The sequence below is a fragment of the Glycine max genome, chromosome 13, assembly GCF_000004515.6.
Source record: "Glycine max cultivar Williams 82 chromosome 13, Glycine_max_v4.0, whole genome shotgun sequence".
Lineage (NCBI taxonomy): Eukaryota > Viridiplantae > Streptophyta > Magnoliopsida > Fabales > Fabaceae > Glycine > Glycine max.
This window is the reverse complement of record NC_038249.2, coordinates 20,247,915-20,313,702: the sequence shown is the minus strand read 5'-3', so window position 1 is coordinate 20,313,702 and position 65,788 is coordinate 20,247,915. Positions and strand designations below refer to the sequence as shown.

The following is a 65,788-nucleotide window of genomic DNA, read 5'->3' as shown; positions in this document are numbered from 1 at the left end:
TTAATGTTTTTATTGGTTTAGACATTTTTCACTAAACTTGAACCAAAGTAACATGATTACACCATTACTTTGCACCAATTTTTTGCTGATTTTTTGAAGTTATACATGTTATATTATATACTAATTTCTGTTTACGTGGTTCAATTTATTTTGAAAAATTAATCATTTAGTTTATTAGTTTTTTAAGCTAGCGATTGAAGTATCATTGTCATCCTACGTTTTTGTTTGTGTTATGATACTGGAGAAAGGATCATACCCCCTCTCGCTTTTTAGTTCGAAAGAAATTATGATCCTAAAACGTATTGTGATCACCATTAATTCACCAATAATATAAATCCCTAACGTAACCTTCTGAAACTCTTCTTCCGTGAATAACTAGTGAAGGTTTTGTAGCGACATATTTGTCCTGTTTATTACAAAAATGGCAAGAATGAACCAAATTAAAAGACGATGAAAATGACAAATTAGGGTTGTTTTTTATTTTTGAGGGAAGAGTAATTTTAATTTTTGAACATGCAAACAATTTAAACGGACGAGTAACTGCACGTGCTACTTTTTATGAAAATTAAATGAAGGAAAGGTTACCTATTACAGTAGAAACTAGGAACTTAATTTATAGTTGTCAGTTGCTATCTATCTAAATAACTAATCAAATGGATCTAATTAAGAACGCCTCAACTTGCCATAAACGTCAAGCATACATTGAAAGGAGTCGTGTTGGTTTTCTCCACGTACGAAAGCAGTGGGTTTGTATTGTTCAACAGTAATTGCATCAAACTAGCACGCAATTAAACACTGCCCAAAACTGAGTGAGAAGTCCCTCTAAGCTTAAAGTTGAACAACCTGATTGTTTAGCCTTTTATATAATTTTTCATTCTGACCCGTCACATTTATGATTTATCTTATCTTCTCTCATCTTATATTTTGACCGGTAAACAAGTCCTTAAAATGATTCCAAATTGATTGATTGTTGAACTTTCAGACTGCAAACTGCAAAGTGATTCAATCTTCAATTCTACTTGTGTGTTTGAATTGAAGAAAAAATTATGATGGAGCATATTTTTTTTTCACAGCATGGTGGAGCATGATGAGGTAGGTGTCACACCGTGGTCCAAAGATAAATAAAAAAATACAATCACCACTAATCTTTTAACCTATAATTTTCGTCATTTTTTTTCTTTTCAAAATTTTTTTTTCTTGATATTTGTTCTTTATTCTCGTCCATGGTGCATCTTCAGGGTCACTCATCCTTTAAGGTGCTGGAGATGGTTGGCAAGACTTGGGATCTGACTTCCATCTATCTTCCTCATCATCATCTGTATCTTCGTCTATGTCTCTATTATGATCATGACAGAATTAGTCTGAATCACACTCGGAACAACATCCCACATAAAATGTCAATTTAGAATATATCACAAGGGTTAAGAAACTTTTTTTGTCTTTTGAAAACTGGTTTAAAAAAATGTTTAATTTGTGAGTTTAATTATGTTATATAATTTTTTATATTTCAAAAGGTTAACCTTTTTCAATTTAATTAAATATAGAGAATCTTTTAATATTATTTAGTGCTTATAAAAATAAACTTTTACTCAGATTAGGTTTTATTGATTTAGTCTCGTTGATTCGGTCTTATTTTATCCTTTTGACGGGTAATTTTAATTATAAATATCTTTATTTGGATGTTTTTTAATAAAGAGCTATCTTCCACATATCTTCTTTTTTCGTTTCTTTCTTTGAGTTTTCAAGTTCCTCTCACTAAAAAGTTTGTTAGTTCTATTGTCTCCAATTATTTTTGGAAAGAATTTGTTATATCCTATAGAACTCGTAGATCACGCGAATAAATCATTAAAAACAGTGTAAAATTATATGTCTCAGCCTTAATTTGTTCTAGTCAGACATTTATAAATCGTGATTCGTGAATGATTGGTTTATGAATAAATCACCCTTTTATGTTTTAATTTCTTTTTTATTATATTTTTTATCTTTTAAATATTTTTTTGCTTTCTTGATAAATAATTTATCATTTAAAAATAAAGGAAAACATTTTTTTAAGATAACCTGTATTTATTTGTTTATGTTGGTTTTTTAAGATAACCTGTCTAACTACAATTTTTTTTTTTAAATATTTTTTTTTTAAGATAACCTGTCTAACTACAAAATTTTCCTTTTTACTCATGGTGGGCTTTCTTTTGGGCCTAGTGTTGGTTTGTTTCATGGACCAGTAATATTATTTCTTCTTCTGTTATTTTTGTTCTGAAAATGAGAAAGCCTAAGAAACGGCTCAACCCCAAAGGCCTCCTAGCCGAGAAGCGTAGCATAGCATAAAAATAACGTTATGTATTACAGCTATTGCAAATTTGAAGTAAAGGGGCCAATGCCTAAACTACAACTACATCACTGTTTGAACTAGAGCATTGGCACCCACAATATTCATTAATTTTATATTATTATTTAATCACAAACTACTACTACTGGATTAAACATTATTATTTAATCACAAACTACTACTACTGGACTGGATTAAACTTGTTGATGATTTTTATAATGATTTTTCTAAGAGGATAATAATTATCTTTTTCTTTTGCTGTAATATAGATCTTAAAAATCTGATAAAAATTAAAGTCGCCGAACAAAAAGATGATAAAAACTAAAAATTATTTGACATCTATATCCAAAGAAAAACCATGTTTAACCACTGAATTTCCTTCTGGACATATATGCATCTATCCTTCTGATTGCATTATTGATGCCTCCAACTAACCTGGCACATGGATGAGTTACTGGACATCCATTTGTATTTTTGGAACAAGTTTTAACACTTTCAATATAATTCTCTTGAACCCTTTATTTTCTTGCAAGTTTTAGGACATGCCATACATAATATATATACCCACAACTCTGCTTGCTTTATAGTAAAGGGTTTACATGAGAAAGAGCCCTCTTACATGAGAAAGGCCACCATAAACTTTGGTCTTCAAACGATATCCCATTTATGATTTAACTTTTGTTTGGCACGGGAAGAGAATGAACGACATATTTTATTTTCTCTGCATTAACTTTATGTTCATCTATTATTTTCTTTTCTTTTTCTAAAAAATATGTACTAGAAATGATTTTTTTTTAATCTTTTCTTTAGGGATGGCCATTGATGGGATTGGAACATGTGTACTTAATTATAACACTTTCCTGGCAGGATATGCAGGGAAAGGTTATTCACAGAAGTAGATGAACTCATGAACATATATGATAGAGCACAATCGCAGGTCCAATGAGCTCATCTGCAGGATTGTAGTTGATGTTAATTGCAAGCATTGAAATGTAAAAAGAAAAAAACAATGGAGTTTGTGTTTAAGATTATTAATAGCTCTTTAATCTAGCTTCTCCCAGTTGTTACCTTAGAAGAAATCAAATCTAGTAAAGGCAAAAGTAGGTCCTTTTCTCACTTTACACACGTTCTGACTCCAACTTAAGCCCCCACTTTCTCACTTTTAAACATCTTGTCACTTAGAGCTAAATCCAACAAAATATCAAACTTATTGGGAAATATATAATTTTTGTATATTAGTTTTAGTCTCTACAAAGGCCGCTCAGTTTTTAATCTTCGTATGCTATATGTTGAAGCACCTATCTAGAGATTAAGTTCCCTTTTATGTGTTCTGATAATTATATAATATTGACATGATATGAAATATAAATGTAATAAAGCAAAGTGGAGAAGCTCCGTGTTATGCTCAAATTCAATCATTATATTATGGCCGTCAAAATAATATTTAGGTCAGGCATCCTAGTATGGAACACTCAAGTTCACAACAGTTTATCAGCATCAGATATCAGATTCAACATTAACAGCTTATCAGGAAAGTCCAAAACGCCATATATTGCCTAAGGAATGCTATGAATGTGATGGCGCTGTGTGATTTGTAGGTGCTCAATAGATGAAACATAATTTATGCTGGAACTTGCTCTGGCTGCTTCAATGTTCAATGCTTGATTTCCATATAAGAGGTACACAGCCTCAACATGCAAAGGATTGGTATAAGCAATTTTAGTTCTTAATCTAAGTTAGTTTGCTCTTTAAATATATACTATGAATCTCCTCATTCCAATCTTTTCAATACCAATCACCGCATTTATGTCTCTTAACAACACTTTGCTTAATGATTTCTTTAGATATAATTCGCATTCGGTTGCCAAGTTCTGACACAAAATAACACATTTCTTTGTTGTGAAACACGATAACCGTACACAATTATCAACTTTCTCTTTCCAATACTCTCATTTAGCAGTATCTACTTCCAATTTAGTGTTGTCTTATATAAATTTCAACAAAAATTGTGTATTAGATTATTATGAAGCACGGACTTTGATACAGACACAGACATTTTGATACGGCTAATGTCTAAATGTCTAAAATATAGAATACGAGATATGGCATACACACACAAATAGAGAGATCTAAATTGATGATATATTCATCTTTTTAAATAAACTTTTTATATTTTTTCAAGTGGATTAGTTATGCAAAAGTGATGACTTAAGTGTTTAAGCCAAGAAAAAGTAATTTTTAAATCAGACAACTAATATGAAATGTGGAACAAGTGTTCCCTTCATTAATTAGAAAAATATGTTTGAGTGTATCATTAATATTTCTCTCGCACATTACAATTTCACGATTTAGTTAGATTTCATTTTCGTGGTTGCTGGCTAAGAAGATAACTTATGACTACACAAACACAAAGACAGAGAGAGAGAGAGAATTTATGAACAATGGTGAGGGTAAGGATCATGATTATTGATTAACTTTAGTTAATTTTGATACTAATCTCTATCTGCCAAGTGGTACATAAAGGATAAAAGAATATGGTTCTTGACAACAAGAATCAGGATTTTTTCAACCGAAAATATAACTAAGTGAAGAACTTTATTCTTAGGTTCCATTTAGATTAAAAAAATTACTTGTTCTTTGTATGATTGCTGTTTCTTGAATCTGTACTGAAAAATGAAGTCCATATTGAATATAATCATGAGCTTTTAGACTTATCAGCTGTTGTTTGATGTTACAGATAGCTGGTAGTTGGATTTGTTTGCACTTTGCACACATCTTGATTTAGTTTGAGCAAGAGTGGTCCTTTATGTCCGAATGTTGACACTTGACACCTGGAAGCTCCAATTCTTTTCACATGTATAGATGAGCTAAATAATATCAGTAACAGTAAAACAAGGAGTTGACCATTGGTGCTGATGTTGAAAGGAAAGAAAAAGTGTGTGAGAGAGAATTGGATAGTGATGGTAAAAGGTCCGTGAAAAAAATCTGTATCAGTAATGGGATTATAGGATACTGAGGTGGGAATAATTAAGGTGACAATTGTATTTGAGGTGGGTTTAGTGAGATTATAATTCCACACAATGAAAAAAATTGTAACTGAACTTGTATTTTCTTTTTTCGGTTTTCTTTCTCAAGTAATAATTTAAACAACTTGTACTAGGTATATCACCATATTGTTCTTGATCATTACTTGCTAGAAGAGTCTGGAGAGATGCTGATCGTGCAAACTAATATCTCCTTATTTTACTGTTTCTCGAGGGAGAGGGAGAGGATATTTTTGTAAGAAAATTAATGAGAGAATAATTTTGAACTACCTGTTGGCCGTTGGTCTGTCCCATCATGCATGCGATATGGTATAGTATATGCAAGGATTAATTCAGCATTAATTTATAGGAACATGTCCATGAAAAAAACTGGTCACAACTTGCGACTATGTGTTTCCCTTTTTGTAAAAAACGATCGGAGATTATATCTCTATTTATTACTATTTTCTCTCTATTTGAAATATTATGCTGCTTACGGTTATGAGTTTTAGTTTAAAATAGCATTCTAAACTTGTGTGTTAATGATCTGTGTTAATGATTTAGTCTCTATTAAAAAACTCAACGTTTTTGAGCATGTTGTTGCATGAATTCCAAGATGCTTAAGTAAGAAAATTGTTCCTTTTGGAACATCATCTGTTTGAGCCACCGCAACGGTAAAGCAAACATATAGGTTTAATGTGTGTTATGATAGAAAGTTGCAAACGTACGTTTGAGGTAAATATACGTTTGCAAAAACATTATCACCTTTGCTTTTACTTTTAACTTACTTTTATCTGTTAGATTTACATAAAATCCCGTGGACTGCATTTTCAACTTAAATCTAAACATACACTTAGTCTCTCTACGAGCATTTTTTTTAGTCTATGTCATCAATTATCATGTAACTCGTTGATTTTAGGGAGACACAATCAAAATTAATGGTGTAACCTGCTTAAAAATTGAAAGCAAAGATGATTTTGATGTGCACAGCCGCCAGAAGCACTTTTTAGTGGTAGAGCCCTTCCCCTGGTATGTCATCAAATAATATATTTAATTTGCATCTTCCATCTTTCACACTTGCATAAGCATTGACAATTAATCAGGATATAATGACATTGGATTGTGACCAGTTAATATGTGATCGATTAAGCATAAAGTAATGCACAACCTTAATTGACAATTACTATAAGTGAACATAACCTTGGTCCATGGGTCAACTCCAATTCACTATTAGAACTCTCACTTTTTTTAACCCACTTGATAAGGGAATTGAAAAGTCTCCAACCCACAGAATCCCCATGTTAAGGGGGCTAGCGACAGGATTGGAGGGATTTTTACCCACAATATAACCACTTCTCACGTACCAAGACTGTGTAAAAAAAACGATTTCATGTTTTTTTTTTATAGTAGTTCAATGCATTTCATTACTGATAAATACAATAGGGAATTTGTGTGTAAACAGTAGGACTAGAATTCGAAATAGCCGATTTAGCAAGGCAATGAGCAACCATATTAGATTATCTCCTAGAAAACTCTACCTGAAAGTTTAATTGAAAAAAAAGAGATAGTTTTTGCAATTTGCGATGATAGACCCCAACTCAAGGAAATCTGGCTTGGAATCATGAATGTTGTCCACCACCACTTTACAATCCAATTCAAAGATTACATAAAAACACTTTCATGTTATGACTTTTTTAGTTTCCGATTAATTTAAAATAGTGTAGGATTGTTGGGTCATTGACGAGGGTACCAAGTTGTATGATGATTAAGTAATTAATGACTCAAATCGAATCTTTTTCATTGATTAACTATAAATATAAACTAAGTGAATTAACTACAAAGTAATGAACATGAAAGATTAAAAAAATAAACTCTGAAAGTATGTGATTTGTGATGAATTTAGAACGTGTTGGGGCTATACTACCAGAACTTTTTTTTTAACACTAATATAATTATTATCCGCATCTTCTATTCTATTCTAATCAAAATCCCTCAAGTGAAAGAACCTAAATCACTTAATATTGCTTTCAATTTCTTGTCGATTAATTAGTAAATGATTTGTGTTAAGAGTATAGATGCATGAATAAGCTAAAGAAGACCACTCTATCCTTAGATATAACTCACTTTAGATGTTTTTCCCAAGTTCTTAGCATACAAACATTTTTCAATATTTATATTCTAAAATAGTGCATATGGATAATCAAACCATAAATATGTGAATAAGCATATGAATGAACAATAATAACAACATTATATTAAAAGATAGTTTAGAATCATTACATCAAAGAGAGTTTAATTTCCAGAGCTCTTAACAACGGGTGATTTTAGCCTCTCATTGTCATAAGAGACTTACAAATATAAAAATGGGATGAAAGGGAAGAAAATGAAAGAGAGATGGATTGCAATAGATTGGACAGAGCTCTGAAACTGATTTCCTTCAACAATGAATTTTTTTCATGCTCCTTTGTTCCCTTTCTTCTTATTGGTTTCTTTGTTGTTAAGGAAACAATTGTTTCATTTCTTTTTATATGTTTCACCAATCGATCGATCAATTAGAACTTTCTCGTGTACTTAGCGTGACACTCGCACTAAGCTTGTATGTCCAACTAGATCAAGTGGTCACGCACTAAGTGCAAGATGCACCTTTAGCGTGCTTGCTTGTAATAGCTATCTTCCAATGTGGCTTCTTGCACTAAGCAACTTGCTTGGACTCAGCAGTTTTGACTTATTAAACGCTTTTTCATGCCTCCGCTACATTTCTATACAAAATACAACCAAAATTACTATAAATTCATCAACTTTAACACCTTCTAGATAAAAACTAAGAAGTTAAGTTCTTATTGTTTCAACACAAAATAAGCAATAAAAGAAAAAAAAATAAAATAATTACTATGTGATTTTAATATAGAATGATGTATACATAACATTTATGAAGGATTTAAACAAATCATATACCAAAACAAAAGTTGGACCGTGTTTAAAATGAATGTGTGGCCATCATGGATCCGAGTATGATTTTTCCAAAACTACACTAACACGTGAATTGCCATAATTCACCTATGTACTGGGTATCTAGTATTGAGTATTATGGTTCATAAAAATGATACTAGCTTTGTATCGAAAATAAAAATGGCAGTATTAGCTAGAACGGATTCCATATGCTTCCGGGGCAAACCACACAAAGTAATGGGAAATACGTTTGGTGTTCTTGTACAACACTATTTATTATACTATATCAAACATGCTACTTTCAGCCTCACTAAGAATTACATTTTTTCAAAAAATCAAATACTTGTATTACTCAACCAGAAGAGAGGTGAGATACATTAGCAGAAACAAAAGAGGGAATTAGGTAGGGTGACTCCTCTAACCAAAATCTCTCATAAAAAAAAGTGAGCAAGCTTGGACAGCTTGTCAGCAATAACATTGCAAAGTCTATTAACATGCAGGAGATTACAAAAAGAAAAGCCTTCAGCCAAGCGCTTACAATCATAAACCAGACCTGCAAAGTAACTAAGATCAAATGCTCCCTTTGACTCGCAAATCTGCCTAATGCAAACAAAATCAGTCTAAAAAATAACCCTCCTGAAGAGCAAATCTGAAACTGATAACATGGCACATCTGAAACACAAAGCCTCTTCCTTCCAACCAGTGGCGGACCTACAGTCATGTGAGAGTGTGCACTTGCACCTCCTCATTTTTAAAAATTTATCAAATTTATAAATAAAATCTTATATTTTTATATTTTATTTTATCTATATTTATATAATTGAACTAACTGATTTTATTTTTTATAATTTACGCCCATTGATTTAGGGTTTTGGATCCACTACTGATTCCTACCCTTGACCTTCTTCCAAACCCTGCTCTTGACATATTGGAAAATATCCTTCTTTGATCTACCAATCAAAGTGGGTAAACCCATAGCCCTCAAAACCATTTCCAAGAGCACCCACTCCTCGTTGTCGTAGGCTTTCAACATATCAAGCTTTAGAGCCATGTAACCCTTCCTCCCTTTCCTTTTTTCATCATATAGTTGAAACATTCGAAGGCCAGAATAACATTATCATCAAAACCCAACGCCTTGATCAGGTGCATAAGTGCATTTGATGGAAGGCTTGGGCCACTTCCTCTCTACGTGAAATTCAGCACTAAGAATTACATTTGTTTTACTTGAAATTTTTCACATGAACACATGGAGGGATGACTTGCCCATTGCAACTTTTTCCTTAATTTGATCCTTGTTAAATCAACACTATCAAGTTATTCAGAATCCTCACAACCTAATTACTACTTCATCGATACTAGTACTACTTTATTTAGTGAACTATCTCAGAAAGTCCCCACTCCACAAAAAAGTTACCCCATTGGTATTCAATTTCTTAGCAGGAAGACAAAAAAGAGAGCAAGAGAAAGTTAAAAACAAAAAACAAAAACCTTTGCGTACGTACCACAACGGAACGGAATGGCCCAAAAACAAAACGGCTCGAACGAAGGAACCTCGCTCCGCGCGCGCACAGTGAACTGCACCCCAATATCCAAAAGTACTAAAAAGCACATATTATTTAATCACCAATTTCATATAAAAAAAACTTTTCGTTAAAGTTATTAAATTAATTTTAATAAGAGAGGCGTGTATAAAAGAAAAAATTTAAATATTTCTCCAACTTTATAGGATTTTTTTCAAAGGAACTTTATAGGAATTAGTCATAAAATTTGATTATATAGTGTGCTAATATAATTTTTTTAGAATTGATTTACGCATGGCAATTAGTTAATTTAAAGAAAAAAATGATATCTTTTTATTCTTGAAAGGTGAAAAAAGGGAATAAAAAGAAAACTATAATAGAATAAGACAAATCTTATATAAATAGGTTGCAAAATTGAGCCCTTAATAATCATTTTAGGGCGAGATAATTGTAAACATTTTTATAAGCTTTATTTGAATCTATTAACCTAGCTACTTTGCTTGCCTTAGACAATTTTTTTTGTTAGATTAATATTAGAGTAAAGTATCACTGATAAACAATTTCTGCTGAAAAATTTGAAGGATGCCTTTAACTTGAAATAAGATCTTACATTAAGTTGAGTTCCTCTTGATCTAATGATATGACACATGATCCAGTGTCCTTAAATTTATAAATATCAAAAAGAAAAAAGGAAAAAAGTGGGGGTGAGAGTATAAAAGGGTGAGTGTCGCAACCAAAATCCAAGAAACCTAACAGAAAAATTGTCCAGATTTTTTCCAACAAAGCAAAGGCGGTGAGACATGTATGTGGAAGAAAGTAGCACCTCTTCTGCTTAGCTAAACCCCCGAACGCAGCTGCGCCACTCGTTTCATGCCTCAGCCTCTCGCCTCGGCGTGATTGCTACCACCTTGTTCGATTCATTCGTGTGATGTTGTATGGGTTGAACAAGGGACAGAGATTGCTTCGGGAATGGAGTGGGACAGCAATTCCGATCTGAGCGGGGACGAAGAGGAGGAAGGGTTCGTCTTCAACGACGGCGACGACGCTGGCCCTCTCCCGTTCCCCTTCCCCGTCGTCGAAAACCTCCTCCAAACGGCTCCCTGCGGCTTCGTCGTCACCGACGCGCACGAGCCTGACAACCCTATCATTTACGTCAACACCGTCTTCGAGATCGTCACCGGATACCGCGCCGAGGACGTTCTCGGCCGGAATTGGTCAGTTTCCGCTTCGGCCTCCATTCGTTGAATTAGGTTTAGGTCTTTTCAGGCCTACTCTTTATATTCCATCCTGAGCTGCTTATAAGTCAATTGCGAATGTGTTGAATTGAAATTTGATATCAGAATACATAGTTTGTGCATTTTCGTGTTTCTACCGTGATTATTTTGTTAGAATTAAGCGTTGCTTAGATTTGTAGATATTTTAGTTTTGTCCATACGTGTAACTTCTGCTCCGGTCTGGAGTAAGTCAATTGTAAGGTTAGATAATGTTGAAATGTGCAGGAGATTAAGAAACGCTTGATGAGAAAGTTGTTGATTGGTACTATGAATGTCGTGAAAGTGTATCATGACAAATGGTGTAAATGATGATTAACTTCCTTATGGTGATTAAAGGATTAGGGAAAAATAGCCTAATAATGAACTTCATTAGATATTAAACAGTGGTAGTTTTTCACCATGTGTTTGAAGCTTTTTGACTTGGACTGAATTCTGAAACTCCACTGTTCAAGAACCATGGTTAAAAGAGATTATTGAAATACAGATGAGGCTATTCCGGATGTTTTTTCTTATGTATACTGAGTCATGTGTTGAGGGATTCTCATTATTTTTCTGGCCTTCATTAGGGTTGGGAATCCAAAGGCTTAGGCTGCTTTGTGTATTGAAAGCTTTTGATTAGCTATGGGTGTTCACTGTGCAACTTATTTTGGCAATGGAATTTAGGGTTTTAGGTCTGGCCACGTTACTGTTTTCTGATGAACTGTTAATTCTGATATTTGACCACTGATGTATTGTTTTTTGTGGGGAGGACCTCAATCCTCCAAATAAAAGATCCTATAGCCGCAAATCTACCCAACTTTCTTGCAGCCTCTGCAGTTGGTGACGGCCCATTATGGTTTCTTAGTGATTCCTTCTTTTTTGTTATCTAAAAAGCATTATTAGTTTCATATTCTATTATGTTTCAATTTCTCCTACTGCATGCCATGATTCTCCTCGTTATACTTAATTTTTCAGACTAATTTGTTCTCATTGTATTGTTGTGGGTACTTGCAAGTTGCAACTGATTTAGGACAATCATATCTGTGATTAATTGCCTGTTTCAAAAAAAAAAATTCTTTGATGAATTGCAGTGTGATTAAAAACATAATAGTACGAGTGTGTTAAACTGTTATCTCTTTAGTACAGTCTTGAGTCTCCACTGTATTAAAATTTGTCTTTGAATCCTACTGTGTGGGATAGCTATTTGGGGATTTCCTTTGGGTTCTCCAACAGAGTGAAAGAAGCATATTTCCATGGCAACTTCTTGGACTAATGAGAACTCTAAAATTGTTATATTATTTACTAGCAATTAGAAAAGAAAAAGGATTGAATTCCAATGCTCCATGTTAGAACAAGATTTTGGATCAGCTGAAAGTTTGTCATTTCTGCTCTGCCCTCCTTTCTTTGAGTCTTCAGGCTCTTTTTATAGGGTAATTGTCACTTTTTTTGGTGTACACTGGCGGCACTGAGGAACAGGGCAATTGTCTCTGATGTATAGGTTACCATATATCTCTAATTTACCCGAGAGAAGAAGTATTAGTTTGGAAGTCTATTTTTTAGAATGTAGAGTAATTTTTTATTGCCTTGGAGGAATAAGGGGGAAAAAATTAAGCAGAAGAGCATTTTAATAAGCAAACAAACAATATTTGTTGGCCCTTTAACACATCTCTTACTTGCTCAAGTCTATGTCAGTCTGTTGCGTGATATTTATAATTCAATGTTTTTTTTGTTTTAATCATTTCAAAATATTTGGCAGCCGTTTCTTGCAGTGTCGAGGTCCATTTGCTAAGAGAAGGCATCCGTTGGTGGACTCAACAGTAGTTTCAGAAATTAGAAGATGCCTTGAAGAGGGGATTGAATTCCAAGGTGAGTTGCTGAACTTTAGGAAAGATGGATCTCCTCTGATGAACAGATTGCGGCTGACACCTATATATGGAGATGATGAGACTATAACACATGTCATTGGAATCCAGTTCTTCACAGAGGCAAACATTGATCTTGGTCCTGTTCCGGGTTCTACAATTAAGGAATCTGCTAAATCGTCTGATCGATTTCGTTCCGTGCTTTCCTCGTTGCAGACTCTTCCAGTGGGGGGCAGGAATGTATCTCGTGGAGTTTGTGGGATTTTTCAACTGAGTGATGAGGTACTGTCTCTCAAGATACTTGCTCAATTAACTCCTAGAGATATTGCATCAGTTAGCTCTGTCTGTAGACGATTATATGAGCTGACAAAAAACGAAGACCTCTGGAGAATGGTTTGCCAAAATGCATGGGGCAGTGAGACTACACATGTTTTAGAGACTGTGCCTGGTGCAAGGAGACTTGGATGGGGTCGGCTGGCAAGGGAATTGACCACTCTTGAAGCAGCAGCATGGAGGAAGTTGACTGTTGGAGGTGCTGTTGAACCCTCACGCTGTAATTTTAGTGCTTGTGCAGTTGGTAATAGAGTTGTGCTTTTTGGTGGTGAAGGGGTTAACATGCAACCCATGAATGACACCTTTGTATTGGATCTCAATTCTAGTAATCCTGAGTGGCAACACGTCCAGGTAAGCTCTCCTCCTCCTGGTCGTTGGGGCCACACGCTTTCTTGTGTTAATGGTTCTCATTTGGTTGTATTTGGAGGCTGTGGAAGGCAGGGCTTGCTCAATGATGTGTTTGTCCTGGACCTGGATGCAAAGCCTCCAACTTGGCGTGAAATTTCTGGATTGGCACCTCCACTTCCCAGATCATGGCACAGCTCCTGTACTCTTGATGGTACTAAGTTGATAGTTTCTGGGGGATGTGCAGACTCTGGAGTTCTCTTGAGTGACACTTTCCTCCTTGATTTGTCAATGGAGAAGCCTGTCTGGAGAGAGATACCAGTGGCATGGACCCCACCATCTCGTCTGGGCCACACATTGTCTGTTTATGGTGGTAGGAAAATACTGATGTTTGGGGGTCTGGCCAAGAGTGGGCCCTTGCGTTTTCGTTCCAGTGATGTATTCACAATGGATTTAAGTGAGGAAGAACCTTGTTGGAGATGTGTGACAGGGAGTGGCATGCCTGGTGCTGGAAATCCTGGGGGCATAGCTCCTCCTCCTAGACTTGATCATGTTGCTGTTAGTCTTCCAGGTGGGAGAATTCTAATATTTGGTGGGTCTGTTGCTGGTCTTCACTCTGCCTCTCAGCTTTACATTCTTGATCCAACTGATGAGAAGCCTACATGGAGAATCCTAAATGTACCTGGGTGCCCTCCAAGATTTGCTTGGGGACACAGTACATGTGTTGTTGGAGGAACAAGAGCTATCGTACTGGGTGGTCAAACCGGGGAGGAATGGATGCTAAGCGAGCTCCATGAACTTTCCTTGGCTAGCTCTGCCATCTAAATCCAGTGAATAAACACTGTTGTATTGAAGGGAATACTACACGGCTCTGCTTGATGTCGTGAATTTGAACATAAGTTAGCGGGAAAGGTTGCATTAGCGGGAATGGATGCTAAGCATTGCTCTGGTCAGAATGTGTATATCAAGTTGTTACGACAATGCATTTGCTTGAATGGTTGGTTCTGGCTCGAGAATAACTTCTCGTTGAGTGACATGAGACGAAGTTTTTTTTGAGGTTTGTGAGACTTTGCCCTTCAGTACGCATAATGAATTATTCTTCCTGAACAGAATATTAGTGGTAATATATTAGGGTAGTTTCTCACTTGATTTTCCATGTGTTGTCTTGTTCAAATTCTGTAATTTGAATCACGATAAAGAGAAAAGAAGAAGAAGAAAAAAAAATTGTATGTTAATTCCCGTAATTAGATCTATTATATTTGATGGAAATCTCTATTGCTATTTTATGTTTCTTAACACAGTGATCTGACATTTATGGAAAGAAGACTAAACCAACGTTGTGAAACAAGTATGCCTGAAAAATTAGTATATTGTTTATTTAGATCGTGGTGTGCCTAGTTAATACATAGGTTTCTATTTTATGCCCTTGTCGACGATATTGTAGTTTCTGTTAAATTTCAGTCTATTGGTCACAACAGAAATTCCTCGTAGTATCAAGTTGTCCCGCAATCCCACATGTTTTCTTTTCAGAATCTGGTAGCATCACCGACTCTTTTAACCATTTTTTAAGAGAACTTTTAAAATATAAATATATTTTTAATATAAAACCACTTTCAAACATATAGTTTAATTGTATTTTTTTTGTATATTTAGTTTTCATTTTACAATTTTAGATTTTAATTAATTTAGTCGACTAAATTTCTTTACTTTTAAAATTAAGTTTTACCATTTTTTATACCTAAAACCCTTACATTCCCTTTTTCTCATTCATTTTTTATTAATTACGTTGTTTTAAAAAGTTATTGCAAATTTATCAATTAAAACATCAAATTAACTTAATATGTACAATCTCTTGATACTAATTAATCAAATATAAAATAAAGATAATCTTGTTGTTTGATTTGAGATTTTTTATTTTTTTAATCTATTATTATAATTTAAATCTATTAACTAAACTTACATATAATTATTATATATCTTATATTTATTTTAAAAATGAAAATTATATGTTATATTTATTTTAAAAATGAATTTTGTTATTATTAAATTTTGTTTAACATATTTTAATAAAAAATTATTATTTTTACTTTTATTTAGCATTAATATAAATTTTTTTATCAATTTTTTTAACATAATAATAATTTATTCATCATTTGATATTCAATATTATTTTTAACAATAACGGTACATCCTATTTTAACATAAAAAGTAAAATATACATGATAAACAAAGAAAAAGTAATAAATTATTTAATATTTATTATTATTTATTACAATAAAAATTAATATAATTATTACATGCAGTTTGATTTGTTTGGCTCAATTTTTCATAATAAGATATAAAAATCAAATTAAACCAAAAAAATTACAATTTTTTAGATTTTTTATTTTTGTAATTTATAATTATTTTAGATTTGGTTTGGTTTTGAATATCCGGACTTTTAACACTGTATATGTCCTTTATTTTATTTTTTCTTATTCTTCATATTGTTCTTTGTCATTTCAATTTAAAATGGCAATCGTTGCTACCCAATTTGCCTGATTCTCGGGAAAGAGTTTTCACAAGCTTATTATATGTACAATGAAATTGAAGTAACAACCGTGTCACTTATACTTTTTAAGTGAAAGTAATTGTAGACAAATGATAAGCTTGTATTTTTAATTATTGACAATTTAAAAAAAAATATTGAAATTTAAGTTGAAATAAAAATATTAAAATTATGGATTAAAAAAGATTAGAAGTTGAAAATTCTTAGAAACATTTTGGTTGAAGAAAAAAAATACTAAAATTCTCTCTCGCTGACAAATGACACTAAGAACGTTTTCGTTACACAGTTATGTACTATTTATTGTTTGCTTTTCATTTTCCACTGTCCTTAATATTTTATCATGCTTCTATAACTTAAGCTTGAAAGAGTTAAAAATAACAGGCAATAAAGATTAGGTTGAGAATAATTAAACGCATATAGAATAAATTAAAAACAAAATAATCGGCAACAACTAAAAATACATTTTAACGTTAGAAAAAGTTTATTTGGCACCGTCAAAAAGATTTTGATAATTGAATAACTTTAGAAAATATAGAACAAAAAAAACGAAGTCAAAGAGAAATTCCTTCAATAAATCCTGCAGAATTTTGTTGAAAATGATAAACTCAAGTAAAGTAAATGGTGTGGTTTGTACAGGGACGGGGCATCAGCATCTCATAAAAGGTTTATTTATAATTGAAAAGCATTGAAAAATTGTCACTCAAGTTCTCACATTACCCCTTTATAAACGCCTTTATTGCAAAAAAGATAATCCAACACAGTAATAAAATAAAATAAAATAATAAAAAAACGTAGAGTTGGGAGAAAGAAAAGAATGGAACCAAACAAGTGAAGTAGTACACAACACATAGAGATAGGAAGACAAAACATTCTCACTCCGAACAAAATGTCGATTAACAGCGAATCTACGCCGCCACCGCTGATCGGCAAAATCGGGCCTTACACCGTCTTCATGACGCCGCCGTCTACACCCAAACCCTCCGACGACCACCCCGTCACCACCAAGATCGCACCTCCGCCGCCTCAGATTCCCAAAGCCGTTCCTTCCCCCAAACCCGTCTCCGACCCCGACGATTCCGTCTTCGGCTTCTTCAGAAATGCCGTTACCAAGGTCCAAACCGGTGCGTACTTGACTCTTCTCAACTCTCAGATTATGTTTTTTGTTTTCCTTATTCTAGTAAAAGGAAATGAAAGGATCCAAGTGATTGTTCCTTTATGTGTAACTGTAATGTAATACTTTTCAGTCTGGTTGAGGAAGTGCACTTTCTATTTCTAATGTTTTGGATTTCATGAGATTCTGTGGATATTCCATTTTTTCCCCCCCCCCCCCCCCCCCCCCCCCCCCCCTTTATTTAATTGATTTCAGATCCTATAATACAATAGGACTTTGAGTTTTATATTCTTCTGACTAAATGCCCATTACCTTTCCTTTTACAGCACACTCAAGTTTGGATGATCATTTGGCACGTTGGTTTGGGTTGAATCAGTCAAAGTATCAATGGGCTCTTGACGATTATTATGAGAGCAAGGGAATGGTAAGCATTTGATTGATACTTAGTGATACTAATATTTTCAAGATTAGTGTTTATATGCTTTTAGAATTGGATTTTCTTCTGCTTGTTTTGATGTGACTACTTTTGGTAGTTTGATTTGAACCAATGTTGCCAACTTTGGTGGTTTCATCTCAGAACCGTGACTTGGTTCATGTGTACCTATTTGCGGTTCGCAAATTGGGTTGCCCCCATTTTGCAATTTGATGCATCAAACATGACGAGCCAAAGTTGAGGTAGAAGATGTAGGGTTGTGGAGCCTCCAACATTGATTTTTGGGTTTGGAATTTGCTAGTTATGCTTTTGGGGTGAATGTAAAACACTGATGGTGAAGTATGAGAAGGAGAAAGAGGAGGAAAAGGTGTTTGTTGTGACCTGGAACCCTTCTCCTGTAAATTCTGAACTTCACCTACAAAAAGAAGGAAGTGGAAAGATGAGGTGAGAACAATGGACTATCTCTCACAGGCATTGTGATGATTGCCACTTCGGAGTGGCCTAGGGAGTCCAAATGGGGCTGTTGCGATAATTGACAGTGAAAAATATCATATATTTGACATGGTAACTTATCGTATATCACATACCTGTACCCATACTGGAGAGTATTGTATATCAGGTAACTATGATTTGAATTAATATGCTTTGAATCAATTTTACCCAACTTCAAAACAAGTGGGGCCTTCCCTGCTTCTTTATGGTCAAGTTAGTGATTATTTTCATATCTATTTTATTAGGCTAATTGATTTATGACTTAATCTTATGAAAGTTGGAAGGAAGTGCTCGGTTTCAGTTTTAACAATCAAAATGGTAGTTAGTGAAGTACAATTTGGAGTCTGATGAAAGATTGAAAGTGTTCAGAGAAAAGAATAGTTTGAGATAAGAGACTCTCTTGTGTTATTTCTTCTCAACATTGAGGCCCTTTATGACATGATTATATTATGGACTGTTCCCTGAATATTATGTACTAGTAAATAGGTCTTCCATAGCAATGTGCCATACTATGGTGTTCTATAATTATAACAGCGATCTGAGATCTTGAACTTTCTGGTAAGGAGTATGGTGCCTTTTCATTCTGAGGAATGAGCATTTTATTTTACTACTAAATGTGTTATTATCCAGTACCCATGATCACTCCCCCCTCTCTTTGTAAGTGAATACAAGATTTTCAGACACTATCATAGATATGCTATGTCCTCTTTGTTTCAACAGCTTAATTCAATTCTCATTTGACTTGCACAATAAAAAGTGTCAATAGTGCATATATGTGTGTATTTGTGGTGGGTTTCACTTTTAAAATTTTGAGGTTTTGACTGTAGGAAAAAGGAGACATTAAAGTGAAAGAAATATCGAGCAAAGTACAGAGTGTTTGACTTGCCTAGAGTTGGTGGTAAGTAATACTACCTTTGGCTTGCAATTTTGTTATCCGTGAATTGTAAGAATGACCCTTTTAACTTAGTGATTTGTATCCTTATGCAGGATTATTCAAAAGTGAGGTGTGAAGACTCCTGCTTTGAGTATATTTATACCTTTGTATTTACATGTGGAGTAGAATGTACGCGTCTGATATGTCAAAGTTATTTGATCTAAATCCATTGATATGATTCAATGGTTATTTTCCAACTCCTGCCAGTTGAGTCTGATTGGACAGTCTCTACCTGTAATCTAATTACCAAGTTATTTTCTGGGGCAAATGTTTTGTTTTTGTATTGTAGTTTGGGTCATGTTTTTGGGCTTCTCATGATGGCTGGGTTTTCTCCTAAGCATTTTGTTTGTAATCTGAGGGGGCTAAACTCTGCAAAAACCCTATGCAAATTATTTCAAGCGATAGTGTGATTGGTTATTGAAAAAAATCGTAATTTGTCCAGTAGTTGACTAGTTCTCATCTCACCGTTTTACAATCATTTAGTTATATAAACATAAATGAATTATGTTGGGATCCTGTATGATTGTATATAAACTGTAGAAAATCTTAGCCATCAAAATGTTGGATTATGTAGTAAAAAAGATGTAAACATTATTGGAAAAAGAATAGTTGGAGCAGCAGGTGCAGCTAAATCATGAACTTGAGGATCGATATTCCGAATGTCAATTTCGGCTTACTCTTGGTATGTGCCTTTTATTTGAAGTGAGTTCGGCTTACCATATTTCAGGGATATTTGGCCAATGGTAACTAGGAAAATGGAACTATGAGGCTTAGAACATCCGCAATCCAACTTCATGAGTACTCAATCTTTTAATCCAACACCTTTCTTGAGGCTCTTAAATAGATTTTACAAAAAATCTCATATCTTTGCATTTCATCAATAAAATGTTAAAAATATATTTTTATTATTTTTTTATTTTAAAATATGCTACTGATGCTTATTTACTTTTCACCCGAACATTTCTCCAACGGGTTATGCTAGAAGTAGATGACTATTGGTGTCAATTAATAACAACCATTAATAAACACCAACACCAAGGAAGATCATTATAAGTGATAATTTTTTTTTAATATTTAATGTAAGTAACATCTTTAAGATTCAACGAGTATATTAAGTTGGACTAGCTCCGTCTCAATTTATTCATTGGTAGTATATTATATATTAGATGGATTTTTTAAAATTTGTCTAAATTTTTTAGAACATAAACTAAAGAATTATTTAAAATTGTACGAAGTACTTGCATAATTAGTTCAGGTAAAATTAAAAAAATATATTAAATAAGATTATCTATAAATTACAATTAATTAAAAAAAATTATAAAAACAAAGAATGAAAGAATAATAAATATAAAAAATAGCTCACATATTTAATGTTGGCCATAGCATGTCTGCTTTCCTTTGGAACAACGATATGAAAACAAAAAAAAAAAACATAGGAGAGGCAACGTTTTAAGGAGAGAAAGAAAAATACTACGTTTCTAAAAAAATACTATAATTGCGTGTTTTAACTACACTGTACATCGTAATTAAAACATAGCTTAAAAACGAAATTAGGGCCCAAAAACCCTAGTAAGGGGTTTTGCCGTGAGTGCCGACCCTCTCTTCTCTTTCCTTCCCTTATAAACTTTAACCTTCGCACCGTTTCTATTCTTTCTCCCTCCCACTTTCACTTGCAGGCCAAACGCAGCGTTTCGGCAGCATGATACGCGGAGGCGAAAACTACGTTTCTTCCGCTCCGGCGTTCTCGAACGACGGCAAGCGCCTTCTCGTTTGCAGCGGCTCCACCGTGTCCATCTTCAGCACCGCCACCGGCTCCCTCGTTTCCTCCCTCGAAGGTCACACCGCCGCCGTCACCGCCGTCGTGGTGATCCCCTCCTCCACTGGCCTAAGCTACTGCTGGACCGCTTCCGTCGACGGAACCATCCGCCACTGGGACTTCTCCGTTCCCGAATGCGTCAAGATTATCGACCTTTGCTTACCCATCTTCTCTATGGTAACACACTCATTACCGATGTTGTCCTAAGCTAAGCATTTGTCAAATTGTTATTCGCTTCAAAACTTTTTATATTTTTATTTTTAGGTGGTGCCTTCGATTTTGTCTCCGCGGGAAGAAAACGGGAAGAAGACGGCGAATGCTATTGCTTACGTGTCTGTTCAAGTTATAAACGCACCGGACAATCGCCCCAAGCCTCTTTATGGACAGATCAGGAAGTGTAATTTGACCCACTTTCGCTCCGTTAGCCAACTTATCTTGAAAGAGGTAAATTAAATGAATGAATGTGACATTAGTGTAAGCATTGTGAATTATGAAAGTTTGAACTACGAAAATCAGCTGCACAGGTTTCAATCAATCATGTGCTTTTTCATGTTTTTGCTGCTAATTATGAATGCACAGCTTGTTTTGTTGTTTCTAAGAGTAGTTAGAGAAGACCACAAGTGAATATAATTAAGGACATTTTTGTTAAGATGAGAGAGGAGGGAGGGAGGAGTGGTGGGAGAGCAATACTCATACATTATGTCATTTGGACTGCTTGCTTTTTTATTTTTTTAATTCAGGTACTTTGTAATTAGAAAACCCCTGAAGATGGTGATTTCCAAAGCAATGTCTACTTGTACTAATTTACTCCCTCCAATCTCGAATATAAGCAACAAAAGTCCCTTATTTTTATGTCTCAAATGTAAGCAAATCTCAACTACCTATGCCTTATTTAATGAGACTATCTCCAAAATATTTTTTATTTAATAAGGTCAAAGACTTTTTTTATGCTTGATATCAAGTTCCAATAAAGGATAGTTTAGGAAAAATGTTTATTTTTTAATTGGAAATGAAACAATTTAATGAAGTTAACTAATTTTCTTAATAAGTGTGAAGTATGTCTTTTTTTCCTTATAGTTAAGATTGGAGGGAGTATCTTCTAACTAGAAATTAGTTGATTTCTGTTCATCGGTTCATTCTCAGATGTTGTCAGTCAACATATATGAGAATGTGATTTAATTATTATTATTTGTTGTTGTTGCTTAAGTGCATGCATGTTCTCTCGCTTTTTGACAGACCGAACGACCAGAATCTTTAACCATTAGTCACTTGGGAAATTTTTTGGGTATAAAAGACAAGCGGAAACTTCATATATGGGCAGTTCCTAAAAAGGACTCTGATTCTGCTGTGTCTAAGAAGATTACCCTGCATCATACAAAGACCTTTACTGTTCTTGCATTCCATCCGACAGAGAGAACTGTGGCTGCCGGTGATGTAACTGGAAGAATTTTAATTTGGCATGAATTTGGTGCTCAGAAGTTCTTGAACAGTAGCGGATTAGTGAATGGAAGATCAATGGATCAGGAAAATAAGGATGGGGTAAGGCAAAATGATGATGCTGAATCAAGCGTCACACGGCATTGGCACTCTTCTGGAGTGAGGTGTCTATCTTTCTCTTCAGATGGAGCCTACCTTTACTCAGGTAAATTATATTGCTTGTAGTAAATAATAGAAGTCATTGAACTGGGGAATATGTTTGTCTGAACTCTCCTATACTCATGTCGAGCAATATAATTTATTGTTTATATGCCTTCATTTGATATCCAGGTGGGAAGGAAGGAGTTCTTGTGATTTGGCGGTTAGACACAAAAAAGAATTATTTTTTACCAAGATTTGGATCTCCACTTTTGTATTTCGTAGAATCTCCTGATCGATCACTTTTCTCAGTAAGGATTACTAATGTGTAGTTGAACATGTAATAAAATTAGAAGTCTCTGGGTCTGTCCTGACAATTAGTTCATATATCTAACTAATTAAGGGTTTGCAGATATCTCATGCAGATAATCAAGTGCTTATATTGAAGAAGCCTTCAAAGCCAATGGAAATAATAAGCTGTATTTCTGGTATCAAGGTTAGTTCCTATGTTTGTTCTCTTTGTATTCTTATTTCTAATGCACTGGAAAACCACTGATTTTGATTATCGGACAACATTTTAGAAATGATTTTCTTCATAGGAAAATTAAATTATCGACCCACATTATAGTTTTCTCCTTAATATAGGCTTGCAAGCTTGAAACATCAATGGTCAGTTTTAAGAAAATAATTGATTTTGATGAGGGAAATTTTTTAATTCACTTCCACATCAAACTATACTATGAAAATATAAGAAAACCTGTAACACCAATGAAAAGAAATTTTATTTTCTATCCATTTTATATCAATATATTAATATTTTCCCGGGTGCTTGCATAACAACTTGCATTTGCTGAAACTTGATGTAACCTTTACATTTTTTGTTTTTGCAGCCCCCTTTGCCTTCTCAAGATATATGTGAAGGTCTTTCCAGCCGAGTTGCCTTTGACTGCACTTCTGGTTTATTGGCTGTACAAACAGAGAATTATGCCATCCAATTCTACAGCTTGTTTGCTAATCGCGAAGTTTATGAGGTAATATCTTTTTATTTAAGTTTTTTTTTTTTAACATTTTGAAATGTCTTGATCCAACCCCCACCCCCACCCAAAAGAAAAGGGAAAAAGGGCTTCAGTCTTTCTGCAAGGGAAATGATCAGTTGGCACTAAATTTTTATTTAACTATTTTAAGTTAAAAACCTAGTAAATAGACACTGTTGCTTTTACCTCTATATGTTGTTGGGGTAAAGTGTATTTTCATTGTATTGAGAAATTTTATTTCTACCTTTTTCTCCCTTGATTAATGTTTTAACAAGCTTCAGATATATTTCATTATGCTTAAGTTCTCATTGTTTTTTAAATATATGTTTATACTTTATATTGATCTGGTGTTTGGTTGAGTATTTCTGCCTTAATTTATAATTACTTTTAAGGTGTGATAACAGCATCAAAATTAAACACATAAAATGTATAATGTTGAAATTGGTTGCTCTGCAGGTTCAAGTTTGTGAAAGAAACCATCAACCAGTTGATGAGGTCACGGTATGTACTGGTTACATATAATTTCATCTAATGTGATATATTGACAATCTTGGTTGTTAGTATTCTCGCGTCTTGTCTCAGCTTATAAAGCATTTGATTGATTATTAATCTGTTCAATGGAATATTGTGGTTACAGGTGGTGGTGAGCTTGGTGGAGCTGTCTGTCGATGGCTCTATGATGGGTACAGTTGATGTCAAACTTCCTGAAGATGGAATAGGAGGTTTTATTTGCTTGAAGTTTTGGGATTTGGATGATAACAAGAGATTTTCATTATCTACCCTTATTTATGAACCACACAGGTTTGTCCACGGATTATTTTATCAAGGAAAATTAAAAAATCTCAAGTTTTATAAGTGGGCCCACATAATGTAGGGATATAGGTAACTTAATTGAATGGCATGACTTATTCAATTGTTCAGTGTTGGGGTTGATTTTTTGTAACTATTCTATAACTCTGCTAGAATTGCACTTCTACCTTGTCAAGCTGAATTTAGGTGTGTAGTGCCTTTAGATATATTAGAAAGTGGATTTGACACTTATATCTACTTATTGATAGGGATGCTCATATTTCTGCTGTTGCTTTCCATCCAACTCGTCCTATGGCTGTCAGCACATCCTATGGTGGAGATTTCAAGGTAATTTTGGATAAATTGTTATGTATGCTTAGGATTTGTTTCTGGTAGCACTTATTTACTTCACTTTTGCATATTTCAGATATGGGTTTGCAGGGAAGAAATTCAGCAAAAAGGCCAGATGGTTCGGAGTTCTGGTTGGAGGTGTCATGCTGTTGGGTCATACAAGTATATAATCCTACTATGATTGTTAGAATTAACCAATATTTGCTTGTGTAGGCTATAGATGTTGAAGAAAAAACCAACCAATACTTTACCGTTTAAGCTTTGCCTTCAATATGTTAACCCCAGGAACCTCTTATCCTAGTGTGTTGTGAACTTGTAAAAAAGTGGATAACTTTATTGAACAAGGTAGTTACCATTTAAATATTGGAAGGGACACAGATTATGGATATCAGATAAGAGCAAAATCGTTCTCCTAGATTTCTTTTTAAATAAAACAAACAGGATTAGTAGTAGTGGCATAAAGTTCTCTTAGGTTTCCAGATATTGCTGGATGATATATGCAGCTGTTTTATTTCCTTTATTATTTTTGTTGGTTTTGCACTTGGAAGTATATCATTTTGTTGTAATTTGGCCCCTTGACAGCACTTAAATAAGACTACTTATTTGCAAAATGAAGAAAATAATTATATTCTTTACTTCAGCAGGATGAGCAAAATATGATTTAGCCGCTGATTGCTTGTGTTTGAAATTTAGTTGATTATATGACTAACTCATTGTCATGATGTCGATACATTGTGCCTTTGCAGAAATAAAGCCATGAGAGCTGCTGCTTTTTCAGCTGATGGTTCTGTGCTGGCAGTTGCAGCAGACACTGTTATTACATTGTGGGATCCTAATAATAATGTCCTCATTGCTGTTATAGGAGAAACTCAAATGGTGATCTTCTTGAACTCTGTCATCTCTATTATTATTTTATTACTATATTAATTGTTTGTTTCGGACCTAATTTTTTATTTTATTTTTTAAAATTTTCCCTATAACAATTTAGTGGTGATGCGGCATGCATCCCCTTTTGTTATATCATCATCCATTCTAAGGTGGTATATATAGATGCATGCTATGTCATAAATAAGTGATGGTAGGAATGATTTTAAAAAAAATGAGGACCAAAACCAACAGATTTTTTTTATGAATTAATTTAGTCATATTTACAGAAGCAACATATTTTACCCTGAGAAGAAAAACATCTGAGCAAATAATTTCCTTTTGTTGTATTTGAGTGTTCATGCCTATATATGATATTGCTTTTTGGGTTCTATATTTTAGGATTCATTAATTAGTACCTATACTTGTTCCCCCCCATTATCTCTAATTTGTTGTATTTTTTCCCAGCCTATTATGAGGCTCGTCTTTGCTGGAAAGTCAGATTATCTTCTGTCTGTATGTCATGGTTCAAAACCGCAGCTGTCTGTTTGGAGTATGTCAAAGTTAGTTGCATCTTGGTCATACAGACTCCAAATAGAAGGTTTAAAGATTTTATTTCTTTTCCTATGATATACTGACTATGATTTCATGTGTCTCTTGTATTCAATTTTAGAAATCATGTATCTTTCAAATTTCTACCCTGTCTGTCTTGCAACCAGTAGAGCTTGTCTAAATTTTTGGTTGATATTTTTCACTTTTGTTTTTTGTGTATTAACAGATACTGTTTTATCTATCTAAACTTATGATTACATGATGGGAATACTGTTGATCTCACAGAATTTGATGCATATTCATGCAGCTGTCTCATCTGCAATAGATTTGTCATATTTTGCTGTCCTTGCTCTCCTTCCCGAATCGAATGAATATACATTTAAAGGTGATGGGATAATCTTATTATTCAATGTGACAGATCCTGTTCCTGTGGCTTCCTGGTCAGTTACTAAGGTACGATCCTTTTGAGTCTCTCTGAAAAATTCTGACTATAGGCCAAAAATTGAGTTATCAACTGTCAGCTTTGAGAATGGTTTGTAATGGTTTCTAAATCCACAGTGCAAAATAGACAAACATGGATTAAAAAATGTTTAGAAACAGAAAACTGAGTGAAAAAGGGAAAGAAATGAGTGAGAATTTTCAATCTATATAGTGCCTGACTGACTGCATTCTCTTTAGTATGCTTGAAGATTTATGTTGCTTGGCTTGTTCTTTCTGTCTTGCTCTTTTCATTTAGGCCAAGGGAGGAAGGCTTGCTTTTCTCAAAGGAGATCCATCAGAACAAGCAGTTATTGATGGGAAACCAACGCAGACACTGCTTGCATATATAAATGGAGATCATGAATATGCCATCTTTCATCCATCTGGCGGAAAAGCCTGTGAGCTTAGTATGACTAAGCAGGAGGATCTTGTGTTTGAAGAAACAGGTGCGATAACCTTACTTCATCTATTGTGTTTTGATCAGGTTTATACTGTTCTGCTCCATGTATATGGAAGAAGACAAGAAGTCATAGGTCCAAGTTCAATCCCATTAATATGTGTATGTATTAGGTGAAAGGAGCAAATCGTGGCCACACAATTTAAAATGAAGGGTGAAGCTTATATTTAATTGAAACGATTTTGATCATTCATGTTAATTAACTCCTCTAATGATCATACTAGAAATGTCCCATAAAGAAAGAAAGAAAGAGAGAATGAATTGAAATAGGTTGTATTGTTAAAAAACTTCCTCCTTTTTGTTGTCTTATATTTTAGTTTTCTATTTTAGTGTGTTAGGTTTATGGTAAAGAAATTGTCCATAAATAGATTGTATTTTATGGCCTTGAATTTCAGGACAATTTGGATACACATCAATTTATGGAGAGCTTCCCAAGTTTGATTTGAAAAGGAAAATGGATTCATCGATTTCATCTGCTGCTTCTTCTTCCAAGAGGCCTTGGGTGACCATATTTAGTGGATTATCACAATCGTTGCCACCCCTCACTAAATTGTGCTCGGAATTTTTGGAGTCCCTGCTTGAGAAAAGGACAGCAACTGTAGAATGACATGGAACAGCATCAAGGGATGATTTTGTTTCTTTGATGCCCACCTAGCAGAGCTCAAGAGGCCTAAGGACTGGACTTGAAGTTAAGATATTTGAATGTTCCCTTCAAGACTGGTGTAAACACTACCTTCTACCCGCTGCAGGTCGGTCTGGCATTAGCAATTTGCCATTTTCGCATGATGGAACTATTTGTCAAATTAGCTGATGCAGGAAAAGATGGGACAACAAAGATTTCAGCTTTAAGTGGTTGGCTAGATGGCTTGGTATACCTGAGATGTCCCCCCTCTCTAAAACCCGATTTTGCCTTGCTAGTGTGACCTTTAGTTATAAATATTCTTTAATTTTCAATTTTTCAGTTCTTGGATGGGGCGAAATTTTTTACTGTAATGAATGATAATAGTAGTTTGCAGTGTAGCAATGTTGTAAGCTTGTAGCCACTGTCAACGAGTCTAGGTAGTGTAGCGGTGAATGCTATGGAAGCTACAGTTCCTATGTCTAAATATTATGAAATTGTGATCCTAAATATATAGTGACAATTTGCTTTTTCGTTTTTCTGAGATATGAAGCCTACACAATATCCCCACCCCGCTCCAAAATTATTTGAAGCCTGCATGCATCTCACAGCAAGAGGGCATTAATATAAGGTTTTTTAATGACTATCCTAAGTATTGATTAAAAAGAGTTTAATCAATTAATTTAGTTACTTAAAAATAAATATTAAAAAACGATTTTAAATATGATATTTGTATGTCTTGGATACTAGCATTCTCATTAAAATGAAACCTTTTTTCATAGCTGGACTACGTACGTTGATAAATGAGAGTAGATGTGATACAGATCGAACAATGGAAAGTACAAAAATGAGGATAGGAATAGGACCACGTAGCCGAACCGGATTTAATACAGCAAACGACCATCAAAGAACATTATGACATTGGTTTAATTCGTTCGACAATGACCCTCCCTGTGGTTTTTGACAGAAATTTGATAATAATAATAAAGAACAATCTAATTGCATGTCCTGATCACCTACTCTCTCGCCCTCAACAAAGCCTGAGGAATATGCCTGTATTTATTGTGTTTTTTTTCTTAAATATCATTTTCTCATTATGCCCTTCCTTGAGCAGCTTGGCTTACTTGTGCCCAGTTGTTCACCCGTTAAGTGTAAGTGAATGCATTGATTTGGGAATAAACCGTGTCATCATTTTTGTAGTTGATAAACTGACACTAAGTAGATAAGAGCTATCTATTTCTTCACCTCTTCAGGGTTTAACCATGCATAGTTTGGATATTAAATATTCACTATTGTTCGAGGATACTCTAAAAATGTTAAACGGCAAGCTAGTTTCGAAATTTCTGAATGAGCCTGTGGTCATGGAAAGACAAATGTTAAACTGCAAATTCTGGCGGCAATAATTTGCTAATTCACAAACGGAAAAATTATTATAACTAAAAAAATCTGCGAGCCATTTGTCTTATAATGATAGAAAGTCATTGCTTTACGTGACTTCCCTCTTCTTCAACATATACATTTTAGAATTGCTATTCGGAGCAACAATATCATCATGGTAAAACTATTGTAATTTGTTGGCATTACATGATTAATTGCTTTCTTAAATAACAAAATCGTTCTTGCTAAGACATTTTTATACGTAACACTACTAAGTTAACTACCACAAATGACAAAATAATATATTTTGTTAAGCAATATTAAATTATTAATATTTATCTTTCGTTGTCGTTGCATCATTAATTCCTCCTAGTCTTTTTTAAGTTGAACAACCTTCAATGTAATAGTTTTGAAAAGTAAAAGATATTTTGATAATTTGTCTAAGATTCATTCTCCTACTTGCCGAACAACTTTTGAGGCTGCTCGGGGCAACGTTCAACTAACACATACATAAATGCAAGCCTTTGATTAATTAAGTTAACTTTGAAATTATATATTTGCCGTCGGAAAACTACCACTTCATCGCCAACTTCCGCTCATTTAGTGTTATTTGTTTTATGCAAATGTAATTTATTTTATGAGTTATGCCAACGAGTGTTTTAACAGTATTTCTTAAAGAATTAATATATAAATAAAGTTCTTACTGAAAGACATAATAGAGCGTGTTATTTTATTTGTTAAAGGATATATATATATATATATAATAACATAAACCATGTTTTATTTTACCATTCTCTCTTTATTTATTTTTTATTTTTGGATTTTTATTGTGCATGTATGGGCATATAATATGTAAGCTATAAATACAATTCATCAAATGCTTCAAGACTTTAACTTACAGATAAAAAAAAGCACTGGATGCTTTTTTTAATATAATTAATACACATTTTGTCTCATATAATTTGTTTTTTAAGATAATGTGCACTTTTTAAAAAAAATATTATGATAAAATGCCTTTGTTTGATATATAAAAATACTCTTGTTAAGGGTGAAAAAATAAAAATAATTTTTTTATACTATTATTAAAAAATACTCTTTTTTTCATTTTTTTAAATTTTTAGAAAAATAAAAATCAATATAATATAAATAGCAATAATCAGCTGAAAAGCCCACCCTATTCACCCATTTTATGCATTCCAGAGCGGAGTTAATGTATGCAGATAATATAGACAACGTAGTTTTTCACTAAGAAACAAAGAATCCCTTCTCCTTTGTAAATACCGTGACAAACAACAAACATATTTTTCCAATTTCGATTTTTCCTCAAAAACAAACGCAGTAGATGCAACGGAAACGAAACCAAAAACTATGTCACACTCTGTGGCCTCTGCTGTCTAGGGATTTGGTCCAGATTATATTCATGCAAATCAGTTCATGTGAACGCCCAATTGATATTCATATTAACTATAAATAATTAACGTTCTGAAGTACATGACAGCTCTACTGCCCCTTCCAATTTTCAAGTGGGGGATTGTAGCATTATGCATATGACAACTTGCGTGACAGCCAGTAAATCCATGAAACTAATTCATGTTCTGCTCTATTATATTAAAAATTTAGTCAATGTAATTTATACTCACGGTCAATCTAGTCTTTTGTATTATATAAACACAATTTATTCTATAATTATGTAAATATATCGATAATTTAGTCTTATCATCAATTTTCTTCGGTTTGCGTTAACATTTGTGACAACGTGACATGCTAAAGAACGATGTGGTAAATTCACATGGTGAAAGTGAAACGCACACACTAGGTCAGACATATGTGGATCAAATTGTCAGAAGGAGGAAATGAGTTTGTTTATCTTTTATTAAGTCACCACAAATTGATCTACTCCTCTTCCTTTTTACCTTTTTGTGAAAGAAAGACGGAAGTGTGGGTTGCTATGCTCGTTCTCGTGTTTGCTTCGCCAGTTACTGTGATGACATGGCGGCAGATGGTGGCTTTTGGTTTGTGGTTGTTGTATTCTTGACCTTTCTCCATGTGTATTGAAGACGACGAAAGATAACTTCGTAAGGCAAGGTGTTTCTTTCAATTTCTTTGTCTGCGTTAATGACCTTCATTCCGTTTTCGTAGCATTTCTCCCTGTGGCTGCCATTTTTGTTACATTTCTTGTCGATTTTTTCATTATTGTAGACAGATAAGTGATTATACACGTGTTAGGGTTTAGGGTTTGTTGATGATGCTCCAATGAAGTAAAACAATGATGCTCTGTTTTGGGTATAAAAATGAATAAATTTTATTATTAATACAATGATGTTATGTTTCATTTTTCTTTTGACTCTATTTTGTGTATTTTTTTTTCCAAAATGTCTTATAAGATTAACTTTTTGTTGCACCATAAAGGTCGATTTGTCTGAAATGATGAAGGGGTATTGGAGTATGTGGAAGGTGAAGAATGTTACCGAGAGTCATTTGAGACAAACCTGATGAACGTGTGGACTATCCATGACTTGTGTAAGGCTTGAGGTGGATATAGTGAGTTTTAAAAGGTATTTTATTTGGTACCAAGAAGAGAGTTTGAGGATGGTTTAAATTCGTTTGATAATGATGAGGATGCCTTAGCTATGTGTAACACAACTTTCCTTGATCCAGACAAGGATGTGCATATATATGTTGACCATGTGATAGATGACATGTCAGAGATTCCATTGAGGGTGTGTCTAATGTTGTTTATGAGACAATATTGGCAACACAAATGAAAAAATGACTAATGGTGAGGAAGTGGGTGTAGATGACTGAATTGGAGATGATGTTCTAAATGAAATAGATAGGATAACAAGAAACATTGCAAACTAGTGTAAATATTCCGAAGGTGGTGTGGGTAATGTGAAAAAAGGAGATGTAGTGATTGAAAAATCTGTAGAGGTTAACCATCCTTTGTATGATATTCCACTTGATTGTTGTGGACGATTTTGTCATTAAGTTATATTTGTTGGGGATCATTTTGTCACTGCATATGAAAGTATTATCAAAAAATTAGGAAGAGAAACCTTCTTTTCAACATAACTGTTACCTTTTTTTGTAAATTTTAAAATCAAAATTCAAAAACAAAAATCACCAACAATTTAGTCCAAAATATAGTTGACCCATCGCTTGGCTTCCACTTCTACCACTTGGATTTGTCACATCGTCTTTAACATGTCATATCATCATAAACGTTAACCGAAACATAGAAGAGTTTTTAAGAGGTAAGATTAAATTGTCAATACATTTGCATAATTGTGAACTACATTGTGTATTTCCATGGTACATGGATTGAATTGTTTGCCAGTGTAAACTACACAAACCAAATTAGTCATTTACCCTAAAAATAAAATACATTCATTCTCAAGAAGAAATATCTTTAACTATGAAAGATTAAATGTGTGTTTATTTTACTAGTGAACATGCGGTGACACAAAGTCCAACATGCATTTACCATATAAGTAAGACAATTGATACTTTTTAGAAATGGAGGTTGATCCAAACCTTAAACCTAGGTTTGGACCAAAAATCCAAACAGGAAGTTGGTTCAATCTTTAAAACTTTAGAATTTATTCCTTCAATATTCTTTACTAATATTAAATAACTAACAAAATCGTTACTGTTCAAATATACCGGCTGTATTTTCCCTGCTAGTAGAAGATGACATTATAGATAAGATATAAGAAATATAATACAGTTAAAATTAATCATATTAGGATGGAATTGTCAAAAGCAAGCAAATTATTTCTATACATTGCAAACACATCGTGTGCGATGAACATGGAAGAGATAAAACGTGAAATTTTGAGACCCAGAATTTTTTTTTTAATTATTAATTATTTCGCTGTGTATCTCTTGAATAACCCAACAAGAGTTGCAGAAGGTGACTAGACGATTGGCCTAATGCTTATTTCCCTCATTATTATATTAGGCTTGGAGTTTGGACTTTGTATATAGATTTCAAATAGACTTGCCATAAAGGTAACTTGTTTTTTTTCTCTTTTCCTTATGTTAAGACATGGTCCTTAATATGCAACTCCCTTTTCTAACCAGAAATATCGCCAAATTTGCTTAAAACTTTAAAAATATGAGCCATCATTATGCACAATCTATTTCCAATGTCTCTATCTAAACGACTTATAAACCTCATATTATTGTTAGTCTAGTCACATCGTGTTGAAAAATTGCAGTGAGTGGACCTATTGGACCCAATTATCACTGCCTTGTTTCACAAAACTTGATTATCAGTGAAATTGATTAGTGCACGAAAACAATCTTGCTGGGTCATTTCCTCTGGAATTGCCGACATAATGAATTTCAATTACAATAAATATTTCACATCCACAAAAAAAAATGTTATTAGAGATTTGATTAGATAGGAGTAGCATAACCACATGAACTCCTCTCTATGAAATTTGTATATATACAAGCAATTGAAAAAGGCATGTGACTCTTGATTAAGTACTTCCAATGGAGTCAAGTAAAGACATTGAAAAGGAGCTGTCATATTCATATTCCAGATCCTCAAAACCCCAGAACTCCTCTTCTTGCTCTTTTTCTTCCTCTGGCATTTTCCACTTCTCTATATCCGTCTCTCCTTCCTCCATTATCTCTAATACCTGTTAATTCAAAAATAAATAATATTATCAATCAATTTGAAATTATGATTCACATAACTTTTAAGATAACTATTAAAACTCAGCATATTTATCGTTAATAAAAAATTATAATTAAATTACAATATAAAAAATCATTTACACTATCTTTACATACACTATTTTCTCTAGATAAAAGGCAATCTAGGATATATTATTTCTAAAGTTCCATCTAATAGTAAAGTCACTGTACACATGATCTATGCTAAAAAAAATCTGATCATTATGTACATACTGTCAACCATTATTGCTTCATGAGGGATTCACAAGAAGAAAAAGAGGCCCACAATTCCAATGAATTGAATGTCTTTCATCAGATGTTAGCACAGAGGATAAAATTAGGTAAGAGAGAACATCAAGTGATTAATAAATTTTCATGGGCAAAAAAGGGCCGCCATTGGCATTGAGAAAATAATGATGAATCTATCCTTGATCAGATTTCTGACTGCTGAAAATGATGAGCAAAGCCATGGAAATTAAATAAAATGAAAGCTGACAATAGGGTATTATATTTAGGAAGTTTGATTGTTTGAAGCCATGAAACTGATCTTAATATGTATAGTTTATTGGTAACTTGGAAACCGTCTAAAAGGCAATAATTGGATTGGTGAACACGGCACACATGCTAATAATAATAGATAATATGACAAATTGACAGATTAATAAGGTGAACTCAGCCCAACAAAGAGATTGTGCCGTTGAGAAAATAATACAATAATAATACTTTCTTTTGTTTATAAGTATTTATTATTTGAAAGCATTTTTGTTTGTTTTTTGTTGTGAGTGTGTACTTATTTTTAGTGTACTTCAATTACTTGAAACTTGGAAGCATTGCTAGTACGGGGCTATAGCAACGGGATAAAAAAAATGGCAAAGTGGAGTCGCAATCTGCTCCACGTTTCAATTGACAGAAATAAATTTCCCACACATCAAATGTGTTTTACTTGTGCAATATTGTTTGTGGTGGTTATGCCAGTCATTTTTATTGCTCCTAATTAATCTGATGACGTAATCGAAGTTGGTGATTAGTTTCCTTGGCAACAACAAAATTGATGGAAAGAACAAGCAGAGAAATGGTAGGGAGTATCTTTAAAGACTTTGATTCAAAATATATATATAAATAATTTTTAAAAATATAAATTGAATTACAAATATAAAGATATTTAATAATTTTAAGTAACTGAATTTTTTAATATAATATATCAATGCCTAAAAAAATATAGTATTTTAATATTTCTTTACTGATACTCTTAAATTATGTTTGGATTTGGATAAATGGAAATAAATAAATAGAGAAAAAGAAAATGAAATAATATTTCATCTGATTTTATTTAATTTCATTCACTATTAAATATTCAATTATAACCTTAATACACTCAATAATAAGAACCTTTCCTATTTTCACTAATAATTACTAAAATATATATTATTTTATTTTTACTTTTTTTATGAGTATTTTATTTTTACTTTATCTTTCATTTCCAAAGATTTGTCGAGAAAAACAGTAAAAACATTTCTTGTTAAAAATGAGGGGAGATGACATTTTTAATTTATTTAATCTAAACTTGTAACTTTCCAAATACGTTGTTATTCTTGCTAGCATTGGTCTTGGTCCCATCAAGAGTAGAGGTAGAGCCCAAGATCCCAGGAGATTGAATCCATAACATGGCTTGGGAACTATCACTTTGCCAACCAAATAATAAGCTTTAAAAATATATTTTTTTAATGATATATTTTTATTTTTTTTAAAAATGATTTTTTTAAAGATTCTTGCTCATTTAAAAATTATATATAACTAATATAAATTAGTTAAACATACTTTTAAATAAAAAGTATATTCTCTCTATTAAAAAATAACTGATGTTTAATCATTTTCACATTTTAAGAATAACAGTAAACAAGTTACTTGTTGGAATAATTTTATTAAAATATTCTTAATATTTATAAACGTATCACTTGTAACTATTAAGTGATTAATGTTAAAAAATTGATAAGCACATTAGGTGATGTAATTTATTAGGAGTAAATTTGGAATAAATTTTTTAATATTTCAATTAAACCAATAAACATCAGTCAATATAATTATTTTAATGCCAAAACATCAATTATTTTGGAATGAAAGAAATACTTCTTTTTAATAAATGCTAATCAACATTTTAAAGATACTAAATAAGAATTTAAAAATAATTTTATCAAATAGATATTATCAATACATCATCACCGTAATTTTAAAAAAATGTTAGCAACACAATTTCTATCACATTATTTTTACTATTGTGTAAAATTTATTAGAAATCACCAAAAATATGTAAGTCCCATTTTTTATTAAATAAGCTTTAATTATGATTTTGCAGTTTGAAATGAAATTTAACTAATTTCTAATATATTCTAAACATAACGTTCAACAATTTTTTTATTATTATTAATCTCTTAATCTATGTTTTTTTTGTTGGTGGTGGGTAATTTCTTAATGTATGTATTATTGTAAAAGAAGGCAAAGAAGCGAATCCAAATACAAGAAACAAGTGTAAGGTGGTACCTCACTCATGGTAGGTCGCCAAGTTGAAGATGCCCGAATACAAAGAGAGGCAGCGCAGGCAAAACTTTTTAACTGAGTCACATCATAAGCCCCCTCAAGCCTTGGATCCACCAACTCTTCTATCTCTCCCTTGTTCAAAATTGGTTTAGCCTATTTATTCAATATACATGACATGGTTAATTAATGCACCAAAAACGTTTAATTAATGAGTAATGACTTAACCAATGTTAAAAGTCACACCATTAGAGTATGCAAATTCTAGAAGAAACCAAAAGGCATTTCCAATGGAACACGCCAAGTTCACAAAGGCAAAAGGGGGGGATACTTACCCAGCTATGTAAGCTTTGGTGAGACCCATCCACTGGTTTTCTGCCAGAGATTACTTCTAACAAGAACACACCAAAGGCAAACACATCTGTCTTCTCATCAACAACTCCATGCAAGTAGTACTCTGGGGCCAAATGTCTGAAAAAATATGGAAATCATATCCATTTTCATAACCATTCATATATTTTTAAAAATTTACTATCAAATGCTATCATTGAAGGGTCCATGAAAAGATGAGTACCCAAATGTCCCTTCTATAGGGGCAATTGAATGATGAGTCCATTGAGATGGAAGCCACTTTGCTAGTCCAAAATCAGATATCTGCCACAATCATATAACATAGTAACTTTTGGTAAAAAAATAAAAAATAAACCTATAGAAAAAACACTGTATTTGAAATATTGATTAAACTAAAATAGGTAAGGCAACTATAGTGCAGATTAAAAGGACCTGTGGTTCAAAATCCTTTGTTAACAAAATGTTTGAAGCCTTAATGTCCCGGTGGATTATCCTCCTCTTGCAACCTTTATGCAAGTAGTGAAGGCCTCGTGCAGTTCCGATGGCTATCTTGTGCCTCGTTTTCCAATCTAAGGGAGGCAATCTTTCATCTACAAAGAAAATTCACACACTATTAGAAACCATTTTTTTTTTTTGCAAAACCAGAATACATGACATGTTTTGCTGCCAAATTTTCAATTTTTATGAGAAAAAAATACTAGTTTTTTTTAGAAAAGAAAAGAAAAAGTACCATGAAGAAGAGATGCAACAGAACCTGTGGAAGATAACTCAAAAACAAGGTAAAGGCCATTGTCAATACAACACCCCAAAAGAGGCAAAACGTTGGAATGGTTCACATGACCAATTGTACCAATCTCTGTCAAAAATTCCTTCTCCTTTCTCTCATCCCTTGAAGTTTTTGTGAGTCTCTTCACAGCAATTTCCTCACTACCACTCATGGTTCCTTTGTAAACCTCTGCATACCCTCCTTTTCCCACCAAATTTTCTGCAACAAGAAGAAACATAAAACACATTAACTTCCAATTCCCCAAAACTAGAAGAAAAAGCAAAAACAAACCTTAATTTTTAAAACCTGAGCTGAAGCCATTGGTGGCATCAAACAACTCTTCATAAGAGAAGCACTTCCAAGAGGGTCTTCGAGAAGGTTCTTCTTCATGCGGAAAAATCTCATAGTTTTCTTCACCCTTACTGTTAGGACTCAGAATCTGTTCCCTTGAACTGCGTCTTCTGAATGAGAAGAGCCTCTTGAAGCTGTTGCTCCGAATATACCTCATTGCAATGAACAATCTAACAAGGGACTCTGTTGCATGCAGAGCAGAGAAATTCAAAACAGAGGACAAGTGAGGAAGAAGTAAGACCGCGTTTGGGTCTCAAACATAAAGACACTCGTAGGTTTTTGTTTTGTTTTGTTGGTTTAGTTGAAAGGTGTGGCGTGAGCAAGTGCCATGTACTAGGAGGGACCGTTAGAGGAGCTTAAATGCTTTGTATCGATTATCCATGCTTTTCTCAAAAAAACCTGACCTGTGTGCACTTGTGCAGAGAAACAAAGAAAGATGGATTAAAAGGGTTGCAATTTTGGTGCGTGTAGGATGAGGTGACCCTATTTTCCTCTCTATTTAATTTGCCTTGAATATTGCTAATTCATCTCATTAATTAATTCCCACTAGAGACCCATGCTTGTGACAAACATGGGTTTCTCAATATCTATCTTGTTCTTAATCTCCTCTTGTGTTCGATGACTACTTCCATTAATGCATTAATGATGTAATGAAATAATTTGCTAATATTTAAATTCATTGTTAGATATTTTTATACTTAAATATTTTAAAATGAGAAAACACTATATACTAATAAAAAGTTTTTATATTTTTATTTAATCATAAATTTATATGTATAGTAAAATTGTTTATTTTTTATCATAATTATCTTTATTCTTAATTAGTTGGCAATATTTTTTTATTTATAGAAATTAGTTTATTGTTAACAGAGTCAATTCTTATCAAATGCTAGTATATAAAAAGCTTTATATACAAAATAAACTTTTTGTTTATTTATTTTTGTTATTTATTTCCCTTTAAAAATAATGTGGATGTTCATATAAACTCATGTTTTTGGATGAAAAGGAAAAATTGGAGGGAACTATCACCCCATGTGTCAGAAAGTTTCTGAGTGTGCTACTATCGGTGCTATAGTAGATATAGCCATATCCAACTAAGGTAATGGTTCAGGTAAACTACTTCGCATTTATGACGGAAAACGAGCTGTAATGAAAAAGTAGCTTTAATTATTGTCAAATTATTTTCAGACCAAGTTTATTGTTAAAAGCGATATTTATTGTATCACCGCTCCGTTTTATGAAATGTCTCTAGATATTGGAAGCTTAAGCTATGCTGAGATTAGTCAAAACGGTTAAGATAATTATCTTTTAAAAAGTAAAATTCACTTTATATACTTAAAAAAAGGTTGATGTCGGTGCCCATCTAACAATTAGTTTTTGAGATTCACTCTTTGTTGGTACGAGAAAAAAAATGCGAAATAAAATGGAGGGTTGAATGAGTGAAATCCTACATGATACATGCTGTGATATATCATCATCATTGTTCATTTTCTTATAATTTTACCCTTAATTTTTATAATTACCAAACACCTTATTAGTTTTGCTGATTTCTTGATGATAAAACTGAGAATTAAGTTCATTATTGTTTGGATTTGGATTTTTTTGCTCTTTTCGAAGCTGGAAAATTGATGTTGATCATGCCAACGGTTCCATGTGCCATGGTCCATAATTAGGTGGGACTTAAGAACATGTGACAAATTATTAATCCAAAAACCAGACTAATATAATGCTACTTGAAGAAGCTGTACCTTATTGTTTTTCGGATGAACCGTACCCTTTGGCAGAAATTAAACCATCTTCATAAAGTGAAAGAGGGAAAATATTAAAATAGGAAATACACTTAAACAGAAAAAATAAAGTCCAATGACTGTATTTAAACGGTGGGGGAATAAACACCTAACCCCTTTTTATGTGAAGCAGTTAAATCACAAATCCTTTTTTTCTTCTTAAGAGCAGCAGTGTTACAGAATAATCAAATTAATCTCACACCACCAAACTAAAAGATTCTACACAGTCATCATTAGCTAATAACAGCACTGGGCAATTACCAACTTCAAATGTAATCAATTCGTACGTAGATATTGAACTGGTTCAGTACGTTATAGGCAATGCATGTGTTCATTTCAAGTAACAAAGGACATGTCATCCGTTTATCATTAAACAAAAGAGAAAGGGTCTAGCATAATATAAAACAAACAAGCAAGCAAGCAAACAAAAGTAGATTTCATCCATTTAATTATCTACTCTCTTGATGATTTGTTAAATTTACAATCCGTGACATCAATCAATTATTTGAACCTCTCATTATTTAAATTAATATTATAAGGAGAACGATGCATTAATTTTTTATTTCTGTGGATGATTGATGATGGTTTTGCGGTTTTGGCATATGATATATATGGTGACATATGATACATATTTTTTAGATTTGTCATGATGCAGTTATGTAGACGCTACAGAGACAAGTGAAGATACTCGAAGAAGACGACATTAGCATCCAAAGGCCAAAAGTGAAGATACGCTAAGCATTGATCCTATAATAGTTTTCTCGAAACATTGGTCAATCTTGCGTCAACAAATTAAGAATTGGCGTGCTTATAATGTTATTTCCCTCCCTCTTTTTGAAGCCATCAAAATGGTCTTAGATTGTGAAAGGTTACGCTGAGTAACTTGTTTCTTTTACTTTCAAGTTAATTGCTGAAATAAATTGTAACATGATTTTCTTAAGCAATAATGCGAAAATAAGAAAAAGACTTGAAGACTTGTAATTCACCATTTTTTCTCATACTTGGATTTCAATCCTTCATCACCTTATTTTTGGTCCCTACGTCACTTTTTTGTGCATTTTTATTTGAACAATCTAGTATAAAGAAAAACAAGTTATCATTCAAATTCAATTTGAAATCAATAGAGTCACGAGCTTTGACATATATACTTTTCGAAATATATGATATTTTCTCAATATATAAGTGCATGACAGGACCACTGATGAATCAATGGTGATATTTAGTTTTTCTTCTACCATAATCTTGGAAGTTGGAAGCGACAAAGTTCCTTTCTAGCCAACTACTTATATGTAAACATGAACGTGTGGTCACATTTAGCCATTAAAGTTCCTCAGCTAGGAGCACATGAACAATCTCCAATGAAAATTTAAACAGAAACTGCAAGGCATGCTATGACATGCTCTTTTCTATGATCTGCTTTGCTCCCTCTTCACGAGCTTCACATATACTATACTTCCCTCTCTAGGTGCCTTGCTCTATTTTAATCTCCCAAAGGAACAAAAATTTTGAGAGGCCCAAAATTTGGAAAACAACTAATCAATCACGGTCTCTTTAAATAATAAGGTACTATCTATTTTCTCCCCTCAACGAGGATTTGTAGAGAACAATAAGAACAAACTGGGATGAAATCAATGCACTATGTCATTGAGATGTTAAAATGTGAACTTTGACTTTCATTTGTTTCTTTCCTTTAATTTTATTCATTAGCCTTTGGTACGTGGTCAAAAATATCATTGGCTAAAGACAAAGAGTGAGATAAAATAATGAGATTTTTAATATCAGAGTTTCTTTGTGTTGGAAATTAGCGTTGGATGGATAAATATGGTTTACCAGCTTTACACTTTAGTGTTGTACCCAAGATTCGGGTTTCTTGTGTTCATCAATATAACCAACAAGTATCAGAAACTGAATTACGCGTGCAAGAAATGCTTTCGCTAGCATTTACTATTCAATGCACAATTCTCCATCCCTTGTGTATAGTTTTTTTATCGGTAAATGTTAATTTTTTTATTTTTGTTTGAAATGTTAATTTAAAAAATTCAAACCCTTGAAATCTTCTCTTTTCTTATTTCATCATTCTCCGATCACTACTTCAATTTTATATATCTTCTATGTCCTGCATAGTGTGTGTACACTCTTTTAAATAAAGACCCTTTTTGTTTGCATAATGCGAAATCCAATCATTTTTTTATTTTAAAAAATAATTCAGTTGACAAATAGACTATTGAAAAAATTACATCATAAACAACACTGTAACAACTATATAACGAACGAGTATAAATGTTAAATTTCTACGAATATACCTTCTGCATGCGTTGCAAATTTACACTAATCGAAAATGACTGATTTGAGAAAAATAAATGTGTCGTTTAGTTGCTGAAAAACTCACAGTCCACAAGCAAACAGATGTGTATATCATGTATGTATGTGTGTATATCACAATTCACACATTTATTTAAACTAAATGAAAATGATACGATTTTAAGAAAATAAGAAACTTTTGTCTGTTATTTGACAAGTCTTTTTTCCGTGTTTGTATCTGATATCCATCCCTGCCTACCAGTTTTGTTTTTCTTTTCCACTTTTCTTTCGTTGGTCAACTTGGCAGGCCAGAGATTATCTGAATTCAATTTAATGGCGTAATGGTTTATACAATATAGGCACGGGTCTTATATATTATGATTGTCACTGCTCAATTAAATTCTGTCCAAGTTTAGAGAATTGAAGGATGAATATGAAACCCACACCAAACCTTAGGCACCGTTAAGTTTCAGCCTAACTCACCTTTGAAAATGGGCTTTACAAAATTAGCAATTCTTCATGGTTGACCAGTAACTACCTGTGATTGCAACGATAAAGAAAACGTACTAATTATCAACATGTCATTTGTCTACTTGAACTAGTTTGAATCCATTTAGCAATTAATTAATGTTATGAGTTTGAGCGTTGTCAATAAAAAAATATAATTTAGAAAAGAAAGTCTATTAAAATTAGTCAAATTCTTTGACGAAAATTCATCACTAATGTCATAATACCCTAGCAAAAGGCTAATCTAATTAAAATTAAAAGAAAAAAAAATGAAAAATTATTGAATTCTAGCTATGTAAAAGATATATGTGCAGTATCTGTATTGATCTCCCAAATCAGACTTAATTTGAAGAAATCAAGAAATGGTTTATAACTGTACGAGATAAGACTTATTTAAGGAACGATTCAGAAATGGTGAGTAAAGGGACTGTGGGAGAACAACAGACTTAACTGGGGAAATCTCTAAATGATGATTTGTATCTTTGACTCAATTGATTTACTTTTCTTATTCTGCTAGTTATAATAGTTTAACAAAAAATTATTAGATATCCGTATAAAAGAAGTAAGACAAACAAAAAACCTAATTCAAATTAATTAGGTCAAATGTAATTTATTAATAGAACAAATTGGTCGTATAATATTATTCAAATACTAAATAAATTATTTTGATTATTTTTTTCCAAAATTGATCCGATAGAGTCTACAGATTTTCTTATTAGTTATTTGCAGCTGATGGAGTGGCTTAGTTAGTTAAGGACCAAAATATTTCACTCCAACAAAGACTTTGATTTACTTCTCTCTTTATTAGTTTTTGAAATACACCTCAAGGTTCCCATTAAAAAAGAAGAAGTATAAACACGGTTTTCAGAAAATGATTTGAATGCTTAAAAAAAATGATTTGAAAGGAGCCTTCGTCATGAGTTTTCTATGTTCCACGTTACTTAATTTTTATTTTGCAGCTGTATCTGTCACATTGTTAAAATAAAAAATCAGATAATCAAGATGAAAAAGTCAAAACTAATTTATTTGTAGGTGGCTTCTCGAATGCTACTTTTTTTTAATCGTTGGGCTGATTTACTTACATTTTGTAGCCATCAATGTAAACTATAATATGCTATAAAATAATTGAAAATTTAACTCAAAAACCAATTTGGTCGTGTTCTCAAGTATAATAATATGTACTTTAATTCGTCACAAAAATTAAAACGAAGGCATGTTAAATGAAAATGATGAAGTTACAACCACTTTCAATAACGAATTCTTAATAATGGTCTTTGAATTCAAACGAATTGAGTGTAGGACTCAATAAACTTCTAATACATCACTTGCATGGCTAGTGCCATCTTCATTATATAGTTCACGTCATGCCTTTTGTTGTTGGGGGTGGAATGTTCCAATAAAAACCTCCTACGGGATCTTAGATAAACAAATTTGATTAAATTAATGAGTGCATGCATGTGCAAGTGTGCACGCACCTTCGTGGGTAAATTAAGCAAAGTGATATAAAAACCAAAATAGTCCTGGATCATGAACTGCACGCCCTGTAGTTTAGTGAATCTCGATCGATCACACCTGTTCAAACGCATTAAAGGATATTCATGTTATTCTCTTGTCAACTAAGTATGCATTTTTTTTTTTATAAAAAAAAGTGGAAAATAATTTTTTTTAAAATTTTAAATGTAGTACTTTCTCGTTTCTCTCAGTGAAAAACTTCTTTCCCGCAAAATTGAAGACCTTGGTTGCAAGGGACTTTCAGCACCTTCACCTTTGTAACTTTCTTGCTTCTACACTAGTTCACTTCATTGCTTGTAAATTGGCCTAAATTTTCCATCTTTTAAGATTTTTTGTGTACGTACTTTACTTTTTTTGGTAAGAATTTAATTAGTCTGATTGTTACAATTGCAAGTAGAATAGGATTTCAAGAAGCTAGAATTTTCAAGACCATTTTTATTGAGTAAGTTTTTAACAAATAAGATAGTTTAATTATCTTGAAGACAAATGACTTTGATTCCTTTAATAAAATATTAAAAATTAATTAAGCAACAAAAAAATTGTATGAAGTTGTGTCTTTATGTATATTTTGTTTGAATATTTTAATCGTTCAATCCTATTATCTTTTTTTTTTTCAATATATATTTCATACAAAGAAAAAAGTGACCTAAACCTTCTATGCTAGTTAATTGTGAGCGGGTGTTGCTAGGTGTACCCAGCATTATTGCTGGTGCACCCAGCACTTAAGGTAAAATGACGAAAATATCCTTGTCCGTAAGTCATTTAAGTTGATCCGTAAAAGTTTTACGGATCAACTTGATCCGTAGAAACCTTACGGATCAACTTGATCCGTACGATTTATAGATCACCCTCACACACACCCATCACAAATGTGAAAAAAGCACAGGGACAATTTTGATATTTTAATTAAATGCTGGATGCACCAACAATAATGATGGGTGCACCTAGCAACACTCATTGTGAGCTGAGCCGGAAAGGAATACAATTTGATAACCCAAATGTTACTTGGGAATTTTGGGTTGCTTATAGGCCCCAAATTTGATTCGTGTTAGGAGACATTTTTATTTTTAATCTCAGAGGAAGATGTTAGGAGACATTGGTCTAATAAGTATAAAAAGATTTAAATAATAAGTTCTTATAGATTTGTAAGTTGCAAAGAATGTAGTAGTAAACTAACTATATAAAATTTCCTAACATTTATTTTGAATCAATTTTATTTTTCCCTTTTACCTAGCTTAAGGTGAGTAGTATTAATGTTATTGACGATTCAAGTTTTACCTTAATAATCAATATTAGTTTTAAATGTCCATGAATTGTTTAGATAAAATTTCAATTGTATATTAACATCAAAAGTTTTGCGCCTAAGTTTTTTCTTTTATCTTTTTATAGTTTAGAAGATGCTAATAATTATTTTAGAATCTAAAAAATATTTCTAAAAACTTATTAGATTGTGATTAAATAACACTGCACAATCAATTATAAAAATTAACCATCATTGTATTTTTTGATAAAGTTTATTTATTTTTTCTATAAAAATATTATTTATTGTATTTTTTAACCACTGTAGTTACTAAGTAAGAAGCAAGAAGCAGTAGTAGTAGTAGTAGCATGGAGTGGTTTAGAACCATAACTTAAACTGAACCTCAATCTCCACCTTCACACCTTCCACCATGACGGATCGTGACCGTGATCGAGACCGAGACCGAACTCGCGACAGAGAAAGAGAACGAAGAAGAGATAAGGACGACCGTGATCGCGACCGTGACCGAGCACGCAGCAAGAGATCTCGTTCGCGTTCGCCTGACCGTGGCCGCTCCCGCCACCTGCGCTCTCCCTCTCCCAGCGAACGCTCCCACCGCCGGCGGCACCACCGGACGCCGTCCCCTGACCCGCCGCGGAAGCGCCACCGGAGAGACTCGACGGAGGAGGAGCACAAGGAGACGAAGAAAGCGGTATCGGACTTCGTGGACGGCATCGTGAAGGAGCAGCAGCAGAAGCAGCAGAAGGATAACGGAGACGGAGGAGGAGAAGCTGAGGGGAACGAGGACGAGTTGGAGATGATGAAGATGTTTGGGATTCCCACCGGATTTGACTCCACCAAGGGGAAACCGGTTCCCGGTGCTGACGTCAGCGGCGTCAGAGCCGTCACCAAGCGCCAACCGCGCCAGTATATGAATCGCCGCGGCGGATTTAATCGCCCATTGCCTGCTGAGAAGAATCGCTAGGGTTTTCTTTTATTCAGGTCTGTTCAATTTTCTTTTCTTTTTAATTATTAATCGTGGATTAGGGTTTGGTTTGAATTTGATGGTTGCCACTTGCAATTAGATTCGGATTTAGCTTAATTCAGCATATGATTGAAAATTAAATTGTTTTCCTCTTCCAGACGGTGACGATTAATTGCAAATTAGCAACAACAGTGTGTGTGGATTTGTGATGATAGCTATTATTCATGTTGTTGGAGTGTGCCGTTATTTTCGTATATTGTTCAGTTTAGTATTCATGCGTAGCATGAGGTTAGCTCAATTTTATTTGTGGTTATATAGCTCTCTTGCGATGCTAGAGTGTTTTGTCTTGAACATTGATTCGGTAGTGTTTTATTATCTGTAATCTTATCCAGGAGATGAGTCCTGATATTCCCATTTTTTATCTCCTGTCATCTTACACCTTGACAATGAAAACTATTACACCCAAAATGGACTATTACACCCAAAATGGAGAGTTTCGTATCCATGATAAATTACTCTCATTTTTCCCCTAGGCTAACAATCACAAGTCAATTAGTAAAATATTTCTCCCCTAAAAACTAACCCCTATTTGTCTTCAATCATGCTTATCCTTAGAGTAAATTACTCCCACCTTGCCTATATTTTACCCTTCTTCACAAATCACTATCCTCCCTTCCCTCTGATGTTTTTAAATATATTTTTTCAAATTTCACAAATCTTGTTTATGAGGTTAATTTGAATTTTCAATATATAGGAGAGATTGATGTAATCGGAGATGAATGGGAGAGGTGATCGTAGTCAGATAATATAATTGTAGACTCTTGTCCTAATATGTATAGTAATTTGAATTTCCCTAGCAATATGAATCAATTTTCATGTTTTGCAGTTTTACAATGTGAGTAATATCACAGTGGCAGAGTTTTTAATGATTGTTAAAGAAAAGTATGTTGCGTAGTTATTCGGTGTGGAGGACTTTGACACACTTTGTCACTTCCACTCATGGTAGCAATAAGAAAATTTGAATATGTGTAACATGATTCAAGTTTGGTGATTGAAAACAGATAATGGATGATCCTTAAGAGATGAGAATTCACCCGAAGCCTCAATTCACCAACAGAATTCGTCCATACCCTTCCCATAACAGATTTGTCCCCTGTATACCTACCTTGTCACCTTAATTCTCTCTTCTATATGCCTTATGGACTAGCAGTCTTTCACATCCTCACATGCTTCTCTCCCTTCTTTCAGCAAAACACCTCTAGCTTCTCTTGTATACATTCCCAAACTTAGGCCTAGGCTCTTTGGCTACTTGGGTTGTTGATGATTGATCCATTTAGTAATGCAGGTTGCTAAACAGATTATTGATCAAAGAATTGGCAGGCATGTTGGATGGAAGTTATGAGTTATGAAGAGAAGGGAATGTGAAGTATTTGTTATTTATGGCTCTGATTGTAGAAAAACTTATCTTTTTATAAGCCTTGTCTAAGATTGGAGACTATAAACTGTAAAGAGATTTCAACCACAACTGGTTAGACTGTGGAACGTGAATTGTGATTGGATATAATAGCAATAGTAACTATATATTTGCTCTGATAAAGCAGATATTATATAATTTGAGATTGAGCTCACTGCTGGAGTGCACTTATTTTGTTTGTAGAACAGAAATACGGTATGTTAGTATGTTTGCTTTTCAAAGGGATAAGCTGTGCCAATTTAACTTAGAAATAGCATTATAGGAAATAAGGATGATGGTAATTTACTGTCACTTCTATGAAATTCCTGTTTAGAAAAAGCCACCCCTAAGCTTATGAATGAGTCAGTCATTATTTTCATTTTCATTCAGAACGGCAAATGCATTATTCCTCATTTTACTTGTTGGTAGGAAATATCTTCACACTACTAAGTATTTTCCTTTGCCTGCTTAATCGACTATTGCCATTTTTCATTGCAGACGAGTAATATCCTTTGGTGGTTGTTTAATCATGTGGATATTGGAGCCAGAAACCCTTGGTGGGACCCAAAATGAAAGCTTGCAAGCGTTCCACCAGTTACTTGTGTCGTTCATTTAATATACCGTGCTACCTTCAGCTCAATATATCCTGTGTAATTGGTGTTAGGCATGTTTCATTTTTTACCCATCTAATTATCTAGTTACATTCATAGAATTTGCCAAATTTTCATGCGGTATGTACATTTATCTGCATGCCTTACGCCTTGGGATGCACATGCTTTATGTAATCAAGTGATTCTAGGTGTGCGAGTTTGTTAACTCTCTGCCCTAAACTATTAGTAGTTTTAATGCTTCTATCTATGCTGATACACATTTAATGTACAAAGCAAGAGTAATCTTTTGATCTAGGAGTACCTAAGAATTCCCCACAAACTGGTGATAATAGCAGCAATTATATCATGAGTCACGAGATTCACGAGGTCTGATTATGGAACTTTCTGTACTCAATATCCTGACCAAGGGATGTGGATGTTTATTAACTCTGACTCAAACTATTGTTGCTCCTCCCTGTTGAATAGCCCTCAGTGGTGACTGGTGAGCTAGCGGGACAAAAGGGCATGACTTTCGATTTTCGAATCCTGCCATGCAATCTCAAAATCCCCTCCCCGGGACGAACTAGAAAAATCAATTTCGCTCGAGTATGAACGAGAAAGAAAACAATAATTTCTGGCTATTATGTCAAGACATATCCTTCTCCCCCTTAGTAGACTCAAGGGGAGAATAGCATACATGCCCTATTCGGGGACTTAAATCATAATCTTTAATACCGAGAGATGTTTAATTATGAGTTTACTTTTGATACTTTGTTGGGACAATCTTTAATAATAGTCAATTGATTAAAAATTATTTTTAATATAATTTTTAAAATAATTATTATAGAAAGTCACTAGTAAAAAATATGGCGATTCATGATTAGATGATATTGCAAATTATTTCTTTACCAAGTATATATTTTAATTAAATTATGAAATTATTTTCTTCTTATTTTAAAATATATAATTGATCTCCTTGAAGGATAAATATGTTACATTTAATCCAATGTAGATGAACTTTTTGGAGTTTTTTGTGTGACTTTTCAACATAATTAACTAATAATTTTAAAGAGTTGCTATAAATTTTGTGATCTTAAAGATAAAATAAAGATTTTAGATGAAAAAATGAAGTTGGTAATATATAAAAGGCTTAATTATGAATTTGGTCATCAAATTATTTCAAATAGTTAAATTTGGTTTCCAAATTTTAAAGATTTAATTTGATACTTAAATTCTTAAAAATGAATCAATTTGATCTTTAAATTTTTAAAAGATTTAATTTGGTATTCAGGTTGTTAAAGATGAATTAATCTGGTCTTTACATTTTGAAAAATAAATCAATTTAGTTATCAAATTTTGAAGAACTTAAGAACAAAGGGAACCATTTAAAATAATAAAGCCTATATAAAACTCCAAACTTCATTTAAACTTTTAAAATATTAAAATCAATTATAGAATGATTGAAAATAGTTATTAATGTCATTCAAAGCTATGCATGATACAAAATATAATTAAGAGGCACACATATAATTATTTGGTGTTGTTAATGGAGTCGTTTATATTGAAATGAACTAAGTTTAATTCAAGTTCTGAGTTTATATTTTAAAATAGGATGGTAGAGAAGGATAAACACAACAAATTTTTTTCAAAACATAGTCAAACTTGAAGAACTAGATTAAGTATACCACTGAAAATTCGTGATGAAATAATTTTCTTCATGTCAAGCATTTTAGTTTACTTGTCTTTTTTTAAGAAAAAAATCTCAAAATTAACAGCCATTTAAAGTGAAAATTCTTGTGCATGTTGACCGAAGTGACATGTTCCGGTGCTATACTGACAACCAAGTCTGGAATCGGCTCTAGAATCGCAATCAAAAGGAAGAAACGCAAAGGATAAACCCGAACATCTTATGCAGTGCAAAAACTAAGTGATGCAGGTCTTTGAACTTAAAAGAGGAACCATAAGATAGATATAGGACTCACATTTGGATAGCAATGGGTGTAAGATGTTACGTACGCATTCTGGTCCCTACTTCAACTTCTCCTTAGTGTGTTTGGTTTAAAAAATAAAAATAAAATAGAAAATTTTTAATTCAAGTATAATGTAAAAAGTGTGGATAAAAATAATAAAAATTTCTCTCTTTTTTACCTAACACATCATTTAGGCTCGGTTGCAAATCTTCGAATGAGTCTTATCCTAACAGATTGAGTTTATTGTTTTGTGAAGGAATTTGTTCTATCCTCATATTCCATTCAAAACGAGAATAATATACAAGAGTGTCTGCTTTGATTCAAGGCTGCAAATAAACTAATTTCTTAATATCAAAGATATTAAAAATATTTACGTGCCAACTTAATTCAAGGCTGCAAAAAGGCTAATTGTCTATATAAAAGATATACAAAGATATTGAAAATATTTATAAGAATATTTACAGATTCGATCATACAATCGTAGTCGAAACGGGAGGTTCTCGTACACTGAGATAGGCTCAAAAATCATCAAAAAGTATGTGCAAAAGCCCTTTAGTGAAAATGTCAGCTATTTGATAGCGAGAGGGAACATGAAGGACACTAACGTGTCCACGAGCAACTTTTTTTCTCACATACAAAATGTATATCCATCTCAACATGTTTAGTGCGCTGATGTTGAACAGGGTTACTGAAGAGATATATCGCAATCACGTTATCATAGTACATCAATGTAGCCTTGTGGATTGGACAATGAAGTTCTAGAAGTAGATTACAAATCCAACAAGACTCGGAAACAACATTTTCTACTCCTCTATACTCGGCTTCGACACTCGACCGAGACAAAACGGGTTGTCGTTTAGAGGAACAAGAGATCAAATTATCTATAAAAAAACGCAATAACCAGAAGTGGATCGTCTAGTGTTGGGACATCCACCCCAATCGGCATCAGTGTATGAAATGGGAGAAAAAAAATGATGATTTGTACAAATGTAAGCCAAAGTCTAGGGTGCCTTTTACATAACACGTAATTCGTTTAAGGGAATTCATATGTTCAATCTTTGGATCATGCATGTGTAAATATACTGGTTGTACAATATATGATATATTAGGTCTCGTAAAAGTAAGGTACTGTAATGCTCTTGCTAAACTGCGATAATAAGTTGAATCCTCGTATAGAGAACCTGAGGAGACACTAAGCTTAGCTTTGCTGTCCATTGGTGTTGGAGTAGGTTTACAAGAAGTCATGCCAGCTTTATCTATGATCTCCTCAGCATATTTTCGTTGGGAAAGAAATAAACCACCTACATGTTTAGTTATTGCAATGCCCAAAAATAGCCGAGAAGACAGGAAAGTTCCCTAGGTCTCGTGATACCATGAAGGAATTTGTTCCGTCCCCATATTCCATTCAAAACAGGAATAATATACAAGAGTGACTGCTTAAATCAAGGTTGCAAATAGACTAATGGCTAAATATCAAAGATATTAAAAATATTTATAAGAATATTTATCGGTTCTATCATTTTGTGGTATGCCCGCCATGGTTTCTACCTTTCTGGACATAAACAGTGGTAAATCTTGGACAAATTTGGTGCAGCTAAATTATATGGTTTTACAATTTATTTGTGTTTTTCCCCTGATTAATAGAAGAGGTAACATCAAATTTGTTTGGAATTTGGGAAAGTTGCTTATCCTATTTTCAATTCTTGGACTTTGAGCATCAAAATTAAGTATTCTAATGGATGAAAATGTTCATGATATGATTTATACTTATCAACACCATATTAAAAAATGACTCAATTATTTTATATCTGGACAAAAATGTTGAGGATGTATGATTTATCACCTTATTAAAAAATGACTCAATTATTTTATATCCCTGCCTCACTTTTATATATTCTTAAATAAAAAAGTACAACTTCCAATCACTTGAAATTTTTGTATGACATATAATCAATCATTAAGAATTACAATTATCTAGCAACCATTTTTAGATCACAACAGAAAAGTGTTAATTGTATACTATGGTTTCTAGGCATGGTATATGTTGGTGAAAGGAGCAATCAGGCGACGTATTTTTTCCGAATGCCTAAGTCTTGAATGACGGGAAATTTCGGTAAGCTAGCTTAGTAAAGTAGTATAGTTTATTAGTTATACATGTGATGTTGCCAAAAGAAAAATGGAAGGGGGAGGGGGAAAGGGACAATGGGACACGGCCTCACGTGTCCCTTAGGTAATTTGGCGTTGGCACTTGGCACAAAGAACACTATAATATTAGAGAAAATCGATTGTTTAATGGTGATTTACTCGTACCATAGTCAACAAGGACCACATTCATGCTTCACTTCCTAAGAAACTAGGGGCTTAGAGATCAAATCAATGATCTCTCCTAACCCACTAACTCGATTGCTTAGGCAAAATATTCTTGTTTGTGATCCGCAATCATACATGCACACAAATTGACACTTTAAATCAAGGGATACATGCTGAAAACTATGGGCTAGATTTGCAAAAATATAAGAAAATACTAATAATAATACAAATAAAAATCCTTCAATCCTTCTTGATCCAAAAAAGAGAAATCCATCCCTCGATCCTTGTACACGGAATAAACCATGTGTGTGGAACCTATGCAGAGGCCAGATCATTTTTGCCTACCATAATGGATTATTTTTTTAAGCAAAAGAAGGATGTGACAGAAGTTGGTGATTGTTTTTATCCCAACCAAGTTGGCACCAAAACAACCCCCAGCAAAACCTGCACCACCCAATATCATTCAACAAAAGAATAAAAAGAAAGCAACAAAGAACCAAGGGGGGACATGGAGCTAAACCCTTAGAATGCCAAACTAAACTCTACTTAAACCTGTAGTAAGATAGAGCGGTTCTGTCCTGTACAAAAGTTTAGTAATAAAAGCGAGAATGTAGTTTCACCAACAAAAAGTGTCTAAGTTAGTGCCCTCACGGAATATGTGACCCACTATAAATGACATGGAGTTAGTCAAATTCACATAACGATTTTGATAAAAGGTAAAAAGGAAACACCATATTAAATAAAACTATGATTACAGTATGCAACTAAAACAAAAAAGTATATTTGCTCTTAATTTAAGAAATACAGCGTGATGGTAATCAATTGCAAGCTAAATGTGTGGTAGAATTATAACTTCAAAATGAAAACAAACTCAATAACGTCTTTACGTTCTATTCAAACAAACGGCTGCGACTTCCAATTCCATCTTATTCATACCGCTAGATAAGTAAACAGCAAAGTCCATATTACATTTTTTTAAAGAGAGAGAAATTGGGGAAATGAAGATAAATTAACAAGAGCAAAAAGGCTCAAGTGGTAGTAGTGATATCAGGTTTGTGAACTATAAAAGCCATGGACTGCATGTGACGCTGGTTATCAAATGCTAAGCAACGTATATATGCATTTGGATACACCCTTCTGCATTCATGGATCTCCTTCAGCACTTGCGAAGAGTCACTGCAAGCAAACATTGGTAGCTTCCACAATGTCCAATACCTACCGTCATAGTACCCTGGCATATGGCTGTTTTCTCTACGAACACACCCCAACTAATTTCATGTTCCAAACAACACAGTTCCATGTTACTAGGATATACAACCATCTTTATAAAACCAAAGCATCAATGGAAAAACATAAATATATATAAAATTCTCCATGATACAACGACACAGAATCAACCTAGCCTAGATTAGATCAAAGCTCGTAACAATTATAAAGTTTTACATCCAACCCCTTAAAGTAAAAAAATATATATTTGAGAGAATAAATTGCATTTATTATGGTTGACCAACAAATCAACCATTGAAATTGCAAAAAAAATAAAATAAAATGTGTACAAATAAACTTTGAGTTTAGTTACTATCTTAACTGCTGATTTTTTAATCAATGGTTATTAATGTATTTTATTATCTGAGATGCACTTCCTTTACTTGACAGAAGTCAAATCCGTAAGTTTTATTTATTCTCGATGGCATGAGAATTGCTAGTCTTTTATACGTATTTTAGATAATCAATATAAACAATTCTAATGTAAATATAATTGCTTTCTCCAAAGGAAATTAAAGAAAAAGCATAAATCTACAACATAATAATCTAAATTTATCTGAAGCTAACCTCATCAAATTCAAGGCAAGGGATCCATCCCTTCTTGAGCATGTAGTCAATCTCCTTTGCAATGGATTCATCTGAAAGGGGTGGCAGGTAGGACAGTGTTTCAAACTTCTTATTGTTGATGGGATTCCATGTCTGTTGGAAGTATAAACTCAATAGATTAAATCATGTTATAGTTTAAACACATCATATATATGGACAATGAATTTGATCACTTCACCTTCATGCAGTAAGTTTTAGAACCATTTGAAACAATCTTCCTTTTCCATCCTATGGATCCAGTACTGGGGCAAAGATTTGATGAGTTGGACTTCAAGCCTACAAAGCCAGCCCCAGCAATATGAGCTGCAAAAGTTGCAGCAGACATTTTATTCAACTATAAGTGTTGAATGGAAGGTTTTGATTAAAAAAAGAGATATGACAAGGGCTATGCAACTAAGAATCAATGTTTGATCTTGAACGAGGTAGAGTTAGACATAACATAAGGACTAAAGAAATAGGCTTTGGTGATCCTTAAATAATGTGTATAGTATAAGTAGACGGTGGGCACAAGAAAAGGGAGAGTTTGATTATCTCTTTACACAATTTTATTAACACTTGCGGTGCTGACAGGGGCCCGCCAATTCCTGGTGCTGAGTAAATTGTGCCAACAAGTTGAAATAAAATAAACAAACGATTCCTCCACTTTTTCATATGGCCTTTCTAGTGCACATTATAAAATTATGTTTGGCTGGATGTGGACATCGTAGGAATCCAAACAACCTTCTCTACTAGCCAAATAAAAAATGACTTCAAATTGCACTGGCAAAACCAACTTACAGCACACTGGTGTCTCTCTTGAACATGTCTTATGAGTCTGAAATCTATGTGAACCAAACTGTACTACTTCAAATAGTAAGAATAAAAATAAAGTGTATCTTGTTATATTGAAATCCTCGAGCTACTTTCCTATACTACTTCAACATTGTGGACGATTTGATCAATTTCTAAGAAACTCCTAGCAATTACCCATTATGGCACAATGTCGTACTTCCTTCCATTATATTTTGATATTTTTGAGGCCTTAATTCCTTCTAATACTTCCCATTTCCCTGTCCTTTCTAGTGCATATTACGTTATTGAACATATCATCCTTTTTAATTTGTTCACCTTGACTCAAAATATCAACCATGCATCTATAGTGATCAATGGATGGTGGGACACCATATACATTATGCATCTTCATGCAATAGATATTTGTGATTGCGAACCACTATGCCAATTGACAACAATTTGTTTGAGTCAAACCTTTGCCAATTGATTATTTATAGGCCATCTAGTCCTAGTATTCATAGATTTCAATCAATGCGGTACGGAGCTCAAAAGTTCATATTCAACCGCAGCTGCACCCGCATTAGCAACACCCAATAAGAGATGTGTTGAGCTTCACATTTGTACAATTCTTCAACTCACGGAAAAAGGTCAATTCCCTCGTTCAAATACACACATACCATTGTGATATGTCAAATTGCACCAAATAAATCCAAAACCAACAAGGCTCAACACACATTGGTAGATAGTTGAGTTCTTAAAGTATGTTAATCAAGATTCAATTCTTGACTTTATGTATAAAAATCTTTTGTTGAAGACATACTTCAGTGAATGTATATGGTTTGAAAAGGATTAATCAATCCAGTCATCAACTCGTGTGAGATAAGTTGGAAAACGAAAAACAAAACAGATAAATCAAATTCTGTGATTCATTAACCAACTCATTGCTGCAATAATCACTGGCGAGACTGGTCCAACAAACCATAATATTATTCTTGCGACAGGAACTTTCGTTAAACACGCGACTATTATTAACTTTCATCCTTTCATGATTGACAACACAACTCAACTAACCTCTGATAAAATTCCCTAAGATAGTGAAACACATGCTTTAAGCAGCAGCGTAAGAGTTCAGACATTTATAAAAGTGAGATTAACTTGCGGAATAATTCTGAATTTCTGGATAAATCATTAACTTTTACTGAGTATTACTCCATCAATGATTAGCTTTAATTATTGCTCACTATTGCTCACTAATGATGTGTCAAAATATCGTCCACTTAATCTGCACGATTACATAGTCAACACTAAAATTGTTAGAAGATTAAAGATCCACGCCAATAATAGACCTTCAATTCATGGGTCGAAAAACTTTTAACAAATTGAGAGCCTCGTCAGCTAGAGAAGACTAAAACTATAGATAAATTAATTTAGTATAAATTCTTCAATGTTACCTACCAAAAAGTGTATCGATGACCGAGTTGCAAATTGGAAAAAAAATTATCAATTTAAATAGTAATTGTATAATAAAAGTAAATCTAAAATTCTTACATCATCATATGAATGATAATGTTGAAATAAATATATGTATTTGAACTGTCTAAATGAAGAATATATTAAAAATCTAAAGAATTACTGCATGGCAAGCTTGCGGCTAGTAGCTGGACCTACAAAATCTGGTCAATGCCAAAGCTTCATGCAGAACCCCGCTGGCACAACTGATGTTCTCTTGCTGGACAAACATTCCGAGAAGGTGTCCACAAGTTGCTCTGCAAGAGATGCAGGATCTTCAAGAAATGTATCAATGTATATTTTCACAATCCTAACTTCTTGAGGGGTGGCTCTTAAGCTGTACCAAGTCAGAAATTTCTGCCTGAAGTTCTTTTCTATGTGACCTTCACACTCTAACCACCTAATCACCTTCACATAATACTCAAAATCACGATCCGAAAAGCCATTTGCAACACGGCCCTCCTCTTGCCTTTCTCCACTTCTCTTCTTGGATGTGCTTCCATCTTGGGGACCCTCCCTTTTCCCGGATACATTTTCTTGATCTTTGCCACTGGACTTAGATCTTTTATTCTTTCCAGGTCCATCCTTAAGTGTTTCCAACTTGCAGGGAGTATTAGGCAAGCCTCCTTCCGAGCTACCCACTAACGGCACACATTCCCTCCCTGTTAGAGCTGGGGAAATCAACCCATCATCGGTGCTCATGTCCTCAGTGATTTGTTCCTCTGGTGAATGCTTGTTTTCGAGCTTTAGCACATCAGAACTAGGTATGGAGGCAGTCGTTCCTCCAGCATGCTGTTTGTCTGACAAAGAATCTGCATCAGGAGGAAGTCCCGCACCACCTAGATTGGAACAGTTAATAGCATCATTGGATAAATTTCCAGAAGCAAGTTTGTTGCTATCCTTGTGATAAGAAGGATAATGGTCTGCTCGGTTATCAGTCAGGTCACTATATGGATTACAGTTATTAGTTTCATCTTCCACGGATGATGGATTGGAAAGGCTGCTACAGTTGGTTACCGGGCTCTGACTTCTTTCAGTTGCTGAGCAATTAGGGACTTCTTCCTCACCATGCTCTGTTGAGACTTGAACTTCGCACATACCTGACTCCCTCAAATCATTGGAAACAACTTTGAAACTGTATTCTGTACCTGGAATTAGGCCCGAGACACTGAACCTTCTATTTGGTAAGAGCGAGGTGCAAGTTGGGTCCATGGGATAGTCCACATCATCAACTTTGCGATGCCACAAGGTGTAACCAGCAAGAATTTCACCAGAGGGTTCTTCAGAACCCAAAATAATAGTGAGGGTAGTGGCAGTGACATCTTCAAACCTCAACATATTTGGAGCGAGCAAATATGCATCTGAAAATGTAAAGTATGTACACAGAGATCAATATTATTACATTCTTTGAGAATCTAGACCCAGTGACAAAAAAATAATAAGCTGATAACTCTTCTATGTTTGCATCCAATACCATAGTTATGTACCTTGAAATAGAATCCAATACAAGTTCATATACAAAAAAAAAAAAAAAAACCTAGGAAGTTGGTCATGTCCCATGTTTGGCTGCTGATCCCAGAAATAGTTTTGGGTCCCAAAATAAATTAACATTATTACATGTGGTCAAAAGTAATTTTGGTATCTCCACCAATTATCCAAAGTTACTTTTGGGAGACCATTCCAAACATAAATCTCCGTATAAAATCATTTCTTCTTTACACTCAAGTATTTCAATATCTGTACCAATTACCAAATAAGAGATAAAAATTAAGATAAAATAAACGGAAGCAGTAAAGTAGTCAGTTCCATATATAAAACAAACCACAAGTGAAATTGTAAATGATATAGATCCACAAGGGAAATTGAGCAAAAAAAAAAAAAAAGATGATCACCTTGATTTGTTGGCTTGGGTGACAAAGGCAAGATCCTTTTCGATAGTGAATCAAGTGATTCCAGAGCAAAACCACAGAGTTTCTGAACCTCAGGTCCCGAAGAAAGCCTGTTCACAATCCCCCTTCCAATCTTCACCGGTGAGCCAGTGAGTGGACCCACTTCAGGTTCAAGTTTCTTCACTGCTTCATCAACAATTTTATAAAGTTCTTCATACATTTCAGTTCCTTGTAAAAGTCTTTGGCTTAAGGAGACACGATAACAGAGTATATCTACGCGTCTAGTATCCTTTGCTACCATCAGTTGTTTTCTCCAGCATCTAATACATTTTAAGAAACAAGCCAAGATGAGATTGATCTTACCTTACATATTTCCCAAATTTCATCCTAAAAGGAATATGGCACATACACCACACATTAAAAGAACAACTTTACCATCTTTTGATTGAGCAATCACAATATCTTGGTCATAATGTTGAGTAGAGTGTCTTACCATAGCTAAGCAATCAAAAATAACATTCAACAAATAATGAATCTCTCTCTTTCACAAAACTGATCATGCCTAATATTCATCTTGAAATATCAGTCCTAATGAACTAAATAAAGCCATGCTACAATTTTCTATTATACACAACCTAAAGCTTTTTATGAACTCAGCAAAAGAAAAGGGAGGGAGGAGATTTTTTATTTTATTTTTTAAAAATAATACTTGGTCGTGAGGAATATTATTGACTCATTTCATACAGTTAAACTGGACAATTCTGCTAACCGATATTTAATTGGTCATGAGAATTCTAAGAAGACTTTAACATGACGAAGGACAAGATTTTAACTTGCATGAAGAGTATTCTAAGACAACTCAGTTGACTTTTTCCACATTATTGTCTATTTTGGAAGTCTTTTGATGCATTTTGTAAACAACAAGTGACCAAATACAATCTTCTAGAACCCTATTACATGTTAAGAATTTGCATGTGTAGTAAGTTTATAGCATAGAAGACCTTCCAAGATATAGGAAAAAAAGAGGCAGAAATTTTTAAATGGATACATGATGTCATCCAAGAAGCTGAAAAGTGAAAAGCATCAGCATGATTACCCGAGTAAATCATTTATTTTCCAACAAGAGACACAGTAGAAGCCTCCATCAAGCTTGGGACGCTCACCATCCTTGCCAATTCCTGAACCATCATGTTTTAAAGCACACTCAAGGTGGCATGACAAGCCACAAGAAACACCAGGAAATGGATTCTCAGAACTACATATTAACCACAGGCTAGGGTCTTTGTTGTCATCATATTGATGACAAATGCAGCATGAACATCTTTTGCAAAATGCATCTGATTGATTCAGGGTAGCTTTGCAAGCTGAGTTTTTGCAGAATGTGGTATTAATAGAATCACCACCATTATTGACTGGAACGCTGGTCGCAGGAACAGGGATGTGTGAAGGATTCTCAGACTTTCTCTGCCTTTTGGCAGGCTTCTGACCAGGTGCAGGAGAAGATTGTGGTTCAGGGTCTGTCGCAGTTTCATTCCCGCCTGATTTCTTTTCAGAAACAATTTTTAGAAGATTTTCTATAATTTTCAACTTTGTCAGCCCAGTATACTTTCTCTCTTTCCCCATTTCTGCACACAATATTTGCAAAATCTCTTGACGACTCCATGACTGCAGCATCTCAGATGCACCATGCGACCAGTTAGATACTTCATATACAAGTTCTCTTTTTTCCTCCATACTCAATTTACTGCACTTAGAAGGATCAAGTGCAAGGCCTGAGATTAAGGAAAAAGAAAACATATATCAGCACATTAGATACATGAATGTATTCCAATTTTAAAACCTCCAAGCAGTAAAGGAGACAAGACTGGCTCTACAAAGACTCCTTCCATAACATGTATTCATGCCAGACATGTCATCAACTAGAAATTAGAAACTTCTTGAGACTACAGGCAGAAATACTTAAATTTCTACATGCAAAAAGAATGCAATTATCTTCTTTTTTTTAGATAAAATGCAATTATCTTTCACATGAGTAATAAATCAGTCCAGTATGTTATCTGACCAGGCCTCAATTTTGTTATAGTCTAAAACATTGACTACTTCAAAAACATTACCAAGAAGGGCAAAACAAGCAAATATAATAAAAGGTATACAACTGGAACCAGTTAACTTTGCATGACAAGGACATACCAACCACTTGAAAACACAGTAAGTAATAGAAACATACGAGACCTCGTGCAATGGATTAGTCAAGTAAGACAATTAGGCAGTTGGACTTAATCTCCTTTGACCTTTATTGGAGACTCCATACTCCTAATATAGAACCCATACACCCGAAAATTTATTAGCTGGCACATCGTATACCAAATTACAAGCTTACTAACCCACCTTTCTCCCTTACAATGCATCTATAAAGTATTACACACAGCTCAGGTCGTGAATTCCACGACCCCAGATGCACAATCACAAAAGAAAATAAAAACAAAAATTAAATCAAATAATAGAAACTAAATAATAATAATAATAATAATAATAATAAGCACCTCTATCACGAAAAACTAATTTTTTTTTAGGAAAAAAAAAAGGAAATCAAAAGCTAATCACCAACCAATATTTAGAAAAGGCACAAAGAGATCACAACAAATTAAATCAAAACCCAGAGAAGTCAGATACGTCACAATGCTAAAATACCAGACAGAATAATCTACATGTGGATCGTTAAATTGAGCGGTAAGTTAAATCTCACGAGCCTGAACATAACACAGATAAAGAATCCTTCACAGAATTCAATCACCTCCGTTTCAACAGAACAAAAAAGTGGTGAAAATTAGAAGAAGAACACACAAATAGAGTGACAAAATAAGCAATTCACCCTCAAAAGACGAATCTGTAGCCATAGCTATGCAACAAGAGGAATCACTCAACCCACCACATTACCACCAAAAGCCCAAAACTTGTTCGAACCTGCACAACAAAAAATCCAATCCACATCACGGGTCACCGTTATAAACCAAAAAATAGTAAATTAAAGAGAGAGAAAAAAAATGTAAAAGAGAGAGAGAAGAATGAAATATGAGAAATACCAAGAATAGATGTTTGGAATTGTAGAAGAGAAAAGGAATCCATGAACCGAAAACTGGTCTCACACACAGTATTTCTCTGTGTGAAAGAGGGAGACTGGAGGTGGTGGTGGAGGACCTTGCTTGCTTTTAGAGAGAGAAAGCTTCCAAGTTGTATAGAGAAAGAAAGAGAGTGAGAGAGAGAGAGAAGCGTTTGCGTTGTTTGTTAGATAAAAATCAGTCAATGAATAAATATAAATAAATAAATAAATAAAAAGCAGCTGCATGCTATTGCTGTTGCTATTCATATTGCGATACTCACTCACTCAACGACATTTTTACATTTCAGTTTTGGTTCGGTTGGAAATTGGAGTATTCCAATCTCCTTTTTTACCAAAATGTCCTTGCCTTAGTATCTAATATTTTTATTCTTGTATATACACAAAACTACTTGTAAGTTTTCTGAGAGATAATTTTATTTGGACATGATTTTTTATAATCATATTATTAATATAAAATATTTATCAATTTCATAAATGAAATAGTTCAACGTCTTTTTAAAAAGATTTAAACTTAATTTCATCTCAGATTAATGATTAATTAATAATTATTCTATTTCTAAAGATCAAAGATATATATAAAAAATTTAAAACAATTCAACCGAGTTAAATCTTTGATGGTGACTAATCAATATTTTGTTCCACCAAAATAAAATATTTTATCTTGTTGAACGCAATATTTTTTTTCCAGTAAGATAAAATTATTATATATCACAATTTTTAATTTCTAAATATTACATAATTATGCACTTAGAATTCAGATGAAAAAACTAATTGAATTATAATAGTCTCATAGAGATTGAATTGATTTTTGCAGTCCACGGTCTTAGTATCAAAGTACTAGTGTCTATTTGGTGACACTGCATTTATTTTTTGGTGCGTCGCAGTTAGTGTAGCATCCACATACACCATATGCCATCACAAACCTGCACCATAACTTCATACATACATCAGACCCATATCGAAAGGGAGTGCTCTGGCGTGACATGGCACTGCATTGTATTGTAGGACAATATTTTAACTATGTGCTGTCTATTTCTCTTCATTGATTGTCTTTTTTTTTTCCACATTTTTCTTCATACATATTATCACTTAGATGTTACAAGTTTTATGAGTAATTGAAATATAAGAAATGTCTTAAATCAACATGGTTGATAAAAATATTAATGATTTTTAATTTATTTGATACTTAAGTTTATTTGTATGATTTTTTTAATATGTTATTAGTATAAAATATTTATCAATTTTTCTAATAATTAATCTCTATAAAAAAAAATTAGTTAATTATCTCTAATAGGATTTTCTTATTTCAAGTATATATTTTTTCATTTACATAACTTAAACAATGATCTTATTTAAGAAAATCAACTATAATATTACTCGAATCAACAAAAAGTTAATTTGATATGCAAGTAAAATATGCATATAAATTTATATAAATACAAATTTTTTTATCAATTATATAAATACTCTTAATAAAAAAGAAAGTGTACAAAAATAAAGATAAATTAAGAATTTTAAAACAAAAACCACCTTTCCTCTTAAAATTGGACTTATTATTGAATGATGTGAATCTCTTCCTTATATATAAAAAATATTATTTTCTTCCTTTTTTTCAATGATTCCAACTGCAAGATGAAAGACAACCTCACAACCCTTCCATTTTTAGGTTGTTTCTCTGTCCTTCCACTTATGTTTTTGTGTTTCAAACAAAGCACACTCTTCATGTTTATTATTAAAAATATAGTAGTTATGTACGGGAAATATTGTAATAAAAATTAACAATATCATATTGTTATTTAATAAAAATTATTGTATAATAAATTTATTTATTTTTATAAAAAATATCTAAAAAGTCGTATTTATTATAAATTTTCATTTAGTTAACAGCATAAAAAAAATTTCAGTGCATTTTATTTTCTGTGAAGTGACTGACGGTATAAGATATCGGTTTATAAAAATTATACTCTTATTTTAATATATTTATCTGGATAGAAGGTGCGCTACAGTAAATTTAAAGAATTAGTTAGGAATAGTTGATTAAATTTTAATGATATTTTTTTTTTATATATTTTTTTTGGACAACAAGTATCTGAGATCGAAGGTAAATTATGTTTGATTCGAATAAAATTATATAAATGATAAAACGTTTTTTTAAGTATTTAATGCAATTATATAATTAGAATTCGATATAAAATTATTAATTAAACCTAAATAATCCCACATTAATTTATTTCTGGTTATAATTTTTCTCACTTTTGTGATATTATTGTATAGTCAGATTTTATTTTTTCTGACGGAGGGAGAAAATTATCCAATACAGTAGCGGCGGGATAATGGTGGAGTGTTAAATTTTGTTGGTGACAGTACGGGAGGTACACACATGGGTGATCAGAGTCAACAAAGAGGGTGGTATGGTCAATTAACATTAGTTGCCCCACAAAATTACTGCAGTGTAAGGAAGAAAGTACGGGTGGTATATATATGCATGAAATTTTTTGAAGTTTGTTCACTTCTTTTTTCTTTTCTGAGAGAAAATTCTGATTCACATCTTATTTGTACAATGATGGTGTGCAGTGATCCTTTCCCATCTCACGCCACTCACTTCTGTTCTGCAACTGGTTTACCTTATATTGCACCCCCGACATGTTAATAATGCTTACTTTCTTCTACACTTAAAAAACATGTTTTATGGTTGCTGCTTTACTTCCATATGTGATATAATAATACTTAAAAGATATCGCTGCTTTAAGTAAATTTATGGTTCTGAAAATAGAAAAAATAAATGAGCATTTGTTTTACCAATACACACTCGTTTTCTTTTATCATCATCATCATCTTAATTAGTCCAGAAAATAAGTATGATTAGTGTTCTAGTATTTTACTTATAGTTTCACTGATCATCCATCACATAAAAAATGAATGAAATAACGTGAGGATACTGGTAAGGTAACGTGCCAGATTCCAACTGCATAACAGACTAATATAACACCGATATTTAATTGACGTGGAGCTTTATGAATGGTCTAAAGAAAACGAAAAGATAAAGTGAATTATAGTTGAAATGATAATGACGTTTGCCTAAATTAAACAATTGTAGAGATAAGAAAGGTGCCGCAGAGGGCGCCGACGAAATAAAATTTATAGTATGGGTACGAAACGAACGCTTACAAATGATGGGATGGAAAGGCTGGAACCCTTGTTTGCTTGTGACTTTGGTTTTTTAATTAATTTCAATAAGACTTTATTACAAGGTTAGGTTAGTCTCCTATTTTCTTTATTTTTACAATTATGATTATTTTTTTGTGAGAGATAATTTTATTTAAACCCAACACCTTTCTAATATTGTTGGACTAACTTTTTCTATAAGATTTTTTAATATACAAACTGAAGCTGAAGACTTTACTTAAAGAAGTTAAATATGTATGATTTAAATTAATTATTTTAAATCTTACTTTCTGATATTTCATGCAATAGCATTAAATAAATACAGAGATAATAATCCATGCGTAATTGAGATTTTTGTTTTGTTTTATCCACCTACTCTAACTAAGAAATATAAATTGGTGCAAGAGCAATTATTAATAATTAACAAAAAATTATCTCCTACTAACAAAAAAATTAATAATTAACAGACTAATATTTGTTAACAAGAAAAAAAATTATGTTATTTAATTTTTTTTATCTTAATCCTTTGACTCGTTAAAAAAAGAAAAATTCTGACTAATCTAGAGTTTGAGTTTAATTGAAAGGTAAATAAAATCTAACAAAAAATTATTTTTGTCAAGTATCAAACTCAAATACTACTCAAATGATTAAATCTTAATTTCAGTATATTAACCACTTGTGTTTAATTATTTGATTAAATTTATTTAATTTTAAATTTTGAATAATGAAATGAAGTTATTTAGTATTTGGTATAAGTTATTTAATTTATAATTTATTTAGTATAAGACTTAAATCCTGAGATGAAGTTATTTTTTCTTCCTACAATGTTTTCAGGAATTCTGCCTTGTCTAACAACTTACTTACATACATATATACTTATTAGGGAGGAAGGGGACTTTGTCATGAGTGTGAGCAATGACAGCTTCTAATTCTCTATGAAATATGAGCCTTTATTGTTTGTAAGATCCTTCTCGTACCCTGTTTCTTTCAATATAAACCTATAATGTCTTTTGTTGGCCGATCAAAAAAGTAAAAACATCGATTTTTGTCGCAGGAGGAGGTTCCTCTTATCAAGAC

The 65,788-nt window shown here is 33.2% G+C and overlaps 7 protein-coding genes across 8 annotated transcripts; 4 read left to right on the top strand and 3 right to left on the bottom strand.

The window, feature by feature from the left end:
* Positions 1–10,574: 10,574 nt before the first annotated feature.
* ZTL2 (clock-associated PAS protein ZEITLUPE 2) lies at positions 10,575–14,877 on the top strand. The gene is made up of 2 exons (NM_001248942.2): positions 10,575–11,032; positions 12,828–14,877. Exons 1-2 carry the CDS (start codon positions 10,788–10,790, stop codon positions 14,434–14,436), a joined length of 1,854 nt encoding a protein of 617 aa, NP_001235871.1. The 5' UTR covers positions 10,575–10,787; the 3' UTR covers positions 14,437–14,877.
* Positions 14,878–16,862: 1,985 nt separating this feature from the next.
* LOC100793586 (uncharacterized) lies at positions 16,863–19,397 on the top strand. Its single transcript, XM_003541219.4, has 4 exons — positions 16,863–17,280; positions 17,597–17,694; positions 19,023–19,093; positions 19,183–19,397. Exons 1-3 carry the CDS (start codon positions 17,046–17,048, stop codon positions 19,074–19,076), a joined length of 387 nt encoding a protein of 128 aa, XP_003541267.1. The 5' UTR covers positions 16,863–17,045; the 3' UTR covers positions 19,077–19,093; positions 19,183–19,397.
* Positions 19,398–20,593: 1,196 nt separating this feature from the next.
* LOC100807740 (WD repeat-containing protein 75) lies at positions 20,594–28,210 on the top strand. Its single transcript, XM_003541230.5, has 15 exons — positions 20,594–21,122; positions 21,210–21,389; positions 22,182–22,587; positions 22,713–22,831; positions 22,933–23,016; positions 23,411–23,551; positions 24,011–24,055; positions 24,192–24,355; positions 24,613–24,691; positions 24,771–24,856; positions 25,441–25,570; positions 26,027–26,159; positions 26,418–26,563; positions 26,847–27,036; positions 27,443–28,210. Exons 1-15 carry the CDS (start codon positions 20,829–20,831, stop codon positions 27,652–27,654), a joined length of 2,409 nt encoding a protein of 802 aa, XP_003541278.1. The 5' UTR covers positions 20,594–20,828; the 3' UTR covers positions 27,655–28,210.
* Positions 28,211–33,360: 5,150 nt separating this feature from the next.
* LOC100819499 (probable receptor-like serine/threonine-protein kinase At5g57670) lies at positions 33,361–38,359 on the bottom strand. Of its 2 annotated transcripts, none has more exons than XM_003541243.4 (7): positions 37,685–38,359; positions 37,343–37,597; positions 37,045–37,202; positions 36,836–36,915; positions 36,597–36,732; positions 36,268–36,417; positions 33,361–33,692 (listed from the first exon to the last, which is right to left on the bottom strand). In XM_003541243.4, the coding sequence occupies exons 1-7, from the start codon at positions 37,884–37,886 to the stop codon at positions 33,531–33,533; spliced, it is 1,143 nt and encodes a 380-aa protein (XP_003541291.1). In that variant the 5' UTR covers positions 37,887–38,359; the 3' UTR covers positions 33,361–33,530. The 2 variants fall into 2 exon arrangements, with proteins under 2 accessions (XP_003541291.1, XP_006593540.1); XM_006593477.3 differs by having other exon boundaries at positions 37,367–37,597.
* A 7,054-nt stretch (positions 38,360–45,413) lies between these two features.
* Positions 45,414–48,330, top strand: LOC100804021 (U4/U6.U5 small nuclear ribonucleoprotein 27 kDa protein). Its single transcript, XM_003541290.4, has 2 exons — positions 45,414–46,078; positions 48,013–48,330. Exon 1 carries the CDS (start codon positions 45,507–45,509, stop codon positions 46,059–46,061), a length of 555 nt encoding a protein of 184 aa, XP_003541338.1. The 5' UTR covers positions 45,414–45,506; the 3' UTR covers positions 46,062–46,078; positions 48,013–48,330.
* A 4,817-nt stretch (positions 48,331–53,147) lies between these two features.
* On the bottom strand, positions 53,148–54,756 carry LOC100527679 (putative ribulose bisphosphate carboxylase small chain). The gene is made up of 3 exons (NM_001248939.2): positions 54,435–54,756; positions 54,218–54,349; positions 53,148–53,652 (listed from the first exon to the last, which is right to left on the bottom strand). The coding sequence occupies exons 1-3, from the start codon at positions 54,579–54,581 to the stop codon at positions 53,413–53,415; spliced, it is 519 nt and encodes a 172-aa protein (NP_001235868.2). The 5' UTR covers positions 54,582–54,756; the 3' UTR covers positions 53,148–53,412.
* A 1,768-nt stretch (positions 54,757–56,524) lies between these two features.
* On the bottom strand, positions 56,525–61,725 carry LOC100819331 (VIN3-like protein 2). Its single transcript, XM_003541388.4, has 5 exons — positions 61,509–61,725; positions 61,298–61,389; positions 59,522–60,197; positions 58,429–58,745; positions 56,525–57,897 (listed from the first exon to the last, which is right to left on the bottom strand). Exons 2-5 carry the CDS (start codon positions 61,320–61,322, stop codon positions 56,705–56,707), a joined length of 2,211 nt encoding a protein of 736 aa, XP_003541436.1. The 5' UTR covers positions 61,323–61,389; positions 61,509–61,725; the 3' UTR covers positions 56,525–56,704.
* Positions 61,726–65,788: the final 4,063 nt, after the last annotated feature.

What these genes read in the sequence shown, in the direction of transcription:
- LOC100819331 (XM_003541388.4), bottom strand. Translation starts at nt 61,322, where the DNA reads ATGGCTACAGATTCGTCTTTTGAGG. An exon ending in AAAATAAATGATTTACTCGG is followed by an intron (nt 58,746 to 59,521) that starts GTAATCATGCTG and finishes AAAATGTATTAG; the next exon opens with ATGCTGGAGAAAACAACTGA. An exon ending in ACCCAAGCCAACAAATCAAG is followed by an intron (nt 57,898 to 58,428) that starts GTGATCATCTTT and finishes TTACATTTTCAG; the next exon opens with ATGCATATTTGCTCGCTCCA.
- LOC100819499 (XM_003541243.4), bottom strand. Translation starts at nt 37,886, where the DNA reads ATGAGGTATATTCGGAGCAACAGCTTCAAGAGGCTCTTCTCATTCAGA. An exon ending in CAAAGGATTTTGAACCACAG is followed by an intron (nt 36,916 to 37,044) that starts GTCCTTTTAATC and finishes TGATTGTGGCAG; the next exon opens with ATATCTGATTTTGGACTAGC. An exon ending in ACCAAAGCTTACATAGCTGG is followed by an intron (nt 36,418 to 36,596) that starts GTAAGTATCCCC and finishes TTGAATAAATAG; the next exon opens with GCTAAACCAATTTTGAACAA.
- LOC100793586 (XM_003541219.4), top strand. Translation starts at nt 17,046, where the DNA reads ATGTCGATTAACAGCGAATCTACGCCGCCACCGCTGATCGGCAAAATC. An exon ending in CGTTACCAAGGTCCAAACCG is followed by an intron (nt 17,281 to 17,596) that starts GTGCGTACTTGA and finishes TTCCTTTTACAG; the next exon opens with CACACTCAAGTTTGGATGAT. An exon ending in ATTATGAGAGCAAGGGAATG is followed by an intron (nt 17,695 to 19,022) that starts GTAAGCATTTGA and finishes TTTTGACTGTAG; the next exon opens with GAAAAAGGAGACATTAAAGT.
- ZTL2 (NM_001248942.2), top strand. Translation starts at nt 10,788, where the DNA reads ATGGAGTGGGACAGCAATTCCGATCTGAGCGGGGACGAAGAGGAGGAA. An exon ending in GACGTTCTCGGCCGGAATTG is followed by an intron (nt 11,033 to 12,827) that starts GTCAGTTTCCGC and finishes AATATTTGGCAG; the next exon opens with CCGTTTCTTGCAGTGTCGAG.
- LOC100804021 (XM_003541290.4), top strand. Translation starts at nt 45,507, where the DNA reads ATGACGGATCGTGACCGTGATCGAGACCGAGACCGAACTCGCGACAGA.
- LOC100807740 (XM_003541230.5), top strand. Translation starts at nt 20,829, where the DNA reads ATGATACGCGGAGGCGAAAACTACGTTTCTTCCGCTCCGGCGTTCTCG. An exon ending in TGGAGCCTACCTTTACTCAG is followed by an intron (nt 22,588 to 22,712) that starts GTAAATTATATT and finishes TTTGATATCCAG; the next exon opens with GTGGGAAGGAAGGAGTTCTT. An exon ending in CTGATCGATCACTTTTCTCA is followed by an intron (nt 22,832 to 22,932) that starts GTAAGGATTACT and finishes AAGGGTTTGCAG; the next exon opens with ATATCTCATGCAGATAATCA.
- LOC100527679 (NM_001248939.2), bottom strand. Translation starts at nt 54,581, where the DNA reads ATGTCTGCTGCAACTTTTGCAGCTCATATTGCTGGGGCTGGCTTTGTA. An exon ending in CTAAAACTTACTGCATGAAG is followed by an intron (nt 54,350 to 54,434) that starts GTGAAGTGATCA and finishes TACTTCCAACAG; the next exon opens with ACATGGAATCCCATCAACAA. An exon ending in CTTGCCTTGAATTTGATGAG is followed by an intron (nt 53,653 to 54,217) that starts GTTAGCTTCAGA and finishes ACATGAAATTAG; the next exon opens with TTGGGGTGTGTTCGTAGAGA.